The 70,333-nt window shown below is 50.1% G+C and overlaps 1 protein-coding gene across 3 annotated transcripts; it reads left to right on the top strand.

The window, feature by feature from the left end:
- The first annotated feature begins 42,411 nt into the window (after nucleotides 1-42,411).
- VEGFA (vascular endothelial growth factor A) lies at nucleotides 42,412-62,711 on the top strand. Of its 3 annotated transcripts, XM_075707659.1 has the most exons (8): nucleotides 42,412-42,477; nucleotides 48,526-48,577; nucleotides 53,802-53,998; nucleotides 55,794-55,870; nucleotides 56,280-56,312; nucleotides 59,081-59,152; nucleotides 60,292-60,423; nucleotides 62,690-62,711. In XM_075707659.1, the coding sequence occupies exons 1-8, from the start codon at nucleotides 42,412-42,414 to the stop codon at nucleotides 62,709-62,711; spliced, it is 651 nt and encodes a 216-aa protein (XP_075563774.1). The 3 variants fall into 3 exon arrangements, with proteins under 3 accessions (XP_075563774.1, XP_075563775.1, XP_075563776.1); XM_075707660.1 differs by lacking the exon at nucleotides 59,081-59,152; XM_075707661.1 differs by lacking the exons at nucleotides 59,081-59,152; nucleotides 60,292-60,423.
- The last annotated feature ends 7,622 nt before the right edge of the window (nucleotides 62,712-70,333 follow it).

The following is a 70,333-nucleotide window of genomic DNA, read 5'->3' as shown; positions in this document are numbered from 1 at the left end:
CCTTTGCTATATCCATCACTATCAGTGTGGCTAGGGATAGCTATGAATAATTATTTAGCAGAACAAGGAAGATGTGGACACAAATGTCTTGCCTAAAATCAGAGGGTGCAGCATTTCTGTAAGACAACGACCCCGTGTTATCATTTTCTGTACGTGGCATTTGCTATTCCAGCTCACTGTCACAGCCAGAGCAGGGAGAAGGGAGTCAGGACACCTGGGTTCCTCTCATATGGCTTATCTGTTGTCTGTGGGAAATTTGCCGTATGTTCCGTGTCTGTTTTCTTCTCTGCAATAGGAAAAAGTAATAATTATTACCCAGCCTCTCTGGTCTGTTGAGAGGTGAAACTGATACTCACAAAGTGCCTAGGCGTCCTGGTATGAAGGGTGCTCTGTACATTAACACTGTGGTTTACACTGCTTTCTGCTTTCTGGACTCCTGATGTGAAAGCTGAATCTGGAAAACTGGACCTCCAAATACCCTCAAAGATGCAGCTCAGTAGCCCCTGGCAAAAAGTGCCATGGCCTTCCTTTAGCCAGCTTCCCTCTCTAGAGCTGAGGAGCACCAGGGGTGTGCGGGTGTCTGGGTGGGCTTGCTGTGCTATGGCCAGCTCTTCTGGGAGAGCATGTCTGCAGGCCATGCTCCCCAGTCTGCCATGTCTATCCAAAAGCATAATGCCTTAGACTGGAGGCTTCAAAATACCCCAATTTCTCTTCTGGGTGCAGGGTAGAAGAATCAGAGGCCCAGGTCTCAGAGGCAGGATCAACATTGCTTAGGACTAGCAGAGATGAAGGTGCTGTAAGAGCCTACACAGCAAAAGAGGTTAAAAATATTGTCAAATCTCCCCAGTGAGGAAGTGACAGAATTAAGGTTGTCTTTGCATCTAGGACTTAACTCCCTGGTGCATAAGGAGATCAGATACTATAGTTATATCATCATGTTATATTTTTTCTATGGGTTTTTCTGACTTGCATGGATCTCAGGACTGGTGGATCTAAATTAGGCGTCTCTACGGAAGGAAACCAGAGATGTTTGTGGGGCACAATCTTGGTCATGGCAGAAATCAAAAGGTGTGTGAAGCGAATGAAGTTAAGGTAGGCCTGGAAAGTGTTTTCAGTTAATGTTTGGCAACTGGGACTGGGTGATTCAGCAAGATTTTACAAGGCAAATGCTTATGTTCTGCAGAGAAAGTAAAATTTCCATCAATGCCCCCCACCCCAAACATACTGACATGGAGAGATGCAGATGCTCCATAGTAGGACTGGTTTGGTTCAGCACTTGGGAGCTATGTATGGACAAACAGCACTCTCACTTTGGGCAGAAACTTTGCAGCACAGAGCCGCCAACTCTGCCAAATCTGTTCTGTGTGAGTATCGAGCTCATAACTGGACCAAAATTCAGGGATGTTTTTCTTGGGGACAGCAGAGACATATTCTTGGCAGCTAGGCACTTTCCTTGCCTAATTTCAAGTTCTTGCTTTAAACTGTAAACTCTCAGTTAACCAGTTGTAAGCGCTGATTTTTTTTAGCATGGACAGAATAACCTCTTTTTCTTCCTTGTGTTCTGAAAATGGTCAAAATCCCTAAATGTGTGTGGGTCTTTTTTTTTTTTCCCCCCCTTCTTTTTCTTTTAACAGGCTAAGGCAGATGCCTGGTCTGGAAAATGTCAGCCCAAGTGGTGAAAGTGGCAAGTTACAAGCAATTGAAACCAGGACTGGGAAAGACAAGTCAAATAGGTGCTAGTTCTTACATTCTCTAGGACAGAGCAGGCCAGCCCAGAGCAAGACACAGTCACCTCCACGTCCCAGGGAAAATGTTGGGGCTGCTTTCCTCAGTGGAGATCTGTTTTCTCTCACTGCTACAACATTACCTTTGCCTGCATCCCTTGATGTCTGTGGCTCCTTGCATGGGCTGTGACTCCAGGAGCACTGTTCCTCAGCAGCCCTCACTGTGGACCTGGGGCTTCTTCACCATCTCACTGGAGCACTTTTCCTTTCCATTCCTTGCCTGGGTTCAGCCTGGTCCTGGAGTGGCGAGGAGGGTGTTTCCTCCCAGTGCTGCATAGAGCTAACAGGAGGTTCTGGGCGACGGGCTGGTTGCTTTTTGCCAACCTCATCCCTTTGGGAAGGGCCCAGAGACTAGGCCTGCAGGAGGCTGTGATTCATTCTGTCTACAGCTTTTTTAATAAGATTATTTCCATTGTCTATGAGTGCTGGGTAGGAGAGCACGTCTGCATCGGAGGCTCTGCTTGGGCTCAGGCAAAGAGCATGCGTGCTCTGTGTGTGTGTGCACTCTTGGGGCTGCTAAGAGGGCTGGGGCATTGCAATCTGGGGTACAGACTGATGGTACGCCCTGGCCTCGCCGGCTCTGAGCACGGAGTGCAGCAGCACTTGTGCGTGGGATGAGATGCTGCCACCCACCTTGCTGCTGCCAGGAGGTGGGGAGTGAGTGGTGGGGCTGGGTCCTCCCTGGGAATGTAGCCTGGGACCCATGGAGAGCAGGGAAGACGGGCTGTTGCCTCTGTGTTTCTGGGCAAGCAGCTCCTGTGGAGCAAGTCGTTAAGTAACAGCTATGACTGCTGCTGACTGGTGTCGAAAAGGCTGATGTTTGCAAGGAGGGAGCGATGAAGCAAGTTGGCAGAGCAGCAGGAAGCAGCTGGCAGGCAGGTGAACATCTCTGCAGTCTGCTAAATGCATTGCAGCTGGCCTTCCACATAAGGAACTGCAGCAATGGGATGGCCAGATGTGTACAAATCCATGAGAGATCAGGCATTGAAGTGCCACTGGTGCCTGTGGGGGTGGGTGATAGTCCCCTTTCACATTAACAATGTGGCACACATACTTCTTGGTGTAGCACCAGGCTTTCACCCACACAGTGCTCCATCAGCAGCAGGCCCATCTGTGGCCCTAACTTGGGCAATATTAGATCTGACAAGAGAGGAGGGATACACAGAGGGGCTCTGCTGTTTTCTCTCCAGTGGCTAGACTGGACTTGCATTTCTGACTCTCCAGTTTCCCCTTTGCCTCAGTGATCATCATGTGATATCCTGAGCTAGTACTAATACCTGTGTGGCAGTGTTATTTTTGCATTGTTCATGGCCCCTCTGTGCTCCTTAGCCTCAAATATCTCTGCTGAAGCACACGGCATTTTTCTTCCCTGCCAGGGGAGGGAAACCCTGGTGGAGGGGAACCCTCCAAAAGTTTCAAGGGCCCTTGTGTTGTGTTGGTAGTGGCTGTGGACATTTTCGTCCCCTACTTATCTATGCACAGGGCAGTGTCCCTGCTGAAACAAACACATATTTGCTCCCCTCCGACATATACAGCAAAACCAGTGTAAGGTGGAAATTGTTTTGGATGAGACAGCCTGCTCTCTTGGAGCCTCTCCAGCCCTAGGAACCACTTTCCTTTGGGGCAGGTGTTTACAGTATTAACAAGGTCCAGGGGGTTGGTGCTAAGAGGGCATATGAAGAAATGGAAGCCCCAACTCAGCATGCATGTGGGCATCCATACAGGCTAACGTGTGTGCTCCTAGGCTGTGTTTTCTAGCCTGCTCCTGTCTGTACACCTCTCTTGACACCCAGCGCTCCTTCCCCTGCTCTGCGCCTCTGTTGCCCTGCCCTCCCCCTTGGACACCAGTGGGTATCTTCCCTTCCCCTCCCACCCCCTCATCTCCACCATGCCATCTGCACCCTCTTCAGCAACAGGAATAAAACTCGTGCACATCCTTCCTGTTCTTCCTGGCTCCCTCTTGGCACACAAACTCCCCTAGCCTGCACAGACCCCTGCCTCTCCCACCCCACTCCCTTTGAACATCCCCTACTTTCCTCTTCTAGCCCTGTGCCCCTTCCCAGGCATGCATGCAGCCTTCCCTCCTCAGCAGCGATCAGAAAGTGGGCCAGAAGTCATGAATGGGTTTCAAAACCGCTTCGTAAGTCCTGGATCCTTTGAAGCCTAGCAGGAGCTCCCAGAGGGAGTCAGGTCTTTCTGTTCTCATTAGGATTATGTGCTTCCAGGCCAAACTTAGCACACAGTTACCAGGCTGTCCAGAATGCTTGCCAGAGTCTGGAGTTTGGAAAAAGCAGAGTAAGACTTTAAAAAAAAAGAAAAAATCCTAGATGGAATAGCCCAGAGGCTCTGCTCCTGACAGCTAATGTTACTGTATAGCTTGGCTCTGGCAGGCTTTGCCAGCTTGCTTACCACAGGCTCTTCTTCTTAGCATGGGAGCCAAATTGGATGGAGACGCTACTGTAACTCAGTTCCTCCTGGCCTGGGGTCTTCACAGTTTGCTCTGGTAGTGGCTTTTAGCTGGGGACACGTGCATGTGTAGCATCAGGGGATTTCTCCTTCTCTGCTCCTTTTTTCATTCTGACACCTAATGCCCTGCATTGTACAGATGTGACCCTCCCTCTAGTTTTTGGGGATCCTGGACCCTGTATGTGCTGTTTTAAGCAGCAGAGTGAATTAGTACGTGTCTCTCATTGTTCTTGACTTTCACTGACCACTGAGGAAAACTGCAGCCCCTTGATTTCTAGCCTGAGGGGTTTAGTTGGATATTGCTATAAAGGTCAAAACAATAAACTGAGAAAAGGAAAGCTGGAGAAGAAGAGCCTGGCTCCCTGGGGCGATCCTGGAGGAGGTCAAGCCAGGTTTGGCTGTAAACTATAAGCTCTTTTAGTCAGGCTGGGACAGCACACACTGTCCCTCCCATTGCCCTACGTGCTCATCTGCATCGATCGGCTCCATGATTTCATGCTAGGAGGTGGCTGGGCACCTTGGGAAGAGCCCGACCTTCCTCATCCAGCCTGGCTTGCAGCATGGAAAAGTCTCCAGCAACCGTTCCACTGCCGGCAAGGGGGCGGTGGTGCAGGCATGTGTACTTTGGAGAGGGAGAAGCATGGTGTCTCAGGGGCCGAGGAACATGCCCAGGGCACAGACGCCCTCCTCCTCCTCCATAAGCAGCACCAGCAGCGGGCACGTTGTGCACGCAGCCGCTGAAGCTGCTGCTGGGCACAGGGCGGGATCACACCCAAACCTCTTTGTTTTTGCAACACAAAGGTGGAGACAGAATCAGGGAAAGGGAAGTCCTACTCATTCTTCCCTCCCGGTGAGGAGTCCTGCAGCCACATCACTGCGTGTCTGGGGCTCCTGGCAGCGGCAGCACTGCCGGCCAGCTTTTCAGCACCGCTTCTGCTGCCCCTTGGGGATGGGATTCGCTATTGTCCTCAGTAGGAGTTGAGCACGATTAAAAATCCAGCTATTTCAGGCTAAGCTGGCCTTTATTATTGTCAGTCTCACAGTGGAATTGAGACATGTGGGGGTATGAGATGGTTTTTTAAAAGCAACATTTCTATACTAGGAAGCATAGCCACTGTTACACTAGCATTGAAGTACTATTACTAACTCATCCCATCTACCAAAATGGCATGGACAGCATTGGCCACAACACCCCTCTGCAAAGCCCCATGAGTGAGCTTTGTAAGGCTGGCTACCCTGGGCCTGATCCTGCCTCGATCTCTGTAGGGTTGGGGACGTGTGCTCAGCCCTGCAGGACCACCAGGCTCCTCTGACCTCTTATCAGGCCCCAGCACCCAGCGACCAGAGCACAAAGTGCTTGGGAGGGCTGCAATGCAAGAGGGAGGCTTTTTCTAAGTGTACCGAACATGCCTGAGTTTCCCATCTAGCTGAAGTGAGCCGTAAGGGCAGATTGGGGAATGAGGGGGCAGGCGGTGGGAGCAGCTGCGGGGCTGTGAGGGGAAGGCAACAGAGCCTGGGTGTCTGGGAGGATGCAGGGAGGGGGCACTCAGAGCAGGGCTTTGCTCCTGCTGCTGGAGGTGTCAGCAATGGTTCTAGTCCCAGACTCTGGAAACGGGGAAACCCCTCCTGGCAAGTGAACTACACGCTAAACAGAGGGACGAATGAGCACTTGGAATCAGTTGAGCGGTGTGTGTGAAAACTGCCAGGCAAATGCTAACTTGCCCTCCTCTGCCAGGCAGTTACAGTCTACATCATCACGATCCTTTGCAAATAGGGGTGCAGCAGTACCATGAACAAAGTGTTCAGATCTAAAGGTTGATGCCAAACTTGGCAGATAAGCATCTGAATGAGGAATCATCCAGATGAGGAACCGTGCAATAGGAGAGGAGGAAGGAGACAACATGCTCTGTGGATGCCTGTCCAGAAGAGCCTGCTTCACTGTTGAGTCTGGGAGCAAAAACTTGGTGTGTTTGACACAGGAACTGCTTGGATATGAGGAAAAAATTTTCTGCCCTCTCTGCAAAGGTCATGGAGTGATGTCTCTGGCTGTCAACCCTGTGCTGACTCTGTCTGGGACGAGGCAGGGAAGTCTGAGTGGCTGAGGGCAGCTGGGCTGGGGGAACAGAGGAGCCAAGGTTTGATCCTGGCTCTCAGCACAGCGTAGAAGACAACTCTTTTCCCCTTCCCACCCCCACGCCCGCCTCCTTTCTCTGATGAGCAGAGCAGTGGGAATGGGCTTAAAGCCTGTGCCAGCCCTGCCTTGATCTCCATGTGCACTCCACATCTCTTGTGACTTTTTCAACACAGCAGGCCAGACGCTGTCTCTGGCGACAGGGCTGCCTCCCGGGCAGCTGAGCAGAATGGAGCAGAGGTGAGAAATTCCCTCTGGGAGAGATAAGCAGAGGTCTCCCTCATGTCCCTTCCCCTGCTCATCCCCTCCTGGCAGGCGCTAATGCAAGGCAGGGAAAAGCTCTGGGGACAAAGTGAGGGGGATGCTGGGGAAGGATGGATGGATGGGTGGATGGATAGAAGGAAGGAAGGAAGGGAGGAAGAAACACAGAGAGGGGCAGAGGCTGCTTCTCTCAGTGTGGTGGAGGTTGCATTTGACTTGAGGCCATAGCTTGGCGCTGATGAGGAAATTTAGCTCTTCATCTAGTCAGAGAGCTCTGACCCCGTGCACCAAGGCATGACAGGATTTCAGCACCTCACTTTAGGCATTCACTATGTAAACTCCCTTTGTCCTCGCTCCACAGTGCCTCGTCACACTTCTTTCTACTGCAAAGGTTCCCATGTGGTCAAATCAGGACAGGGAATGAGATGGTGTCTCTTGAAACACCTTTTCACAGTAGGTGTATGCTGGTGTGACAGTGAGGCTGCCTTTGAGGCTGTTCCTTGAGAGTCTTGCTCCTTGCCTGGAGCAACTACTGCATGCAGTCTATTGCTGCTGCATGTGATCCAAGCCCTCTTCATAACAACATGATGGAGGTACCAGTCAGGGAGTGCGGGCTTGAGCTCCAGCACTTTGAACACTTGCAGTCCTGGTTTCAGTGCTTGGAAATGCTGGTCAAGAGGGCATGCGAGGGCTTTCATCAGTACGGCCTTTTAACAGCCCGAAGGAAGGAAAACGCTGGCTGCTGCGAGCAGGGCAGCAGAATTTCACAGGGCAGCTCTCTGGGTGGGTCTAAATCAGCGCTGCTCCACCATGTCACCAGGCCCGACCTTCAGTGAGCCAATGCGACCCAGCAGCGTCCTGCGAGTGCCAGCAATGGGGCGAGTGCAAGGTCTCCCCAGCTGGGGCAAGCAGGGTCCGGGAGCCTGGTAGGGGGGAGATCATTCCTTGTTGCTCCTGCGGGATGTTACCCACGTCACAAAGGACGTCAGCTCCAAAACCGCTGATAGGAGCAGGGATATTTCCACATGGAGGAGTGCGCAGGGGGAAGATTTAGAAGAATATACAGACTCAGCACCCCTCCTCCCCCCAGCCCTCCATCTGGGACCCTGTGCTGGGCCTGCCTGCAGGGAGCTGGCTTTACAGCACTCATTAAGTGGAGGTGATAGAAACACAGTGAAAAAGGACTGGAGGGGACGGTGTGGGGCTGTGGTCTTCCAGAGTAGTGGGAGAGTGGGTAAGCTGCTTGGAGGCAAGTCCACCTGAAGGCAAAGCCCTTCCATGTAGTGGAAGAGTGTTGGCTTGACCCCTGAGGACCTCATCCACCTCTGCAGCTTATTTGGGGCTTCTGAAATGGTTGCATCTTTCCTAGAGGAGTGCAGGAGGGGGACAGTATTTGTTGCACTCAGTATGAATGGTGCTAGTGACAATAATAAAACCATACTTAAGCATGGACTCAATCCCATTTTAAGTGCCCCCAAGGTCCTGGCTTATGTGGACTAGCCATGTGGTTAAGGGCTTCTCTCTTACCAGCTAATTGATCTTTACTGGACCCTTGGGCAATCTCTCATAGGTGTTATTTTAAATATGCAAACCCAAATGATCCCTATTGCATGCCACCTGAGGTCACTGAAATTGCAGCAGGGATGTCTTTGTGTGCTGTGTTGCCTCAGGGAAAACGGCCAGCTTGAGATTGCCCACCGTGAAAAGTGCCATCTTTCTAACTCCATCAAAGGGGAGCGAGCCTGATGTTCAAGGCTTGCCTTTGGTCTTGGCGTAGTTGCCTCTATTTTGCAGGCAAATATAGCCACACAGGCCTCCAAGTGCTTTATAATGAGGTCGATTCCTTCAGGGGTGAAAGAAGACTGGGTGCCTTCCAAACTGAGAAGCTAATGGGAGTAAGCATATGGTGTATTAGTGTAAATTATAACCCAGCTACGTGCTAACATGCCAGCACCTTCCTGGCCCTGTTTTCTGGAGTCTCCCTGCTGCCCCAGGGGTGAAGAGCTCCATTCATCCTGTAGGCCACCCAGCTCTCCAACAGAGAAACATGGAATTTTTAAGTGATGGATTTAAAGCTATCGGAGGGAAGTGGGATTAGCAGGGCAAGAGACCTTTCAACCACTTATCTGTGCCTGCCCGCAGTGCTGTGAATCACTGGCACTGCCCCGTCCAGAGAGCCCTGTCCTGCCCCGCAGGGACCTCTCTGCTGCTCTCCCTGCACTGGCCCTGGCCTCTGCTTCCAAGCCACCAACCATAGCCGGCCAGGAGTCAGCCGCAGCACACGCAGTTTTGTCTCTCCAACTCACACCGGTGCTCGAGGATGCCCTCCCCTCAGACTGGATCCCCCTCCCCTGCCCACAAGCCCTACAGCTGGACACTGTCCTTTCTGCCCTGGCAGTCATTGCACCAGGGGAGCGAGGGGCCGCAGGAACCCGGCAGACAAAGGGCACGTTTCCCTCCCAAATCCTCCTCTGGTCCCTTGGCCCCCGGCCCCCGGCCCCGAGGGCTCCAGACCCCGCTGGTTGCCGGCAGCCCTGATGAGGACCTCTGCCTTCCCCTGCTCCTCCCCACCTGGATTCTGCCCCCCGCCAGCTCTCTGTCCTGCACCCTGTGCTGTCCCAATTCCTTGGCCTCTTGCAGAGCTCAGTGAGGTGGCAGCTCTGCCACGTGGTGCCACATTTTTTGGAGCCTGAGCTGAGCCAGAGGGAGAAAGACTCTGCTACGCCTCCTCTCCCATCACAGCGATGGTGGAGGGAGCAGAAGCTCATCTGGAAAGCGATGGCGTTGCTTGGGTGCTGAGGGAAAGGGTTCTGCAGCCTGGATGGGCCCCAGCAAGACTGGCCCTCCGGGACTCGGTGTGGCTCCCACGGGCCGAGGCCAGGGAAGGGGCTGCCTTGCCAGAGGTGCACACCATCAGCCCATTTGTCAATGCTGCCATTTCGCTCCCTGAGTGTAAAGCTCCTGACTTGTTTATTTTTCATTAAGCCCCAAGGCTGTTTCTTGTGTGACAAAGGGGAGAGGAGACAGGGAAATGACAGCCTGCCCAGGTTAAGGCAGTGGGCCTGGCGAGCGGCAGGCTGTGACGGCGGAGAGAAGAGCCAGGCAGTCAGGCTGCAAGGCCCCGGTGCTGTCAGGAGCCGGGGCTGGGAGCGGGGAGGAGGAAGGCACCTCCATGCCAGGCCCGCTGCCCCAGAGGAGCAGGGTGGGTGGCTGCTGGCCGGGCCCGTGTGCCTGCAGCGTCTGGAGGCTCCCAGGGGAGCAGGGCCTGCCCCGGTGGGGCCCTTATCTTCACAGGCCGCAGCGCCTGCCCTGCTCACATCCTTCCTGTAGCGCGCACCATGTCGAGCAGTGCTGATAAGGGTCTGGGGGGGGAACAGGGGCCGGGAGAGGCCTGATTTACAGCCCCCCCCCCGGCGCCTCCTGCCGCCATGGCTCCTGCTGGCCCCACCAGCCCCACATCTGCAGGGACGGGGCTTTCCTGGGAGAGGGTGTTTGTGTTGCGGAGGGTGCCTGTGCCCTTGACAAGGGTCACATTGCTTTTTAATTTCTTGCTGGAAGCGCATCTGGAAAGTTTAGTCAATTACTGGCTGGAAGACTCCCTCACAAGGCCGCGGTATTTATGAGTTCCCCCAGCCTGGGGGGTGCCGACCGCAATTAGAGGAGACGAGGGAGTGAAAGTTGCCTGCGGTGAACTCTGGGGACGATGGAGCCGGGGAACAACCCGCTGGCCGCTGGCGGAGGGGCAGCAGCTCTGGAGGCGAGCAGGGGAAGGGCGGCAGACCTGAGGGCTGGAGGGGGAAAGGCGGTAGCGGAGAGTTTGCTGTGGGGAGGAGGTGAGGAGGATGGTGCAGGATGGGAGCAGCACGTGGGACAGGTGGGACATGAGTGGGACAGATGCGCATGGGAGACGGTGTAGAGGAATGTGCTGGTCAGACCACAATGAAGGCTTGGGGTGCGTGAGGAGGATGGTGCACGCGTATCCTGACCTCGTTTGTTGTGCCCGAGACCCCAGTGCGTAATCTGATATAACAGATGTTGGGCCTGAAGATTTGTGCCTATGAGTAGCCCTCCTGGGCCCCACAGAGGGGCTTCAAAGCATGCTTCAATGTCATACACATCCTTTAAGTGCTGTGTGCTGATGAGGCAGCATTAAAGGGTCATCAGCCTTGTCCGTTCCCAACAATTTTTTGCCTGCATAACCCCATTAATTAAGGAAAGGAAAAGTCATCCTGTCCCTCCCATCGATACAGCTATGCTGGCAAGAGTCTTAAGACAATGTGCTGCTCTGCTGGCAGCAAATTCTTCTGGGATAAGCCACCCTGGCATGTGCAGACTTTTTGCCAGTGGAAGCTGAGTCTCCATTGGGAGGGTTTGTTACAGCGGCAGACCAGTTTTCTGTGTGAAGAAGGCCTTACTGGCAATGAGAACGAGGTACCCTGTGTGGTGGCAGGTGGAGAAGTTTGTGGTCAGCAACTTGAGTCAAGTGGTAGAAGAGGACCAACTGGTGGCCCACTTCATTTGTCGCCCTGTCCCCACAGGTCCTGTCTCCTCTGTGATCTTTATTATGAAGTGGCTGCCACCAACTTGAGACCGGTGTCACTTGCTAGCCTTGCCCCACGTCTCGTGCACAGCATTAACTACCAGGGCTGTTGTGCTGCTTGAAGACATACACCCATCCATGGAGCCAGCAGGCTTGTCCTCACAGGCGTGTCAGTGTGAGAGTAGGTACATGCGTACAGTAATTGAAGAGATCAAGGCTGAGCGCTTCCAACAGACCGACAAAGCCAATTACCCCTGAGGAATTTCAGCTCCTCAGGCTTGGATGGTGATTACAAAACCTTTGCCATTAAAAATTAGCCAAGGGAGAAACTTGTTGCCAGAGTCCAGCAGGAATTTCCCATGCCCATCTGATACACAGAGCGACCACAAAAAGTGTAGCTGCCAAACCATGGACATCACCTTTTCACAGGCCTGACATTCCCCTGTGCTTTAGGAGGTGGGTAGCATGACACAGAGATGCACGTATATCCAGAGGAACAGAGCATGAGTCCACATATGTTGGCACACAGAGCAAATAAACTGTAAAGCTGCGGTAATAAGAGGTTGTGAAACCTACAGCGATTGCGCTGAGAGCTCCCATTTCTGGCTGCATGCTCTGGGCCCAGCTGCAGGGTCTTGGGGTGGAGGCGGAGCAGGGATGAGTGGCTGCAATATGGACAGGGGGAGGGGGATCCTGCTGCTGAGATCCTGTGTCCTGGAGACTGAAAGGAAAGCCACGTCCTGCCCCCACCTTGTGCAGGTGGCAGCAGGACTGCTGGGTGTGTGGGGTGAAGGGAACAAGAGTGGGAAGGCTACAACTGGGCCAGAACTACAAGCCTGGCCGTCCTGTTTCTCTTTTGGAGTCACCCTGCCTCCCTGACCTCCCTGTTTAGGGTGGGTGTTCACTGCAGAGTTAAGAAGATTATAACTCCAGTGTTGCTGGTAACTTGTGTCTTATCCACACCCACATCCCTATAAATCAGAGATGCTTTTCGACTCAAGCTGGCTGGCTAGCCAAGGAGATGGGCTAGAGTACAACCCCAAGGCTGCTGACATAACTGCTCTGCAATGTGGGTGCAGGCTAGCCCCTCTCCCGTGCTGCTAAGTCCTCCCTTGTCCTGGGTCAGACAGATGTCTCTCCTCCCAGTTCTCTGGGAAAGGGTTTGTAGAGCCATGCTGTTTCCTGCACAGCACTTGGGGCTGTGGGATAAGCCCCCAAAAGCATGGAGAGGAGTCAGTGAGGCACAGCTGCTTTTCTGCAAAGTCAGCTAACTGGAGGGGGGACTGGGCTGTAAACTGTATGAGTTAACTCCACCATGCAGATGAACACTTGCTGGTGTAAACCCTGCTCATCCTAAAGGCTGGCTCTTGCAGTAGAAGAACTGGGGAAAGTCTCGCAATATGCTGCCAGTTCTGCTATTTCTCATCTCTCTTCCCCTGTAGGGTTTAGTAGTGGAGCTAGGAAACTTTTTTATAACAGCCTATTTTTTGGGTGTTGGTGGGAATTCACTCCTATGCAGAGAAAGTAACACCAGGCTGGAGTCCACTGGAATCTCACTTATGCCCAAACCATTCCCCATGTATTTAAAGGGAGCTAAAATGTCAAGATTAGGCTAGTGTTAGCCTTTTGCACCACGTGACTGTCACTCTAGTATATTCCTCCTCCCCCTTTTATTCTCTTTATACTGCCTGATTTCAGTTTTGGTAGGCTATTGCTACTAGAAACCCCTTAGCAATGGCTCTGTGAAGGCTTCCTGGGTAATCACTAGTCCCTGTAGCCTTGCAACCATGGGTCACTCTCACAGCTGCGGCATGCTGCTGTTGCTGTTTCCTGAGCTGGGAATAAGGAAGGAGGAGGGATGTGATCAAGTCATTTGGCCTTTGATTCTCCTGTCTGGGGCAATTAGTGAGAATGATGAGGCTTTTAGGAAGTTTCACACCTCTTCTCTTTCAGACCTTTTAAGCCTCACTACAAGTCACTCCCCAAAACTGAATTTGCTTGTACAACTCTGGCTGTGGTCCTGCAAGGAGCAATTTGTAAGTGGACATCTGAGTTAACTGCGCCTGGAAGTGGAGCAGGGGAAGGCACCTGTGAGAAACACATAGCAGAATCAGGGCTTGTGTTTGTAACTCTGCAGCACCTTGACAGCAATATGTGCAATTTGAAATCCTTTCTGGTAGTTGTGTTATTTCCTCTTATAGTCCACTGAAGAGGCCCCAGGTTGCTCTCCTGGTGCATGGGCTGTGTGAAGGATACAGCACCTTTACAAGACAGGAACTTCATGCTCCAACTCAGGAAGAAATAATCCAGCTACTTGGTTTCCTAGGCTTCACTTCTTGTTTTTGTGTGCTCCATGTATACATGCTTTGCAGCCCTTCTGTCCTTTGATTCACATTAGGAGTTTGCAGTGATTTGTTACGCTTTTTGTTTCTGCCTGCCAGTGAAGAGCCCCCACACACCACTTCCTTTGTGCTTCAGTCAGTCCTCAGTAAATTCACTGCCTAAACTAACTAAAGTTGTCTGGCACCACATAGTGTAACTCTTAACGTCTGCATTTGCAGTCTCCCTGGCGTGCTGCTGTTACAAATGTGCCACAGAGCAGTCTGGAAGCAGGAGGTGCTGGTTGGATTTAACAGAACAATTATTTCATCCTATTTCTGTTAAGCCATTTTTGTCCGTGGTGCCTGGGCACTTGGAGAAACCTTGTTCTGGGACTGCCTTATTTAATGAAATTTCTGCTTGATTCTGGCTTGACTTAGGGAAAGCCTGTGCAGCTCTGGCACAGAGGAGCAGCATCAGACCTTGGTCTATTCCTGTCCTTCTTCCCTCCCCAGTTCCAGCCTGGTCTTTGGAGGCAGCGGTCCCATGTGCTACTTACTGCACAGGAAATGGTCCATCCTCTGAGCACCACCTCATGAAGCCACCTGCTGCTGACCATTACTCCCTTTTCTTGATGCAGAGAAAGGATGCAGGGTTGAAGTCACCCTTACTCAGCCTTATGAGCTCAGTTCAATGCGTGCTATACGAGACTATTTGCTCAAAGCCTTGATGGTGCGGCACAGGATTGCACAATCAGGCTTCAGGAGCTGCCACGTGGGTGTGCATGCACTCTCTGCACTGGAAGAAGCACAGACAGTTCCTTGTAATAGCCTTTGTTTCAAGGCTCTGGGGATCTTAAAAGCCAGTCCCTCTCTTATGTCAGCTGTAACTTCCTTTGCACGTCACTGGAACACACACAGTGTGTGGGAGAGGTAATGACAGTGGAAGGAGAAAGTACTCACAATGTAAACATTCTTTCACCTTGCACAGATATCAGAAGAGAGCTCAACAAATGGCCCTGCAAGGAAGGGAATCTCCTTCCAACCTCGTGTGTCTGCTAGGGTAAGATGTTGCCTGCATAGACACCGTGTTTTCTGCAGGGCAATCTGATGCTACTAGGAGCACTGGCTCTGATGCTGCACTTGTTTACTGCAGTGTGGTGTGGCTTTTGGAATTGCAGCACGGAAATGTCCAAAAGGTTTTATACTTGGCACACGTCTCACAGAGCTGTGGCTTGTAAAACTCAGACTGGCCTATCTTTTTCTTCCAAATATTCAAATACTTGGAAACGTCGTTCTGCAGAAAGTTTTGATTTCTGACTTTTCCGATTAATTTAGGGAGAAAACAGAGGTCCTGGAATTTCCCACAAAGCTTAATTTCTGTTTTTCCACCAGCTTGACTCAGCAAGAATTTTTACCACAGGAATTTGGCCATGAGCTTTCATACTAGCTAGACAGTTTGTATGAATCTCTGAAGATGGTGAAAGCAAGAGAAAAGTATCTCATAAATCCTCACGTAGTTTCTGTTTCATGCCTATGAGCAGAAAAGATCATCTCACCATTCTCTCCACTCTCCCATGAAGGTTTCCTGGGAACAGCCTGTGTAAATGGGTACCAAAGCAAAGGTCCATGGAGGGTTTGAAGGACCAGAGCTGATGGAGATATGCTCTGTGAATTCTTCCTTGCATACAGCTTCCCCTTTTGTTTCTCTTTATGAATGAGCTCAGTTTTTACAACACAGCTTCTTAGTAGCAATTACACAGAGATCTCAGCCTTTTTTATTAGGGGTGGATAATCGGCCTTCAGAAATAATGTTTTTTCAGGTGTCATTTTTGCTTATGGGTTCACCAGTGGGGAAGGATGGGGTGGAAAGAGTGGGGGTGAGAGGCAGGGAAGTGCTCCAGTGACTGTGCACCAGAAATGGCAGAATCGCTGTCTTGTGAGGCCTCATCCTGAGCCCTGTCTTGAGACCCAGGAGAGCAACTGGAAATGGTCTGGTCTGTCCTCACCTAGATGGGGTGTAAGGACTAGAGTGATGGAGATTTTACTGTACTTTTGTCTTTGTGTGGCTCCTTCTGTCAAAACTGCATTAGAAGAAAACACCTAATAAATAACTTGCCTTCTCTTCACCAAAAGACAAAAATCTTGGAGATCTTCCTGGTACTGCTAACAGAGATTTGCTGAAACCAAGTACAGCTCTTGAACTGCTGAATTCTGTGGCCTAGGGGAGGCAGGAGGTCAGACGAGATGTTCTGGCTGGCCCTCTATGGCCTTCAGAGGCTGTGAACCTCAGCTAAAACAATGTTACCCTGAGACAAGTTCAAAGTCTATGAATTGAGAACTCAAGTCTGAGCCTAGCTCAGTGGAAAGGAACAAATTCACGGTATTTGATGACAGTGCAAGATGTTACTAGGAAGTTTCCCTGTGTATGCTTAGCAGAAGCCAAACAACTGACTGTGTTCATGGCCAAAGCATTTATTTTTTTTATGGAGCAAAACCAGAACCTGAAATGCAACAAATAGCTTCTGAATGTGCATTCATCTCTGGGCTAGTGCAGGAGGTCTGACAGTGTTAAAAGCCTGCTGGAAATCTGGGCTTTGATTGCTGCTGTCACGGTACTGCTGCGTCTTCCATAGTTTCATAAAGGATGTGTCCTTTGAATTTGTGTCTGCGCCTGAGCCTGCACTTATGACCAAGCTTGTCTGGTGTCCACCTGGTTTTCCTCATACCCGTGGTGTGGCTTCAGTGACTATGGGGTGTTCTGTGTGTGGCCACGTGTGTGCTGACCTGCAGGTGCTCTGCACCTATGGGTGGGGATGGCTGCATGGAGCAGGGGTTGGGGAGCTTGATGGGGTTTAGACCACTTCCTGGCAGGGCCTCCCATGAGCTGTGTGGATGCAAACAAAATTCATCCAGGTGACCACAAACAGGTACTTTAGGTGGATGTATGTGAGAAACAGTAAATCCTCAATGGTTGCTCATAGAATGAGGTCTGTCAGATAGCAAAGCTGATCATGGCAGTCTTATACTTTTTGTAGGTAAACAGCATGGTCAGTGATTGTCTGGAGCTTCCCAGATTTTTGGTAGAATTTGCTGTGCTTCTGAAACTAAAAAAGACATTTATAATGATGAAAGAATGAAGTACCTGAAGATGGCAAGGCATATTGCAATCTGGCTTTTTGCAGGCACTTAAATTGTCCTTTATATTAAATTTTCAAATTTTAAGGCAAAAGAATGAGTTAATTATTTTCTTTCTTGCAAGATGACAAGAAAACCTTTGTGGCTTTTTCAAAAATGACTTCTGCAAAATAACGTCTCTCATTTTTCTTTCAGACTCTCAGGCAATACCAAGGTGACAGCAATAGTTATGCTGAAAGGCACAGGGAACATCAAGTCTGCTTTGCTGAAGTGTTTAGAGCTGTTCAGGGACACAAAAAGTTCACTGTGTCTGCAGATCCATTTCCACCTTGAAGCTGAACTCTGTTAGTTGTCTAAGATGGGAACGAAGTTTTGCAAAGGACCCCACTGTGCATCATTGTCAGTGCCTGTTGACTGATAAACAGGCAGGACCATAGGAGGGCTTGGGTTTGTCTGGCATTCTTTGAGATGGTTGGTGAACATATTTGGGGACATCCTATTTCTCTCATTCATCTGATCAGCAAAACCAGTAACAAATTAGACCACTTAGAACTTCTGAATCATTAGTTTAAGTAAGAGAAAGGAGACATCTCCTGGCTTCTGTCAGGAGACCTGTCCTTCCTTTTTGGTGAAAATTTTGTTGCAAGCTCTTTCTAAAAGCTTTTTAATCAGCTACCCCACAAACAACTAATCACCCCATCCCAACCTGTGCTTTCCTTAATTTCTTTCTTTTAAACAGGCTGTTGGTGCAAGAGATGTCAGGATCAAATTTTCTGTTAGCATGAAATACGGAAGAGCCCATAGCTGTGCAGAGAGAACAGGTGAGGTTTGAGCAGTGGAGGCCATGGACAAGAAGAGGAGATTCCTGCAGCTGGTGGAAAGGAGAAGCTTAGACCCAGAAGGGATGAAGGAATGGCATGAAGTGCTATCAGATGAGACCCCTCTTTGCTTCCTAACACTGCACTTTTGCCTGTCTCTGAGCCCTGGGAACAACTTCCAGGATCACTGAAATACAGCTCTGCAAGGCTAGGAAGGAAGTTGTGAACAAGAAAATCTTACCTTTAAGAAGTGATGTCCAAAAAGAGATTCCAGGACAGGCTCAGCTGTGCAATACAGCACGTGTCCTAGTTCCACCAAGTTAAAGTGGGCTAAGAAATAAGTAGGGCGCATTTTTTTTGCTCTTCAGTTCTTTAGGATGTTCTTTAGGTTCTTTCTCCTGCTGCTCTGAAAGCATATTTTTGTTTTAACCCATGCTTTGTGAAATTCTGCATGCTTTTGCTGCCCGAATAGAAAGTTATAACTGTGAGCAGTTAGATCTGATTCAAATCTTCTATACATTCAGGTGTAATTAACATGCCAACCTCAAGAAGCTGGCAAATGTCCAGCATGCTCCACAGCACTGCCAACATCTGTCACCCTGGCTTGTCAGGAATCAGAGATGTTGCATTCTCCAGAAGCAGAAGGGCTTTACTGACATCAGCATTCTACATGGTCCAGGAGGAAGAAACAAGTCACCAAGACTGGTCATTATTTTCAAGGAGTTAATTTGGCGGGGTCCTCTTGACTTACTTCCCACCCAGTCTCTGCTGCTCTTCTGCTCTCATCACAGGGCAAAGCAGAAAGTGCAGAAATGTTTCTCTTGTGTCTGAACTCACAGAACATTTAAAATTTGGATGAGTGCCTAGATGGGATGGGTTCAGGATGATCCCATTCTGTGTTACGATTCCAGGCAGGGCAGCATATGTGCTCACACTCTGTGCTCTCCTCTGTGCCGGGATACATGGAGTCACTGCTTGGAGGGCTGGAATAATGCTGTACAGGTTGCCTAGTCTACTTAAGTCTTGTTCTTACATGGTCTCCATCACCACAGTATCTGACCAACATGTCCTGTAAAGCAGAGGAGGTGATAATGAAAGGATCCCTGGCTATTAAAGTCAGGGTAGTGCTGACAGGTGCGTCTGTTAACACTTTTTTCATCACCTAGGGCCCAGAGACTGAAACTCCAGAGGAAAGTACATCCTTTGCTAGTCTTTGCATGTCCCCTACACTGAATGGTGCCTGCTTGGGTTCATTCAGAGACTGATGGTGAGTGAGAGACATGCTTAGGCCCTGGTGACTCCAAGGCTCCTCCAAGGTATACAGGGCTGCCTCCTAGTTATACAAAAGACACCTCCGGGACCACAGGCAAGTAGCCTGCTTCTCAGGAGGCTGAATATTGCTCTCTAGTACCCTCTAGGGTTCAGAAGACACAGGACCTGGGAACTCATGGATGTGGGATGGAGTCCACAGGAGCAGAGCCATGGGTTGGGCAAGAGGGTGAAGGAGACACACTAGTCACATCTCAACTACTCTCCCTGCAAAGGGCTCTGAAGCACCATCTTCCACAGGGGTGTAACTTGCCCTTGTCCTGCAGGCCAACCCGAGGCCCTCACATCACCTCCATCCCACCTACAGGGCCAAGCCATGCAGCAGATGGGAGGGAGCGACTCTCCAGCCCACAGCCAAGTTACTGAGTCACAACATTTAGAGGCAGAGGCGTGGTAAGGATACTTGGGCTAAATCCCGACTCTAAAACAATGAGCCCGAGGGGTCTTTATTGTCTATCACAGTGCAGACAATAATATTTTTGTTACCAGAGCGATTGCCAGTGGGATGTGGGGACAGCAGCCCTCTACGTACCACAAGGCATAAGAAAATATTGCTCAAAAGTTGTGTCATGTTTTGGATTGCTACTCTGATTTATTGCTTCTCCCTGCCTCTGGGGATGCAGTGCTGAGGCAATCCAGGAGTAGGGATGCTGCATTTTTGGACCACAGTCAGGGCTGGACCGTCAGCATTATTTGTAAACATGGCTTAGCTCTCCTCACCAGGAATAAAAGCCACTTATCCTGCAAAAAAAGCTTGTTCAACTAGTAGGCCCCTTACACTGCCACTCCCCACTTCTCCTCTATTTCCTAAGAAGAAGATAAGCTTAATCCTTTTCATATTTTAATGACAGGGTAGCTAGCTTTTGAGTCCCTCTTTCCCTTTTCTTGTGTTTGGTCCTGTAGCCATGAGCCAAACTCTAAGCTTCTCTACATTCATTCCTTCCTAGAAAAAGCAGGCAGGAGGTGTTCCCAGGAAAATTCAGCCTGGGCTCAGGGTGATACAAAAGATCCCTCTGAGCTGGCTCTTTTCCTTTACAGAGTCTCCAGGGGGGTAACCTGCCTCTGGTCTGTTGGGAGGATCTGCTGGGAAAGGGGTTTGTGGGGAAAGAGCGAGGGAGTGCCTGGGAGGAGAGTGCCAAGAGGTTTTGCCACAGGCTGGCAGGATGGAGGGCACTGCAGTGGGGTGAGCTCAGCCCCTGCCGGGAGGACACCCCACATGCCACCAGCAGGACCTATTTGGATGCAGCCTTTAAGGGAGTTAGATTGATGGGTTGCTGTCCTCAAAAAGATGGGGTTGCTGGGGCATCCTTTCAGTGGAGCTGAGAGCCCTGTAAAGGGCCTCCTGCCCTGGAGAAAGAGGGAGGAGAGATGAGGGCTGTGGCTTATCCCAGAGGTATTACATCCCCCATGGTTGAGGGTAGCCAAGGCAGACATGCACCTGGGTCTCATTTGTGTGAGTGGCAGCTTGAAGAGAAGGAGGAAGCTGCAGTAAGACACCACAACCTGAAAACTCAACAAAAGATGGGGTGCAACATGTGGCAGAGCCTGCCCTGGCATGAGTAGAAGCAGACTGCTCACTTCCCTGGTGTGTCCCTCAGCAAAGGACTTGCCAAGGTGTGAAAGACCTTGCTGTGCTGCAGAAAATCATGGGGAGGAGGCAGGGCTGGGCCTGAGCCCTGAAACTGGAGAAATTAACTGCTGAAGAGGATGGAAGCAACATCAAGAAAGAGCGAGCTTGAAACCATGGAAACAGGTCTCCCCCCTCCTTCCCTTCACTCCCATCTGTATTTCCCAGAATAGATGCTGAACTCTGGTTTCTTTTGATGAGACAGACACTTGGGTCAGTGCAGCCATGAGTGAAGTGGTCATCACCAGTCTGGGTGAAGCAAAGAAACGAGATGCTAAAGGTCTTCCTTGCTCCTCCTCCTGAAGCTGTCTCATCATCTAGAGGCAAATTAACAGTCTCCCTCTAGGTCACCCTCAAAGTCAGATGCAGGGATTACTACAAAGGACTCCTAGCCAAGCAGCCTAATTTTCAACATCCCCTGCTTATCTTGTTTGGTGCCAGGGGTTCATTTTCTCAACTACGTATCTATTGGCCTTTTGAGCAAAATCCTGACATCTTAGCTTGGCTTCAGGATTTCCCTCAAGATTTTGTTTTTAAGTGCACACAGACCCCACTGCCCATATCACAGATCCAGTAAGATTTCAGCAGCCACTCCACCCAGTGTTGTTCACACGCACAAGGAAAAATCTGCACCCTAAACTTTTAAGTCTGGTAGGGCTGTGGAATGTGAGGGTGAATGGTGGGAGATGGATGGAGAGTATTGCAGAGTAAAGTGAGATGTGGAGAGTAACTGATGAGGGAAAGGGCAGCTGAAACAAAGGATGAGGGACAGAGGGAAGTGGAGGAGGAGAGTCTGAGTATGCATAGGTGGAAACAGATGGTGCAACTGGCGATTACTGAGGCCCTCTTTGATTCAGCCTTCAGAAGCAATGTGTTTGTCCATAACTACTGAAAAGGACTGGTTATGCACATGTAATGTTTGAAGAAGGCGGTGACACTGATGGGCATCTTGCTTAAAACCATACAAGGGGAACATGGGACTCCTGGGAAGGGCCACCTGTGGGGGGGTATGGTGACTACACAGTAATGCAGCCATCATCTCTTCATATGTTTACAATGATCATCTTATCAATTCACTGTCTGGGATGAACCCAAATGCCGTTATCTGGGGACCATAAGTCCTCCTTTTCCTCTGCTCGGCTTACACTAGCCAAACTCCAAGCACTAAACTCGGTGTTCCACCACAGCCTCTCTCTTCCACTAAAAAAAAAAAAAAAAAAAATCATCTATAGGGGTCTGTTTAGAACAACCTCTTCATTCTGATGCACCAAGCAAGATACGCTACTAAAGAGACAAATACATAATTTGGCAAAAAGCTTTGTACTCATTCTTCTGCATTCCCAAGTATGAAATGTAGAGAAAAGGAATCTCTTCCTGGGGAGGTGAAAGGATAAAATCAAAGACCCATAAAACAATCTGAAAATTAAATGGGGGATACTATGAGAGATGTCTCCATTATCAAATACAGAGGAAATGTTCTTCGTGGAGATTATTGGATGGACACATATGGATATGTGCTTTGGCATGTATCAGATTCTCCAGTGGTGACAGACAAACATCTAGAGGGAATAATTTCTAGTTAGATGACGTTCCAAACTGAGGCAAGTAGGTTTTGCTGTGAGCAAGGAAGGAGAGGACTCTCTCGCTTACCTCAAAGACTCTGGCACTCAAGAGAGGCAATAAGAACAAGGAGAGCTCCTGCATATGAAGATGAACTGTACTTCTTAAAACAGCACTGAACACACTCTGTTCTTGGCAGTGCTTGGGCTTCAGCTGTGTTGAGATCAGGCTCAGCTGCACCCCTTTGCAGTAATTGCTAGCGCAGATATGCAGCATACACAGCGCTGGGACTTCATGAGGAACACAGCCGCTTAGACGGATGCTCAGATTGCAAAACGCCATACTGAGCCCTCCCGTTGGTTCCAGGAAGTTTAGTGTACAAAGAGCTTTCAAATGCTTTCATCATGATAGACACTACAGGGGGCTGAGGAAGAAGCCTGTGGTCACACTAACCTGTGCAAGCTGGGGATCTGTGGAAAATATTATTTCTGGTGTATGGAAAGGAAGCCTTCCTTTTTGCAGTGGTATTTCTGGCATCGTTACAACCCCAGAAGCAGCTGAGAGCTCCTGGCTGGAATGTTGTGGGCACCTTGATACCAGAGAGAGCAATAAAAACCAGCTAAAAAGCTCTGTTTTATGTAAGAGCAAGCACATGCTGCAGGTGCCCCGCCAAGTCAAAATACAACCGGGTTTATGGCCTTGTTTGTTTGTTGACATTGTGTGATCAAGACAAGAAAGAAAAATGGGAAGAGGGAATGATTTGCTTGTTTCTCAGCTAGAAACAACAAAGTTTTTGCATATGGGTCTTGATTTTGATGTATGTTTCAGAACCAACAGATGTATGATGTTTAAATTCACAAAGCGATTGTTAACAAAGGTAATATTCTTTTCCTACGTTTATTAGGCGCTGATATTAAGAAAAAGAAATGAATCCTTCAACTTAAACACTTCTTTTTCTTATTATGTAAGAACTGTCAATAGTTCTCACGCCATCTCTGGATATTTGGGTTATAGGAGGCTGAACATGAGAATGAAGAGAAATCACTCTTTTTAAAAACACTATGAAAACATTATTAAACATCTACCTCTTAAAGTGTATACATTCAAACAGCTTGTCTTTGGAGGTCAATTTTAAAACATTCTTAAAAGATGATGCCATAATACAGAAATTTAGAAGAAGAATCACATTTAGAGGCAATCAAAGACTTTGAGCAGTTGTTTTTCCCTGGTTTTGATTCCTATTATCCTTTTTTTCTTCATATGCTTTCTGTTCTGGTTTTTAATTACTCCTTGAGGTCAGACATTTGAGGCATCCAATTCTGATTGATTGCTGTGGAAATAGCGATGAGGCAAAAGTGAGAGCGGTGACATCATGGGAGAAACAGATGGTGAGAGCCGATGAACTTTTAAGAAACAAAGACATTTCTGCCAATAAGTGTTCCTAGAGAACAAGAAAAAGAAAACTGAGAAAAACAATCTTAGTTCACAGTGCAAAGAGGGAGTGCTTGGAAATTGCTCCTTACCAGTAGACTGTCTGAAAGGAAGAACAACTAGCATTGTGGATAGCTTTTTGGACTCCACTAGGCCTTTGACCCAAGCTAAATTAAAGCAGTGTTGAATACTGGAAGAGCAGATAGCACAAGAGCATTCAGGGTGCAAAATCTCCCAGAAACTTCCACATGATTAGGAAGGTAGTTCAGAGCGAGCTCACAAAAACCCTCCCTCTTTGCTCATATACCTTTGGAAAATTTGCTTTTGGGGAACGAGAATCCTCACAACAAACCAGGCTTTTCAGTTATTGGTGACACTGGTGTCTTTAATAATCTTATTGAGAGGCTGACACTGTGAAAATGTAGCTAAATTTGAAAAGGTATATGGATAAAATGACGGTCAGCCCTGCTATTAAAGAAAAGAAAAAAACAGGAATCTGCACAAGTGGTTGTCTGTTGTCTTCTAGTTGTGAAGAACATGAAGGAACAGTTGGTTTGGGGAGGGGGGTGGCAAGGCTTTTGAGTTTTATTCTACTGCCTGTCTAAATATGAGAGTATTTTGTGATTACAAGCTTGATTAAAAGCCTGCTATCTATGGTGCTGGACTGTCTCTGGCTGCATCATCAGTAGGGGTAGTAATTGCAATGTCTACTCTTGACGTGATTTGGAGGGGGTCTGAGTGTGGCATCCTATCATGAGGTGGGCAAGATGAGGTCTCACTGGTCACAAGCTGCAAACTGTGCTAATGAAGGCAACTGAGTTGATAACACCTTCTTGATACAAATTTAGAGATGATGAAGTATTTTGCCTCACATTACTTTGGGGAAACATAAGCTAGCATTATGGAAGACTGCATCTTACTGGAATCTGCTCAGTGACACCAGACAAGCAGCTCTTCCCTCAAATGGAGTTTGCTGTGGAGCCATTCTTCCTCATTGCTGAGACAGGACAATCTGACTCCACTGATGGCAGCAGAAATACTTGAACCAAAGTTGTTGGGTTTGAGACTGAGGCTTAAGCCTAGCTGTCTTCAGGCATGTGAGCAGATACCACTCCCAGACAAGGAGTGTAGGGTTTTGATTCCTTCATAGAAAATCGTATTCCTTATTTTCTATTACTATTTGATCACATCGTGGAAAGCACAAGCATAGATATTACTTCATGCACTACAAAAGACCCAAAGGTGACTATTGAAGTGCCTTTGTATTAGGCACTTTGAGGACCATGCACTTTCATCTCACCTAACTTCTGATGTTTATGTTTAAGCTTCTGCTCCAGGCAATCTTTATAGCCAACGGAGAGAGATAGGCACTTCCAGGACTTGGTTCATCTGAGCGCTTTTCAACATCTACCTTAGAATGAGATTACCCATGCCCCAGAATGCCTGTTTCTCTCTGCTGACTGTTAAAGTAAGTCTAGACGTCTAGCTCTGATGTAAATGCCAACATCTGGACAGGTTTATCCCACCAGCAAAACCTCCCCTGGTAAAATCCAGAGCAATTACTTTGTTCTCTTGAAAGGACAAATAGCTAAATCAAGCATGAGAGCAGAGAAGAGTGAGGCTGAAGAGAAAGCCAGGGAGAAAATGATAAAGCAATCAGATTCCCACACCACTTCAGGGCTGGTAAGGAACAGAATCGGTGCAGAGGCCCAGCTCACCTCCTTATCTATGGATTTGGTGGGAAGAATTTGTAGATTTCAGAGGGAGGAGACAGGAGGATCTGAATGTTTTGATATGGTCTGTAGAAATAAGCTAATAAGTACTGGCCCTGTATGTAAATGAAATTATCCCATTAGCCTAAACTCTGTGATAGTGTTCTGGCTTTAAAGCATGAGCTGTTACATGCAAAGGATCTGTACATTGTTTAAAAAAAAAAAAAAAAAGTGGGAAAAAAAAGAAGGAAAAAAGAAAAAAGAGCAAAAAGAAAAAAGAAAAAAAAGAAAATGCTATGGTGTTCTAGAGGAAAGCAGAGCTGCTACGGGTTAGGTCATGCAGTGCCAACTGTCCTGCTTATCCACAACAGGAGCAAAAAAGCAGTGCTGGGTGGTGCGTCACCAAAGAAGACCGCTTCTTTTATCAGCTCTGCCAGAACAAAGGAGCCTATAGATAGCTGCTTTCTCACATACTTGAGAATACTTGAAGATTTTTTTGATTTCTTTCTTTTCTGCCTCTGCTCTTCCATCAAACCAACAGACACTGAATTCTGTCTCTTCAAATTTGATCCCTTAAGATACTGCACCTGCAGAGTTGCTGAACTTGACCAAGACAGCACAACACAACATTATTTGACATTTATTCATATGTGTAGAGGCATTTTTCTTCTTCGTCTGTTAAAATTTCCCTCTCAAACATTAAAGCTGCATCTGTTCTTAAATTTTCAGTGCCCTGTTGCTGCTTGTAAAGGCAATTACTATTTTGTGTGAGGAACACTCTCTGTGTGAGTGCAGTGTATATTTATTACTGAGTTTTCTGCTGTAATGGAGTCAGTTAAAATTCATTTAGTGTAAGGAGTAAAATATCAGTGTGACTGGTGGAAAGCAAACCAGCAAGAAATGTCCTACATAGGTGTATTCATATATGACTTGTTATAAAATACAACATAAAATATGAGAGGAAGAATGTTGCTATAATTAAAAACAAAGGACTGGAAGCAAGAATATCTGGTTTCTTCTTTCGGCTGTGTCACAGATGCTCTGTGTGGCTATGGAAGCATCACTTCTTTCTCCCATGGGTTTCCCCATCTGGAAAATGGTCTAATGATACCTTCCAAGAAGGTGCTTGAGAAGCATGACTCATTAATATTTGTAAATATCCAAGGATCAAAGGGCCTGTAGATATACAATGTAACGTATTATTATACTGCTGTTCTTTGCCAATTTCCCTTCTCTGTAAGGATGAGCTCTTTGAATTTATTGCTTTTGACTGGGGAAAATAGCCCCATGGGACTCCGTGTTTTTATTGACTCCAGATGAAGTTTTCTCATGTTTACAAATAAAGCGATAACTTACTGACCTCCAATGCCCACCGTGCAAGCCCGCCCTTGGATCTGGCTCCCAAAAGTGGTTCTCTCTGGTGCATGGCAATAAGCAAAATACCACATTTCTGGTGAGCAGAACCAGTTTTCTCTCTCATAGCTGGATGGCTCCTGTGGGGCTAGCTCAGAGGGAAGAGCCCTGGGTGGGAGTTTCGAGCGTAAGCAGCACAAGGCAGGCACAGGGAGCTCAGCTGCGCTGTAAGGAGTGGTCATGGCTACAGATATTTTGCAGACCATGATATGATGCTGTTCTAGTAACGATTGGTCCTGTTTTCCCTGTCCTGGGATGCAGACAGTTTACAGTTCTTCTTACAAGGCAAATCACTTCTGCAGCTGCTCCGCTGTGGGGATCTTTCAGAGCCAGAAGAAGCAGAGAGCAGCTCCTGCAAAATGTTTTCTCTAACTGAAGAGAATGTATCACCAAACCAACACGGTCTTGGAAATGCTTGAAAATAACACCAGGGTTATAAACTTCCAGCTATTGGAGTGTGTGAGAGAGTCAGAACGCGCTGGAGTCCACTGGTAGATAACAATTCCAGAGAGTGATTCTGCATAGTTGCAGTCAAAGTGTTTCATCAGCCCTTAAAAGACAGAATTTACTTCAAAATTTATTGTTATTTTGTTCTCCGGGGACAGCTGAAAGAGTTTGCGCTCTGGTAAGGTGAATGGGTAGCTTTTACTTACTGGAATACTTATGTCTTTTGAAGGTGGATGGAAACTGTGTTTTGCTTAAAATAAAGTGCTTGAGCATTTCAGATTTAGCTGCATTTCTCCAAATGCACCATAAAATTCGCAAGAGAAGAAAGAAGTGTGATGGCCTAAAGCCAACATTGGCTAAATTAGGGACAGAAGTTTTACTCAGGGGAAAACTGCTTTAGTTTTGGGTAATTTTTTAAAAAAAATTATTATTCAAAAATGTTATCTTCATGGGAACAAGAGGTTGCAGGAGAGGCCAGGGCTGACCACTTTGAGCAGGAAATTATTAACGATTCTTATCTTCTGGAATTTGAGTAGATTTGGTTGGTGATCTTTATAGAACAATATTTATCTTTCCCTGGTGGACTTTCTCTTTGTCTCCACCAGCTATCAGAATTATAACCTGGAGTTCTGCATGAGTGGTCTTGTAACTGTGAGCTGAGGGACCCAGGAGCAAAGACAATAGAATTACAGTTACGGTTGGCAAATTGTGAAGACTTTTTGTTTAAAGGTTGGATGGTAATCACAGGAGATTGGGTTTTGTGATTACTAATGGTCCTTCACTCCCCTTTCCCATGTGAGTCTTTGCTTGTATAGAGCTGCAAAAAGTTGCATGGAGTGAGACTTTCTTTTTTATATGCTATTAATGTGAGTCAAGATTTCAGTGTGTTCTTCTTTCCCCTCCCCCTGTTTGTGCTGCTTCTGTGTTTATGAAGGAGAGGAAAACCACAAATGTTCTTTGGAGATCATGTGATGTTTAAAACTTTCTCATTAAAATTTGTGTCTTCCTCAATCTCTCAACTGCCCTCGGCAAAATTTCTCATTTTCTTTTCTTCCTACACCACCTTATCTGTCCTTCCTCACTGTGCTATCTTGTCCCATAAATACCCCAGAATCTATATGTTTGTACGACTTCAACTATTTTTCTTACACTATCTTGAGCGATTCCTGCTGCATATGCAATAGTAAACAATGATAGCACAAACTGATGGAATTTTTTACTCTTTGTATATAAATGTGTCTAATCCCAGTTGTTGGGAGAAGTTGCTCTTCATTTCCCTGCTTGAAAACTGGTACTGTTGTATGGGCTAACAGTGTGAGAAGTGTCCTACCACAGAGGAAATCAGTGCTGGATTCCTTACCAGATAGGCCAGAGATATACTAAAAATTTAACTTATCACTAGTGGGGCCATGCTGTCCCTGTTCCAGCAAGTTCTGTGTTCCCTTGTTGCTTTATTCAAAGTGTTTTGGTGGTGGTGCACAGCCCACAGACCAGACCACATGCTGGTCTGTCATGTTGGTAGGCATGTCGGAGTCCTTTTGTACCAAACCCTGGACCGTATTTTCCCTGATGAACCAACTTCTTCTGAAAGAAAGAGTAGGTTTGGTTGGAGGGGGAGCTTCAGCAGGAGATGACAGGGTTATTTTGGCAGAAAGATATTGCTGGAGAGATGGAGTTATCCCTTGGGATTCTTGAGCCTCAGCTCTCTCCAACAGGAGTATAATCCTGGTTTTCTTCTTCGAGGTTTAGCAGCCTTGCCCCAAAGTCCTCTACACACAAAGAAAATGCTCAGAGTAGCTTCAGTGTGCTCAGGGTCAGGCCTTCTAATGGCCTGATGGGATCTGGGGAGCACAAGAAATATGAGGTGCAAGGCCAGTTGCATTTCACTCTGGAATTTTTCCATCTTCTCGCAGCTAGAATACATTCCCTGGAAAGCCCAACTAACATGCCCCTCCATTAGCTGTATGTTAATTATTACCAGCTATCTCAGAAACGGAAATCTTCACTCATTTTTCTCCTTAATCCCTATCTTCAGCAGAAAAGTCCTGTCTTCAGAGAGTGGCTGGCAGGAGGGGACAGACCATTCCTTTGAGTTAGTACTCCCATATCTGGCTTCTCAGAAATAACAACAACAACAACAATACTAATAAGTTAATTTTTAGCAATCTATTTCTGCTGGGGTTATGACCGTATTGTCAAAGGGCGCAGGTAATGGGGTTGCGCTTCCACTTCCAGCTATGTCATGCAAAGTGTGAGGTAGCATTCAAGTTAATGACTTTCCTGTTCGCACGCCTGCCCAATGTGCCTCTGTAGCACTTTGATGCTGTTGAGTCTTTCCTACAGTGGTGTTTGCATGCAGAGGCTTCCTTGGCTTGGGTGACTGTGTTTACACAGGCTTTATTTTCTTGCTAGCATCAGCCGAATAAAGAGGTACTCCTCATTGCTTCCCTCATCCAGGCTGAAATTCATGCCCTGTCGTAACAAATGGGTGAGGGGTATTTAATGCCATGAACCTCCAGGCACAGGACAAGGTGCCATCGTGATCTTTTTCTGTATCTCACCCCCCAGAATTAGAAGTAGCCAGAAAACTGTAATAGTCAGGAATGGGTCGGCCTGCAGCGGGGGCCGAGCGCCAGTGTGACCAGCAGGGGGGAGTGTGGGCAGCACGAAAATTTAGTCACTTCGCTGTTACGGGAAAAACCAACCAACCCAACAAACCTGGTCCAAGTGTTTGAATGCTAGTGTGGGAGATGGGAGTCTGCTCTGGGTCCCTTCCCTGCTCTGCCACAAAGCTGGAGTATGACCTGGGCAAGTTGTTCATCATGGGAGTTGTCTTACCTGCTCAAAAGCTGCCTTTAGCTGCCCAAAAATTTGCCTCTGACTCAAGTCTGAGGCAGTTGCATAGCTGCTCTCTGTAGCTGAAGAGAGAGACATGGGCACCTTTCAGGGCATCTCTAGGATCTTTCTCCAGAGACACCTCTTGGGATTTAACAGTAGGAGCAGGGCTGGAGGAGTGTGGAGACTTGGGCACACTGGGACAGGAATGGAGCTACTGGGGAGCCAGGAGTGGCCTGTGTGAATTTGAACCTTGTGGAAAGCAGGAGGGAAGGTAACGAAGCAGACTGCTGCTTCTGGCTACAGTGATGAAGAAGGGAAAGAGGCTGTCAGGAAGGGAATCGCTATTTGATGTGGAGAAACAGCACTGACTGACCAGCAGGAAGGCATGAATCCCTATTGCAACGAGAGCAAGCAACAAATATACCCACAGAATCCATCAACTTTTGTAACAGATTCAGAAACATAGGGCAGAAGGGACTGTGGTGACCACTGCATCTGACCTATATAACACCTACCAAAGGATCTTCCTGAGTTCATCCCTGTTTGAATTAAGGAGGAACATTAAAGCTCTTTTCTAGAAAATAAATAACTGAAAGATTTCCAGTTTTCAAAAAATCCACTAGATCTTCTTGTAATTTTCCTCAGTTGTATTTTTGCCTCATTTCAAATCTCCAAGATTGCCTTGCATCATTTTCCCCCATTGGCTCTTTCAATATTTGTAATTGCTAAACCTAAGAGAACCATTTGTTATTTCATTGCCATCTCCAGTGTAAGACTCTCATATGCCATGACCAAATCCCCATGACCTTCTCTTTCATCCAACGAACAGACTGTGTCCTAGCAGCTCTACTCCATAGCATCTTCTCCAGTGCTGCAGTCATCCTCTGGCTCTTCTCAGCACCCTTCCAGCTCCTCCTGCCCTATGCAGTGGTGCCAGCAGCAGTTGTCTTGGTGCTGAAGGCTGGGATAATACAACTTCCCTCATCCTGTTTAATATTTCCTGTTTTGCAGCCCAGGATCTTGTCACCCTTGACACCATATTTCACCCTGGGAGATACATCCATGACCTCCAAGTCCTCTCCAGATTTCTGGCTTCCTCGGGTAGAAATCCCCCTTTGGTAGGAATTCTCCTGCTTTCTTCCACAGCTGTGAGTCATACATCTCTGCATTAAAATGCATCGTGTTTGCATGAGCCCAGGCAATCTGTATTTGTCTGCACCAAAGACATATCCTCTTCATTACTTAATAGTTACCTCTTTGTGCCATCTTCAGACTTCAATAGGAATAATTTCATATATCTTTCTGAGTTGGATTTAAAGGAGCTGGGCCAAAAGCACCAGCTGCCAAATGGTGACTCTTCACTTACAGTATCACTTCCTGAAACCTACGAGTTAGCCAGTTTTTAATCCATTTAATAAGATCCATGCTTATTTTGTATCATCCTATGGCGTGAACTAAAATGGTCTGAGGAAGTCCAAGTAAATGACATCAACCCTGTTACCTCTGTAAAGCAAACTTGTAATCTCACTGATAGAAGCGGTCGTTATTCTAGCTGGATCCATTTTCTACATATCTAGGTTCACTGATATGAATTACGCTATCCCTTTTAATTCATTCTTACTAATTGAAAAGCTCAGGAATGAGGGCTCCACCAGCTTTCTGGGTATCTTGCTGCAGTGCCACACAACCTTCTTTATATGCTCATTGTTATACTGGTACAATGCCACCCTGTTTCTGTTTCTAGGCCTATGAAACCCTTTTATGATATCCATTGTTTTGACTCTGCTTGAAAAAAGCTGTCTTACTGCCCTTAAATCTACTGTCCACTAATATCTGCCTGTCCTTTTGCTCCCCCTATCAATTTTCTACAGTTGCAATCAATTAAATTATCAGTCAAATTAATTATTGCTACCAGCTTCTCCCTTCCCCCTCATATGTATATACACACAAATCCATACAGAGAGAGCAATGCCTACATATTTAATTTTTGCAATTGCTTTATTTTCCCTCCAAACCAGACTTCTTTCTCAACTGTGGTATTTCAGCACCAATAAATATATTCAGTTTCCCAACTATTCCATTTCTTCTGTTTGCGTTTCTTTCCCAGGTGATTTAGCTCCAAGCTGAATTGTTTTCAGCTTTGGAAACTGCCCCTTTTAAAACTCCAGGTTTGCACATTAGCAGTTTGGACTTTATTCTGTTTGCCCATAACAAATCACATTGAGTCATGCTCATTTGTCTCTTAACTAATCAATAATTCATTTTCAGTTCTGCAGTTAGTAGTCTTCATGTAGCTCAGAATACCAATAGGGAATGAGTTTCCACAAAAGGAAGGTGTTTTGGAAGGTCCACCCTGGCTCCTCCTATCCCAGTCTGCCTCTGTTCTGCCTGCAGATGCGTGCTAGCTGTTGTGGGATCTCCTCCCACATTAGCCTAGGTGCTACTAGTGCTGTTCAGGGTAAAATATACACAAGTCGCAAGTCTCCTGCGATGCAACTGGCTGTTTTGCTCTTAATCCTGCAGTGCTTTGGGGTCGGACATGCTTTGATGCCTTTGGGACAGGAGCAGCCAGCAATAAACTACCCTAGATAATTTTTTCCCGTTTGCCAGCAGGTGACTGTCCCCAGGGTGTCTGCAGTGACAGAGCACAGGCCATCTTCTGTAAGATGGCACAGAGTCGCTGTGCTGGCTGGCTCCAGCCATGTGCTTGGATGCCTCTGGCTAACTGGTGTCCAGCAGCATGCAGGGACCTCCACGTGGCCCATGTCCTGATTCTTGTCTGGTTTCTGCTACCTGGCCACGTCTGGTGAGGAGATTGCTCCTGCACTGGGGGCCTGCCCCAGTGGTGACCCCATCAGAGACCTTTGTTCTCCCAGGTGGCCAGATACATACAGGTGGGATGCCAGGAGAGAAGTGCCTGCATGTTCCTCCCAGTCCTCCCCCTGCCAGGATGAGCTGTAGACCTGGGAGAGCAGGTAGCCGACTTGACAGCCGCTCTCTGAAGCACACGTGCACGTTCTTGGAGAGAAATGTAGCCGGCTCAGGCAACCTCAGCAGCTGCTTAATGAGTCTTGACTCATCTGAGTACACCAAACATTCGACCAGATGAAATCGGTGCTGGCTGATGCAGTTCCTCCATTCCCACTGCACAGTCCAGAGCAAAATGAAAGGCAAGCGCTTTCAACCGAAACCTGGCATGAGCCCCCAGTCACCAGCCTCAGCTCTCTGCACCATAGGATGCTGTCCAGCAGCAAGGCCAGTCCACACATGGTCTGCACCTGGGTCAAGGATGTATATTATTAAGGAAGACAACTCCCTTGGCAACCACTTCATTCTCTGAGGTGATAGCCCTTGGGCTTCTCAATGTCTCCAGTGTGTCAGAGGTGCTCTGTTACATTGTGAACTGACAGGTTGTCCTCTTCCCATGGAATCCTCTAGGTATGGTCCCTTGGGTGAAGGGCTACAGACCCTCCACCAGTACCTGCTTTAGTGGCCTCTGCTCCATTTCCTCACTGTGCACTCTGCCCAGCCCAGCCTCATGTGCCCAGACCTCTCCTCAGTCCTGGGCAGGACAGGAACATGGATACACACACAGCAGAGGTGTTCATCAGTGAAAGAATTGAAGTACAGAATGAGTACGGTATTTCTGTTTTGGAAGTCACCTCTTCCCTTCAAAGACTGCAAAGCCACCTTCCTTTCGAACAGAGGCAGCCAGCTAAATCACAGGTGCAAATGCAGCTTCAGCAGAGCTTTGCAGCTGGAGCCATTCGCCATCGCCGGCTCCCTCCGGCTGAGTACACATGAACTGCAAAGGATTAAAGCAAGCTCCCCAAGACAAATGCAGTGAAATGGGCCAGTGTGGAAGGTGGAGAGTGAGCAGAAGTGTCAGGGACGGGACTGCCAGCCTCCAGAGCAGGGCTAGCAAGCCAGGCATGAAACACACTTATTCTTGCATTGAGTTTGCTGCCTGGCTTCATTTGCTTAGTTGTTTGTTTTCACAGATAGCACTGGGCTGTGCAATCATTTTCTTTGAAAACGGGATTCAGCTCACGTTATTTCACCTAACTGGGCTGATGTTGAGTGAAGCAAAAGCTGTTTTGCTGACAGCCCTGGTCCGCAGCCAGTGACATGTACTTGGGATGTTGCCTCAGTGAACGATTGCTTGTCCGATGTCAGGCATGTCCTGGGGCCCCAGCGCAGCACTGCGCATGGCAACTGGGAGACATATAAGCCAACCCCCCAAAAACTAATGGCATGCAGATCCAGCTGTGTCATAAAGGTATTTTGGACGGGCAGGAGGAGCTTTTTGTCATCCAGGCTTCAGGGTTATAAGCGTTAAAAGGTAAAGTGGCTTAAGCATTTAGTCCGGGGTAGAGAGGGTTTTTGGGGGTTTTTGAAACTTTTGAGGGTAAATGAGAAAGGAAGATGGAAAGAAATGGCATGCTGTTATTTCTAAAGGATGAGGGAAGCTTTATTCCAACTTAGCCTACTTCTCTTGTTTTTGCAAACTGGCTCTGGAAACGAGCTATCCAGATATAAATGCATTGCTGTAAGAGTTGTTTCATGGCTCACTTTCAGGGAAAACAAACCGCTAGGTACCTCACACCAAGTTTTTTTGGAGCAAGGACTGTGTATTTTCCTTTGCTAGGAAGGCAGCTTGCTCTTTCTGAGTGCTGCTGCCTCACATTGTAATGGTAAAAGAGCACTGCCCTGTGCAGGTTTGGAGCGCTGCCCTGATGGTCCTGTGCTGCCTTGCAACATAATGCAGATGGATAAGATGTGAGTGTATTAAGATGCTAGTCCACCCACAATGTAACTCTCGTGAAATGTCCAGGAAGTGGAAGGGTAAAGCTGCTCTACATTTTTAGCTACCAGGATAGAGACAATATGTTAGATTCGCTGGAGATTTGCAAAGTCCCATGCCTTCCTCTGTCCATTGTCCTTTGGAAGGGTCAATATTGCCCCTTGGGGAGAAAAATAACATATATGGGAATACAGACAATATTGAAAAGCAACTTCTCTATCAAACTATAGATGTCAGAAGCTAAGCTCTTTGACCTACAGCTTAGTTCCAGAAAAAACACTTCTTTTTAGATGAGCAGAAAATAAGCTGGAAATGATGAAACTGATCATATGTTTGAACTTTAATTTTGTTGAAGGATGGCAGTTGTATGAGTAGCTGCCCCTATGTTTTTTTGTTTTAAATCATCTGGGCTTTTAATACTGACCTTTCTGTGAATTGGTGACATCAGAAAACCTATTACCCAATTCAGATTTTGCCAATCTTCTTCAAAAGCGGTTTTATTTATGAATATCATATTTGTAAGAAAGGGGGCATTTCTGGCATCTCAGGCATCTTAAGCCTTGGCTATGTTTTGTCCTACTGGTGTAAATGAAGTTTTCCTAGAACTGACACTAGTGAAGTGTTGTCTCAAGCTGAAGCTGTTTGGACCAAAGTTCCTTTCTCCAAGATTTGCCCTAAGAACTCGGTTTCGAAATGCGGAGAGGAAAAAGGAATTTGGGAAATTATAATTATCAAGGAGGAGGCTGATGATCTTGGCCAAGGATGAGGAAGGCTCTCTCTCAAATTCTGTTCTTGAGAAATGCTCTACAGGCTGCATTTCAGTTTCAGAGCTGAGAAGTACTCCTGCAGGAGACTGAGAGCTAGAGAATTTAGGAATCTCCTAACAGCCTGTTTGCCCTTGTTTTGATCTTTTATTAGTTGGAATATTACCCAGCCTTTTTCCGGGTGTGAAGGTGCGGCTCTGAGCAGACAGCCACCAAGGTGTGTGGGCATCTGTAGAGTCCCGAGACAGAAAGAATTTAAGAAAACTCCCCTGCTTTGAGGAACCCAATGTGCTCTCATGAAATTGTTCACTGAACTGTATTCAATATGCTCTACTTAAGGACCTGACAAAACTGAAATACTATCTTGTGTAAACTGTGATTCAAAAGAGTTATCAAATTTCCATTTATCCAAAACAATTTGTTGAAGTCTGTTATTTAAAAAAAAGTGCATGTTTTTGGAGTGTAGAGCCAGACATTAATATACCTTTGAGACAGAAGGTTTACAATTATATGTATAGTTTGTGGTTTACACATCAGATAATAATCTAGTTTCAGTATGGAAATATTTAACTGGCATCCAGTTGTAGATTTGGTTGGAGCATCCTTTGGTTGGGGTTTATAGTCCGCATGGTTGAGTGGGCAGGATTTCCTGAAGGGATCGGGCCCCAGGTCGTTTGTGGAGGTGAGTCTGGGACGATCACGAGTTACTTGTGGGAAAGGGGGTGGGAGGAGGAAGTGGTGCAAAGAGGTCTAGAGTCACCTGTGGGGAAGTGGTGCTTGGGGATGGGGAGGTTCCCTACTTCAGACCGTAATTGCTTGGGAAGAGGCATGGGTGTTGCTTTGGTGCATATACATTTCACGCCTTTCTGGTACCCTGGGATGAGGAACCACAAATGGCTGGCTAGTAGCTGCTCCCCAGCTTTTCACCCTAAGGAAGTTATAACTCTCAAATATCCTCCTTTCATTGCAGAGGGGCATTTGAGTCTTGCCAAGCAGATCTGAGAGGAGGCTGGGTCAGCGCTTGTTGGCACCATGTCTGTGCGGCAATAATCCCACAGGTCTTGAAGGGAGGCAGGAAGGATTTCTCCTGCCTTGGAAGGAGAAGGAGGCATCAGGGCTTCCACTGCAGCTTCTTCCTTCTAGGGTAGCACTGGTGAGTCAGTGACCAGAGAACAGACATGATTTGTGACAAGGTGTATCCATGACCCAGTCCCCATGTCCCCAGCGTTTAATCCGACTGTCAGATCTGTGGGCAGGAGGGAGTTTTTCCTTGGTCAGATAGACACCACCAGTTGGGGTTTGCTACCTTCCTCGTTGGCACTGACAACTTCTGATGGTCGTGTGGGGCACTGGTGTAAACCACAGCCTGCCACTGCTGGGGTTTGGAGACAGCCTTGCGCTCTTCTCTCTTTCTGTGGCACATTCCGTTTGTGGTGTTTGGCCTTTGCTACAACTCTGAAGCGCGATGTGAGGTGCTGGGAGGGACTTTGTGGCCCATGGCATGTAAAATAGATGCTTTGTGGGTTCCTCTGGACTGAAGTCCCATTTGCTTGTCTTTGCAGAGGACTGCACGTGCTGACTGTCCAGCGTCTGTGTCCCTCTGTCACCGTACTCACTTGATGTGATTCTGATTTGATTGTTGTGTTAGGTTTATTTATTGTTCATTCAAGTCAATATTGCTAATGGCCACTTGATTTGCAGGGGAAGGATAGGCATGCTTGAGTTTAGTTTTATTTTTGTTTGGGAATTACCAAAATGTTGAAATCTGAGGCCAAGTCATAGCTCCTTCAGCAAGCAACATGTGTCCAGCACCTGGGACAAACATCAAGTGATCAACCTCAAACAACAGAACAGCTTTTCTGAAATTAGCCTTTGGTTCTTAGACCCATAGCCATGAAAAACACCCACTCCCTATGGTGGGAGTATAAAATACAAGCTCCAGGACAAATGATCATGAATGAGCCCAAATGAATTCTCCCCTCCAGGAAATGATTTAATATGTGAGGCTGCCCCATCAGATGCTTCTCTGGGGACTGTGATGTAAGTGTAAGGTGAAGTACTATCGCAATAACCACGTGTGTATATTCCTACCAGCTCTGTTAGCTGGGGACATATAAGTAAGGGTCAAGATGGCCGTACCCTTAGGCTGACATTACATGTACTTTCAGCAGGAAAAAAGCTGTTTGAGTCTCTTGATCTTTCTATAGATATTAGAACAATCCTGCTGATCGCTGGGGACCTGTCCTGTTACCTCCACTCACTTGTCACTGCCTCTGCTGCCTTGCTGCAAAAGGATCATACGGAAATCCAGTGAGAGACAGGAAAATATAGATGGAGAGAAGGAAAGAGGAACAACTCTTCATAACCTGCTGTAATTGGTGACTATGGGAGAAGTACCCAGGGTACAAAATCAACTCAGGAGGACAGAGTGAGTGATGGTGCTGCGTGTCCATGAGCATTTTTCTCTCTTTCCAGGAGCGGCAGATCTTTGGACAAACTCCTGAGTGACACAGGCGAGTGAAACTGCCAGTGGGTGGTGCATGGGCATCTCTAATGCTTGCAAATACAAGCCTAGTGCTGCCCGTGCCCGCTGCATGTATTCTATTTATACCACAGCAGAGGGAGCGTTGGCAAAGCATCTCGGAGGAGCAACCTTTTGTTATACCTACAGCTGCTCCCTTCCCTGTTAGTGCAACCGACACAAAAATAATCCCAATAATAAGGATGGTGCAGTGAATTGATTCGCTGCCTTGCGACTGTGCTGCAGACGACGCGGCCATAGCCCTGGTTATTGCATCTTGCGTACCTGTGAATTCTTACGGGAAAGGAAGCACCTGAAATACCTCAGGATGTTTAGGAGGCGTTCACCTGGCTGCTTCTTTCAATAGCTTACTCCATTCTGGCCTTTTTTCCACGTCTGCTAGAAGGCCGGATCAAGATGTTGATTTTCCTCGTGCTGTTCTCCAGGCTCAGCGCTGAGGGACTATATTTGAAATCAGAGAGTGAGCTGTGTGTTAAGAAATAGCTCTGGCACTAAAATGTTTAAAATTACTCTTTGTTTCCCTGACTTCTCTCCTAATTTAGATTATCCAAATCCAGATTCCCCCCAGACTTGCCCACAAGATGGAATTCTAAGAAAATATTGTTTTGTTTCATTTGTTTTTTAATGTCCACATTTCTCACATTTCCTGTTCCAATTTCAAAGTGGGCCTTAGCTCCTCCGCTAACATTGCTCCGGCTGTTATTTGGGGGATCTGAGAGAGGGGAAAAAAATAAACGAAGTGTGGGGAATGCCTTTCTTGCATTTCCCCCTTGTCAGCCACAGGTTCTTTTAGACAAGATGGTAAAGAGTTACTGACATTCGTCTCTTTTCAGGTCAAATAGAGGGATTAGATGAAGGGTATTACTAACATGGGTCAAGGTATTAAAAAATGGATGCCTAAATTTAGGCTCCTAATTTTGTATTTTGAGACCCTAAATAAGGGCTTGATCTTGTGCCCTTTGAAGTCAATGCCAAAGCTTCCACTGAATTCAATCTGCAAGATGAAGTCCTAAATTATGGTCAGGTTCTTAAAAGTTCTCAGCGTCTCACAGCTCCAAATAAGTCATCACTCAGCCTCTTTGCAAATCACATGTCTTCCCTTAAGTGCCTAAACATGGAGCTCGTGCTTTTAGGTATTCCATATTTAAAATCCTGCCTGTTGATGCTGTCTTTCTTTCTGTCTCAGGAGCCTTTGACATGGGAAAGATAACAAGGCTAATAAAGAAGCGTAGCCTGGACACGCATTGATTTGCTTTTTCGGCGAGCGGTGCTTAGCACGAACACCACAGATTCCACAGCAATATCAGTATTTATTACGGTGTAACATTAACATGGAAGGCACATGAATGTCCTTGCTGGCGCCAGAATTCGGGCAAGTACATGACCATTTGCACAAACTTCACATACACCGCTCTCCTGGTAACAGGATGTTGGCAGGTGGGAAGATCACAGGATCCAGATGAAACGTAAGATGAGATGAGCGATCCTGTAGTGGTAATTTTAGAAGCTGGGTTCTGTACATTATTTACAGTACATTGTAGCTTTAAGGGGATAAGGCTCTCCCTTGCCACTCGTAGATTTAATCTTTTCTGTGAGATTTCTGTGTGGGACTTTCAGCAGTGCAGCAGCCAGAGGGATTTCGTCCATGCAGAGGAGTGTTAAAATTACAGGTTATTTGCAGTAGAGATGCCTTCATTCATAAAATGCTCATCTAGCGGGAGGGGAAAAGACCTAACAAATATAGAGAAAGAAGTACCGAGTGAGCTATCTGCTTGCTGCTGATCTGAAATGCAGAGGCCTGGCATGAGGAGGGAGCTGCTCACAGTGAACTGTGACAGACTCAGAAGCGGTTCCTGCCTCCGGGAACTTTAATTTGGTTTTACATTCAGTTAGCGAAATATCCTCTCTTTTTCCCAGGGCGGGGCTTCAAGTCCCCCTATCTCTCTCGGAAGACATTTTTGGCAATTGCATTCTGAATACGGGAAAGTCCGGTTATTTTGGATGGATATTTGTTTCTGCAGAAACACTCTGCAACAATTTGTTTAAAAAAAAATGGAGAGAGCAAAGAAAAAGGGATTCTTTTGCAATGTTTGAACACCACCCACCACCCGTCTGTAGAAACGTGATCCCTGAGGGGAAAGGGATTATACTCTCCTCCAGGCTTTCGACTAGGCTGGATTTCTCCCCTCGCCCAGAACGAAGGCCGTGGGCACCAGGGGTGCGGGGTGCAACCCCACAGCCGGGGCAGTGGAGCAGCCGGACGGGAGCTGGAGTCGCTCCTTGCTCAGACCTGTCACTCATCTCCCAGCCTTCCTCGGGATCAGTGTGACCTGGGCGACATCCCCACATACTGCACCAAGGGGTGACACAAAATTTTTAAAAAATAATGAAAGGGAAGAACAGGACTAAGATCTATCAAAAGCAAAGATTTTTTTGTGTGTTTGTTTCGTGTGTTTCCCTCAGCCAGCAGGTGCCTCTATAGAGCCAATGCTTTGCCTGTATCTGTAGGAGTCTGTGGCACTAGCACTGGAATACCTGCTTTCTAATGATAATACGGCCTTTTCTTTCTTCGGTGTCTTTTTCCCCTTCCCCTTCCTCCAGCCCATGGTGAGTCCCAGGAAATCTGCCAGTCTGGACTTCCACTCTGTCTGCCGCCCAAGGTCCTTGGGAGGACGGTGTCAGGAGAGAGATTTATGGATGTTGACACACGCATATTGTTACTGTATATCCCATATGGGGAAATTTTGCGTGTGACACGAGGGAAGGAGCTCAGCTGGGGAATGCCTGCGGTAACCCCAGCGAGACAAAGCTGCCTTTTTGCCCTTCAAACACCTTCCCAGAAAGCGGGGTGGGGGGTTTTGTCCGGCAAAATCTTCACCCCTTCAGTACGACACCCTTCTGCACACTGGGGCACCGCTCCGCCAGCGCAGGCCGGCCCCCTGAGCCAAGGACACTGGATAAAGAGAAATAAAACCCAACTGAGGATGACACCCCCCGCCTCCACCCCTTTAGCGCATAGGTGCTAAGAAATCACTGTATCTGAAAAGCGAAGGCCTTGGGGCGGGGGGGGGGTGGTGGGGAGATGATGACTGTGGTCGCAATTTGTGATCACAAACTGCTGCCCCCTACCCCCAAGCGCCGCCGCCAGACTTTGGAGCGATTCCCACGGGCAAGGTGAATTTTGACCCGAACGTGCATCCATCGGCGGGGCAGAAAGGCTGGAGGAAGCGCGGCCCGTGGGGCGGCCGGGGGGAAGGCAGGGAGGGGAGGCTGGGGGTGTAACGTGGGAACCGCGGCGGGGGGGGGTGGGGGTGGGGGGGGGGTGCGGTCCCGAGTGGGGAGGGCGGCGGCGGGGCCGCGCACCCCTTTACCTCCGTGGCCTTTTCCCCCAGCGCGGAAAGGGAAGGGAGGGGAGGATGGGAGGGGAATCGCCGGGGAGGGTGGGACTTCGCCGGAGCGTCTCTCCCCGCGGCCGCGCCGAGCAGTTGCAGAGCGCCGGCGAGCGGGCGGTGGGGCGGGCGCTGCGCGGGGAGCGGGCGCTGCGCGGAGCCGCTGCTGGAGCCCGCGGAGCGGGGCTGCGCCGTGCCCGGGCCAGGAGCGCACGCCGCGCCGGCGGGGGACAGCGCGCCGCGGGAGCAGCCCTCCCCGGGCACCGGGACCTGCTGTTGGCTTGCCGCCTTGCTTTATCCTCCCGTTTAATTTATTTTTTCCCCCACCTATACTTCGATCCGCTGGGATTTTTTTTTCCCCTCCCTTTCCTGCAGAGCCTCCCCCCCGCCCCGGCTCCCTCCCTCTCTAGCCAGTTTGGATTTTTTTTTTATATTACTATTCTGATTTTTTTTTTTTTTTTTAAAGCGGTGGACAGAGAGAGACAGAGACAGAGAGGGCAGGAGGAAGGCGCTCTGTTCGTCCCCTCCGCCACCACCACCCCGACTTGCGGAGAGGGGTCGGGCCGAGCGGCGGCGGGATCAGCCCCTTCCCCCCGGGGAGGCGACCCCGGCTCGGGGAGCAGCCGCCGCGAAGAGGGCGCGCAGGAAAAGAGATGCATTGAAACTTTCCGCGCAAACTTTGGCGTGAGTGCGCGAAACCGAGCGAGCGCGGCGCGGGTGCCTGCCTGCCCCGGCGCGGGGAGAGCGGCCGCGGACGGGCGCCGCTGTGGAGCTCGGACTGCCCGGCGGCGGGGGCCGGGCGGCGGCGGCGGGGCGGCCGCGGAGCCTGCGCTCGGCCCGGCGGAGCGCCCACCGAAAGCAGCAGCGGGGGCCGGCGGAGAGCCGGGCTTATGGAGGGGTGAAACCGGAGACCCCGAAGAGGAACCCCCCTTCCCCCGGAGGCCCTCGCAGCGCCCGGCCGGCGGCACCCCAGGAGGCGGCGGCGGCGGGCACGGAGGAGGCGCGGGCGAGAGCGCGGCGGCGGGGCGGCGGCGGCGGGGCGGCGGCGGCGGCGAGGCGGAGCGCGGCGGGCCCCGCTCCGAGGCGTGCGCCGGCAACCATGAACTTTCTGCTCACTTGGATTCACTGGGGGCTGGCGGCGCTGCTCTATCTGCAGAGCGCGGAGGTAAGCGGCGGGGACGGCGGCGGGACGGGGGCTTTTGTGCCCCGCGTACGGGGGGGGGGGGGCGCGGCGGAAAAGACACTTCCCCCCATTTTTTCTTTTTTTCGCGGCCCCCCCCCCCCCCCCCCCCAGCCGTTGACTCCCACCTGCTCGGTGCGGTGCCGCCGCGCTGCTGGCACCGGCTCCGGGTGGGTGCCTGCAGCGCGCACACGTGTGTGTGTCTGTGCGTGCGTGCAATGCTGCAGCGGGGCGGGGGGGGGGGGGGGGGGAACGGGGGAGAAGCGCTGCCCGGTGCTTCGCAGGCCCCCAGGGCAGCCGGCAGCGCCGTGCGGAGCGGCCGCGCACATGTGCGCGCATTGCACGGCCCCGGCGTGCGGCTCCGGGGGCCGCGGGGTCCCGGCGGGGCCGTGGCCGTGGCCGGGCCCGGGGCGCGGGGCGGCGCGGGGCAGGGAGGCAGCGCGCTGGCTTCTTGCATCAGCCTCGCCTCCCGTCCTCGGGTCTCCTGACATTGCAAAAGGGTGTTTCGGCGGTGTTTGCCTTGGGTCCCAGCTCGGGTTCGTGCCGCCGAGTGGAGTTCAAAATACCTAGCTGGAAAAACAAATAGAGATCAAAGAGGACAAAATGGATCCTGAATTTCTTCCAGATTGATTTCCCCCCTCCCCCCCCCCCCAATACATATCTCCTGCACCGAGATTACAAAACCGCGCATTTTTCTCTCCTCTTCCTCCACAGTCACTTTTACTTTTGCCTCATTGTCATTCTGGAGGGATTAGAAACCAACTCTTCCTCCTTTTCTTTCTCCTTTTTTTTTTTTTTTTTTTTAAGAAAAAAGAAAGGCAGCTTTCTGTGCAAAACTGTCCTATAAATCTGTTTTCTAAAGAGGCAAGAGGGCTGTGTTGCCAGTAGATACTAAGGGGTTTAGACAGAGTGCCCACGTGAAAGTGGCTGTCCCTAGGTGGGCATGGATTACATTTTAAAGGCTATAACAGGTTAGTTCTCTCCTGCCATTTCTCCTTGGCACTTGGAGAGAACGCGGGCCGGATCTCCCACTGATCATGAAAATAAATGCCGCTTGCAAACTAATCAGTTATTCCACATTGTTTGTTCAGCACCGATGCTGGAAGGTAACTCCCCAGTTAGGAGCCATTTCAGCTGTAACTGAAGTCATGCAGGCACTGCACGCTTTGTTTCTAGCCTGTTATATCTCTACTTTCTCCAGTGACAGCCGCACATTAGGCTGTGCTCGATGGGAACCGAGGTGCAGCTCTCACTCGAGTGTGGCACAGAGCAGCCCCGTGCTGCCTGCCTGCCTGCCAGATTTGGCTCGTGGGACAATTCTTTCCGCGCTCCAAGAGTTTTTCCACCTCCAGCTCCTCAGTAAACTTGTACGGTAGCGTCTGTTCCCCGGCTATAGGTTAGACAACTCTATTGGTGTCTAGTGATAATACCCTTTAACCCTCCCCTTGCTTCTTCTCCCCTCCCCTTCCTCTTCCCCAGAGGAGGAAACGGCGGATCAGGTAGAGTCCAGGTCTGTCTGTCCTCAAGAGTTGTGTAAAAGCCTCGTGCTGCCTTTTCTCCTAGGCAGGAGGATGGTGCCGATGAGAAAAGACAGAGGATAACGGTGGGAAAAAAGCAGGGAAGAATTACGGGGTGGCAGTGGGGTCGGGGAGGGAAACGTTGCGGGGATAGATACGTGAGAGATTGCGAGATGTTCAGATAGCTGGGTGGTGTGGGCCATGTAAGTGCTCGGGCAGATCGACGGTGAGGTCTGCCCTCCGGTTCTGTCCTTATTTGTCTGTTGATCGCCTGGGCACCACGGTGATGGGAACGTTAGAAATACTAGCAGATCTCACGTAGGCAGCTTGACGATGACTCTGGGCATGGCAGAAGGCATGACTCTTCACGCTGGGGCTAGGGTTTTGTGCTTTGATGATAATATTTATCTGTACTGTTAATCTGACTGTTGCGCTGAATAAAACCTATCTAGCTAGCCAGGCACGTTGGAGAGCATTAAATAAAAGCCCTAGCAGAGGCTGAGTTGGGAAAGCGGGGTCCAGCATGTGTCAGGCAGCTTTCCTGAAGGCGAAGGAGGAGGGACGCAGGAATCACGGTGCTCCTGTGGTGAAGGCGGCAGGGGGATGCCTCCTGGCTGAAGGAGTGGTTACGGTCTCTCCTGCAGCGAGGCTGGGACGGTGGGGAATCGTGTCGCGGTTGGGGCTGGGCGGCGCTTGATGCCACAGGTGTCTGCCTCCACTGGTGGCAACAGCCTTTCTGCGCAGGAGGGGGAGGAAAAGGTGATTTTGCAGTGCCACCTTCCCAGCTGTTTGCCTGTGCTGAGCTGCGGTGCAGTCCTCACGCCCCACCGAGTCAGAGAGGTTGCGTTGTTGTCCCCTTCCAGCCCCCCCCGCCCTTTCCTGGAGAATGGCGGATGGCAGGTGGTTCCCCATCTGCCTTTGGCCGAGGGTCTCGGTGGCAGCCTGGTAGCAGGTCACCCCTGATGAGGGTCTGGGAACTCTTCCCTTCCCGCCCTGAACTGCGGAGGGACCTAGCTGTATTGCCACAGGGAACAGGCAGTGATCAGACAGGGAGGCAGGGAGAGCGAGCCTGTGACTAGACTGCTAATGATCGCACACCCACCAGGCTCCCTGCCTTTGGCGTGCCGCTGCGCCAGGCCACGATGGGGAGCCACCGCCAGAACCGGCTTCCCCGGCCCGTAGGCAGCCGGGATGCAGCGGGTCACCTTCCCCAGAGCTGCTCCAGGCCCGTGCTCAGAGGACAGGCTGGGAGGAGGAGCGCTCCTTTGGGAGCAGGGGAGAGGGAAGCCCGTGCTGACATCTCAGGGGGGCTCGCCGATTCCTGAGCAGCCCCAAATCCGCTCTCCTGTCGTCCTGCTCCGTGTCAGAGGTGCCTCGACTGTGCTGGCAGCTTGCGGGATTACTGACCTCTGTCTGCGTGTACAATGGAGGAGTGCAGTGAGTCCCGGCCACCCCCCCGCCCCTTAAGTAGAAACCGCTGAGAAGAATTTCTAGCGCCTAAGACGAAAAGTGCCTTAACTCCTGTCCCAGAGTCCCTCTCAAAGTGGATGGATTGTTTGTTCCAGTCCTAAACAGTTACAAAGCTCTTTTAATGAGGCTGCACAGATTAGGGGGAGGGGAAGGGAGAGAATGAGTACTGGTGGTCGTGGTGGTGAGGGGGGTGATGGTTAGAGAGGAATGGCTTGATTAACCTTTTCTCTCCCTTCAGAGAATAACTTGCTTCGGACAGGGACTGGGGGAGAAGGGGGACAGGGAAGGTGCAGACACACGGGTGGTGTGAGGCGGGTTTATTTATTACTGAGGGTTTTACTCCACTGAGGGACGTGCATTTGCTGTGACCTGCACAGAAAGGAACTGCCCCTTGGTCAGCCCCATTCCCGGGGTCATTTATCCCGCTCTTGAGCCCAGGAGTTGCTTCCACACCTCTGTGAAATGCTGAAAATCTATTGGAAGGAAATTGTGTTACAGAGCTGTTGGGTAGTGCCAAAAGCCAGCAGAGGAGAGCGTGACCTTCAGGCTCCCGCCGAAGGGCACGCTGGGCCTGCTTGTCCCTTGGAAGGCTTTTGGTTCCCCATTGCCCTGTCTGATACGTAGCAACGTGGTTTAAATTGAGGCAAAAGCCCCTGCCTCACCTGCTGTTCTAGCGGACGGGGCTTTGAGGGCACTAGCCGCAGGTGGAAGGTGCTGCAGAAAGGGCAGAAAAGTTTCTTGGTTTAGTGAGCAGAGAGAGTGTTAACTGGGAGTTCTGGGAAACCTTTCAGGTTTCTGCAGAGAGCTGCCCTGGGAGTGCTCGTACCAATCTTGTTTCCTCTCCTTATGGGTGGGATCGCAACCCAGGTCTAGGTGAGCGCTGGGAGAGTGTTCTGGCTCCTGCTCCAGTATGTCAGGGGCAGCGTGAGGTGCTGGCCAGGCGCAGGTGAGCAGTGAAAGTCCGTGGCTTGCGTCTGCTTCCCATCACCTGTGCACCACGTGTGCTTGCATGTGAGGAGGCGGTGGGCTTGGCAGCTGGCTGGGCAGCCTCGCATAGAGAATGGGCAGAATGACCCTCAAGGTGTCTCCGAGCTAATTTTGCTCAGACTGTCACGGTCATTCTGTGTGTGGACCAAAAATCGCTCTGTGAAAGGTCTTGGGGGTGTTGTGACTTGGATAAACTGGCTTGGCTCGTGATCCTTTTCCTGTGCTGCAACACAGATTGAGGCTTTTATGCCCTTGATGCGGTTTTCTTTTGACCCATAGATTGTCAGGCGCTGAGTGGCTTTGGAAGGCCGCTGCAACCTCTGCTGCCTCCATTTTGTTTGTGCTGTTGCAGTGACCTTCACACTTCAGGAATGAAACTATTTCTAGGAACCTGCTTTTTAAACTGTTGTCACAGCACTGAGATTGGGAACACGGCCCTCTCCTCCCCAGAGGAGAAACAGATCCACACATGGGGTGGCTCAGGTCCGGGCTGGTGAGTTATGCCCAGGTACAGAAAGACTTTGGTTGAAATGAGAAGCAAGGAGTTCGGTCAGGGGGACCTTAGACAAAGGGAACTGTGCACAGACACAAAGGAACGGCTGGGAGAGGGGCTTCTAGGGCTTCGCTGGCTCTCCTGTCCCCTCCTTTTAAAAGCTGACACTTTGGGCTGCTCGGACAGTGGTGCTGCCCTGTGCATGAGGCTGCCTAGAAGACCACAGCTGGCGGATTCCCCTTGTGAGCTTGAGGTGGACTTTGCCTGCTCAATTCAATCCTGTCTCTGGCTGCGAGATCAGAGGGCCTTTTTCTAAGGCTAAATGCAGCACATTGCTGATGAAACAGTATTTTGTGTGTATGTATTGCCACGCTCTTTTCGGGCGTCCGCTGAAAGGCAGCAGGTTCTGGGGCGGATGGCATCTCACAGGTGACAACATACCTCGGAGAAGTGAAGAAAGCTGGGCATTTTTCGGTTTTGGTTCAGAACAGAACAGCAGGGGGAAACCTGACTTGGCTGGAAAGTTACGTCAGAGCTAAAACCTTCACGCAGAGCGGGAAGAGTGGAGTTTTTGTTTCACCTGGAATTAAAAGGACTTCCTTAGTAAAGCGGTGTAACGCTTCTCCATCCCGGTTTAGGGGTGGGTTGCCTGTCGCCACTCCTGCCTGCGTCAGCGGTGTGGAAATGCCCCTGGTCCCAACAGGACGGCAGGAGTGAATGTGGAGCTTGGGGCCTTTTTGGTTTTTGTCCCGGGGAAGCAGGGACGGGAGCCGCGCTGCCGCTGGGCCACGCAGGGGCTGGGGACCGGGCCCGTTAGGTGAGGGCGCGCGGTGCCCGCTCTGCCAGAGGAGAGGAGGGAAAGCCGGGCGGTTTGGTGGCGTCCGTCGGCGAAGCGGTGCTGTCACGGTTAATCGCCCTGACACCCGGCCAGATACCGACACCTCGGTGGCCACCGACAGCCATCGGTGACATTGAGAGGGGAGCGATGCCCTTTCGCGCCTGGCCACCCTGTTCCCTTCTCTGCCCTCCCTGCTCCCCTCCCGGGACGGATTCACCTTTACGGGCGGGAAATAGAGGCCCCGGGGGAGAAGAGCGGTGCCCAGGCCCGCCGGCCATGCCAGCGGTAGAAGGTCACCCCTGTTATTTTTCTCCCCCGGACCGAGGTTCGCTCTCTGTTTTTTGACCGCGATCGCTGAACGCGCCTCCCTTTGGGACGCGTTTCTCCCTTTGGGACCTCTCTGGGCCCGCCGCGCTGGAGGCCCGGCCGCCTCCCTCCCGCCTGCCCCTTCCCTCGGCCCGGGGCCGTCCCGCCCGCTCCGCCCGTGTCCCTCCCGGCTCCCCGGGGGACAGGGAGGGGGGGAACAAAAGGTCCCTCTGTGCCCGCCGGGCCGGCTGGGGGGGAACGGCTTCACCTCGGGGGGCGCCCTCTCCCGCCGGGGCCTCCCCGCCTCTGCCCGGCGGGGGGGGGGGGGGCGGCGGCGGCGGGCGGCGGGCCCGGGAGCCCTCCCGCGCCCCGGGACCGCGTAAGGGCTCCGCGTTGTGACCGATTTTCTGTTGTCTTTGCAGTTGTCGAAGGCTGCTCCTGCCCTGGGGGATGGGGAGCGGAAACCCAATGAAGGTAAGCGCTGGGCGGCTTCCCGGCGGGTGGGGGCGGCCGGGGGCTCGGGGGAAGGAGGCCCGAGCCCCGGGAGCCGCCGGCGGCCAACACCGCCACCTCCCGGGGAGCGGCGGCGGCGGGAGCGGGGGGCTGCCGGCGGGAGGCGCCGCCGCCATGAACCCCTCTGCGGTGGCGGCGCCGCCCCCCGCGCCCCCCCCCCCCCCCCCCACCGCGGCCGTGGGGCCGGGGCGGCCGTGGGGCCTGGCCGTGGGGCCGGGGCGGCCGCGGGGCCGGGCCGCCGGGGCGGCCGCGGGGCCGGGCCCCCGGGGCGGCCGCGGGGCAGGGGCGGGCAGCAGGGCCGGCCCAGCCCGCTGCTGGCTTCCCACAACTCTGAGGAAAACTGCGTGCGTGCGCTCATGCACATACACATGCTCATTTATATATATATATACACACACACACAGAAAAACGCGCGCGCACACACAAAGAGCTGAGTAGCGGCGAACGGTTTGCTCGGGATTCGCCAGAGTGCCATAGGACGGGATTTGTCATCTTCACCGCCCAGCTCTTCCCCGGCGGTGCTGGCGGTGCCCGGCTGGGTGGCCAGGGCTGATCCCCGAACAAAGGCTGAAGCAGTGCCCTGACTCCCCAGACAGCCAGGCGGCAGGTCTCCGGGGGGAGAGAAGGAAAAAAGGATGGCCCAGGATGATTTTCCAGAGTTGTGCCTCCTGACAGTCACGGGTACCCCCCGGTCAGAATATTGCTAAGCACTGTACAGAGCCGGGCTTGAAAAATACACCCTTTTACTCTGGCTTGAGCTAGCAGGCTTAGGGGGTTCAGGGGATGGCAGTGTGGACTGATAGATTCTGCATAATTCGTTGCTGGCGGTGCGGTAGGGACAGGACCATTGCTTGGTGAGGAAATGTCGTGGTGCCTCTGCAGCCGTTGTGATTTTCTGTCTCTCCGGCTACCCAAAGGCCAGGCTGTGGCAGTGCCCTCTGCCTCGTTGGTTTGTGTGAGTAACTGTAGGCCAGAAGAGCAGTCACCCCCAGGTTCGTCAGAGACGCCTCCTGCAAGTGCCCTGTCTGGTGGAGCCCTGTGCGTTGCAGCAGGTTGGCTTTCTGCCTGCAGTCCTCAGTTCAGAAGTGGGGTAAAAGGGCTGTGGACTTTGGAGCCTTCAGGCTGAGGTGATCACCAGCTGCTTTAAGACCATCCTGACCGTGTTTTCCCCATACCTTCATAGCAGAGCAGACCACTCGCTGCGTGGCAGGGTCTGACGAAGGTCTTGCAGGGTCCCCACGGGTTGTGACCTCCAGCGTTATTCCAGCTGGAGGTCAGCAGAGGGCTCTAGCAGTGTGAGCCCAGATTGGCTCTTTTTTTGTCACACTCGATTTCAATTTCTGTAACTTTATTGGTGTGACAGGCTGCATGTGCATTGCCAGAGGTTTGTAGCAGGCTGTCTTTGGGATAGGTGTCCATTTTGCATGGGCAAAATTTCTGTTTTGCTGGCGGGCTGCCGCCTGTTGCGCTTGACCCTTGCTCCTGCTGAAGTCAACAGAAGAAGGTTCAGTGACTCCAGAGGGATCAAGATGGAGCCTGCTGTGAGGCTTATTCTGGTAACCAGTCCTCTGCTGTTGGTAGAAAAGAGCTAGTGTCCTCATCTGTGCCATTTGTTGTGTCCGACCACCTTCCCTGGGGAGGGGAAGAATCAAACAGAATTTAATTCCCTGTCACAAGAAGGCTGATGGGATCGTGGGAGAAGTTGGTCTGGCAGTGTGAGCAGTGAGACTTTGGTGCTGTTGCCTTGGTGCTATTTCTGGTTTTGCGATGCAGATATATCTGTGAGCTAGAAATCAGGACTCTTGGCATTACCTTCCTGGCTCTACTTCTGTCCTGCTGTATGACCTTGGAGGTCCTCTCTCAGTACCTCAGTTTCTCTTCTGTGAAGAGGAGACGATCATGCGCCTCTGTTCCACAAGGACAGTCTTGCAGTTACTTCCACTGACGCTCTTGGGGGTCTTTGAGGTTGGGGTGAAAGGTGACCATTTTGTGCTTGCTCCGAGATGTCGAGCTATGACAGGTTTTTATTTGGGATGGGCTTACTCTGGTTGGAGACTGTAATTTTAGCTTCAGCCCCTACCCTTTTGTGCTCAAGAGAGCCTTCCACATGTTTTGTGGCACGGGAAGTTGTAGAGGAGTCAGACAAACACTCTTTGTTTGTTCCACGAGAAAAGATTTTCTGGTATAAATAAAGGAAACCACCAGCACTTGTGGCTGCACTTTTATTTTTAAAAGAACAGTGAGTCTGTATTGCTGCTAAGCCATTGACGGGGGGGTGAGGCAGAATGATCATAGACTTGCTCCTTTTCTAGTCTAGCATGTTCCCACTCGACTGCTCCAAATTTGGACTGAATCCTGCCTGCTGTGGCTATGTCTGCCCTGAAGAGTTAATGTGGGCCCTGACTGGATTTTAACCTTACTTCCCCCTCCATTCACAAAGAAGAACCTCTGACTCAAATCTGGAGGTGTTTTGCAGGGTAGGGGTGTGGGTTAAATGCGGGATTAACTTTTAACGTGGGCTGAAGCCCAAATTGCAGGAAGGGAGCAGGCCAAGTGGTGTTAGTCCTTCAGTGACCTTCCTATGTTTCTCCATGAAAGACAGACCTTCTTCCGTCCCTGACACAACCAATGGAAAGGAAGCACAGACTGAACCAGCCCGGCAAAGTGTGGAATATGACTCCTGGTACATAGGAGTAAGTGTAGGTACCGTAGCAGGGGCAGGGCTTTGCCGTGAGGATGACTGTACCTCAGTCATGCACTCCTATTTGGGTACTAACTGTGCAAATGAACTATGGAGCATTGCACAGTCTCTGCGTGAATGCTCTGTGTCCAGTGAAATCAAGGCAACGCGCCTTTCGCGGCAGGATGTTCTGACTGGCAGCTGGAGAAAGATTCCCCATTTCCTTTTCAGAGGCTGATTCAGACTTTGGAAAATTATCATACGTTAAAGTACAGGCAAAAACTCCCGGATTCTTTATGGGAAAGATTTGGTACTGTCAGATCTCCCAGACCTCAAGTATAGTCGTGAGCGCAGCTGTGAAAGTAAAGGCTCTGCAAAAGAAGTTGAATGTGCTGTTCTGTGGCCAATCTGTAGTCTGGATTCGCTGGTGTAATGCAGCTGCTTGCGCAGTGCAAACATTTAGGAAGCTGGGCAGATGTGAATCAGTTTCACTTCAGTTTTCTAATCTGTTTTGGTTTCTGCTTCTTTATGCCCCAAATGACTGCAGTGAGCAGCATTTGATCTGCGCAGGTAACTGCCACTTTCCCTCCCTCTTTTCTTCTCTCCCTCCCTCCCCTCAATGTAGGTCTGTAAGCATTTTTATCCAGAACTGTGCCTTTACTGCCAGAGTTCCCAGGTCCTTCCTGCTGGCACAGCATGAATAATCAGCAGTGCAGTTCAGTGGCTGTCATTATGCCTACAGAATTTCCCGCATTTTAAATTGTTCAACTTGTTGGAACATAGGTGGTGACTAAGGTCACTCCGAAGGGGAACAGGAAGAAGGAGGTAGCTGCAGACAAGATAGGAGAACAGACAGGAGGCATACTGCAGTTAGGGGAGGAGGGAGGAGGAAGGGAAGGGACAAGGAACAGAAACATGCTGTCTTCTAGACAAGGAATACCAACAAGCAGTCCATGCCTGCCAGGCTACATTTCCCTTTCACAAGCCACTTTCTCTTTTAATAGCTGCTCATGCTCTCTGACACTTCAGACTCCCTGGATGGAAGCTCCTCCCCTCTTGTACCCGCTCTCAGCACTGTCAGCTCTGCATGACCTAGAATTAACTTTCAACAATTAACTGCGGGCTGTGAGATCCAAGCCCTGCAGCTTTTGCATTTTTGTGGCAAAGTAACCTTTATGCCAGTTTGTCACAAGTTCAGGGCACTTTAGAAATGCTTACCGGAGACCATTTTTTTCCATGATGCAAGCAGTTTGTGCTTATCACTCAGAGTTATCAACCTTGGTGCTGTAGGACTCTGCATACTGTACAGGTGGATCATTATAGTGCATAACAGCATGGGGCAGGTGCTGTCTCTTTGTGCGTACGCTTATCCTCTGCTCTATTTGAGACATCCTCCTTTGCCTGCGTGCTGGTAGAGCTGGGAGGTCTGGAGGGTTCCAGATACTCACTGTTTGCAGAACTGTACTAGCAGCTGGGTTTTGTGCATGTGTACTTATCTATCCTATCTGTCATCTCTTTAAATCTCTCCAACCCTTGACCAAGCAGCAAAATGAAGCTTTGGCAAGAGACTGGGAAACATTGAGAAACGCTTGTGAAATCAGTGCAGATCGCAAGCAGTTAGTGTTTGCTTCATTCAGAGGGAAGGTAGGGGATAATGGCAGATCCACCCTGTTCCCCCTCCCACACTACCTCATTGTGGTTCAGTAGCCAAGTATATGGTCTAGTTAATCCTTGCGGTGCTGTGGGCTTGCTTTGGATTTTTCAGTGGGTGGCTTGATTCCTTGGTCTGGGAAAGCAAGCGGTCAGTGTGGAGACACAGAGGCTGTGACTTGTAGCAGGTGCTGTTGTGGTTCTGAGGTGGCCTGTTGAGGTGGATGTTCTTCATGGGCAAAAGAGGGAGCTGACAAGAAGAGCGAAGATACATGGGTGCATGGTTCAGAACCCCCTGCTTGTTCTTGGAGTATCTCTGTGCCGAGGTCTGTAGAAAGGATGCTTTGGGCTTATCCTGTTGCCTTCTAAAACCCACTGGCGCAGCCACTGGCTGTTTTGAAAGGGGGTAAAAGGCAAACTGGTGAAGGGCCTTAATCCAGAGAGCAGATAATCTGCAGCAGCATCAGGTGCTTTTTGGCTGAGCTAATGTGCTTGGTGGCAGCATATCCGAGAATATGAGGGATAGTGGGGAAGAGGTTTGGGGAGGCGGCACCTGTGGGATGCATCGTGGTGCCAAGCAGGCAAATAGTGAGGCTCTCTTGACTATCTTGCCTCTGCCCCGGAGCAGTGATAGGAAGAGATTGTCTCTTTCTCTTCCCCACTTGATTTGTGTGTATGTGTGTCTGTGTGTGTGTGTGTGTGTGAGGCAGAGACAAAGGACTTAAGTCTGTAAGACTGTTAGTGAAGAGCATAGGGTAGATGTGTTGCAACTGTCTGGCTCATTTTAAGGGGCAAAGCACTAGACGTTCTTGAGCTAAGTTTGTATTAACTTATTGCCTCCATTCCTCCTTTTAGTTATCAAATTCCTGGAAGTCTACGAGCGCAGCTTCTGCAGGACAATTGAGACCCTGGTGGACATTTTCCAGGAGTACCCTGATGAGGTGGAGTACATATTCAAGCCATCCTGTGTGCCTCTGATGAGATGTGCAGGTTGCTGCGGCGATGAGGGCCTAGAATGTGTCCCTGTGGATGTGTACAACGTCACGATGGAGGTGAGGGCCCAGCTTGCAAGCTGGCATGCTTGGGTGGAGGAAGCAAATCAACCATCACAGCCACTCCAAGTCCCAGCTCCCAGCTAATTCAGAGGAAGGGCAGCCTACCCCACGGAATTGGAGATTGTTGGATCAGGAGGGCTCACCTCTCTCCGGACCCTTGTGCCCAGCATTATACCATGCAGGGTTAAAAGATGAGTTGCCCATCTCTATTCAAGACTAAGAGGAGAATCTGTTTTTTGGCTCTGACCTCGCAAGTGCCCAAATACAGTAGCTAGGAGCATGCAAAGGAGCATTTCTGCAAAGGAACACTTCATGCTTAGGGAATGCAAAGGAGCATTTCTGATGCTGCTATCTCTGAGGCCCCGAAGAAGATACTCTGTGGGCCCTTGCTCCACCTTAATTCTGCATTTGGTCCACACAGCTGTTGCTCTGAAGGCAGCTGAGTAGTGCAAAAGGAGAAAGCCTGTCAGTACTCTCTCCCGGAGGGCATGTGAGGTCAGCCTTTACCAACAGAGCAGGGGATTTGGGTCATTAGCTACGTTGGCACAGCAGGGGTGGAAAGGGGCTCTAAGAAACACACTGCTTCAGTGTCAAGTGGAAAAGCCTTTCTGCCTCTGTGCATCCTCCTCTTTTGTTTGGAGGCTGCTGAATTCATTCCTCAGAAGAGACAGAGATGGCTGTGATAGCGAAGGCTGGGCACATGGGGAAGATGCAAGCCCTGCTGTAGAGAGCTTTGTCACTGCCCTTGTGTGCCAGCCTGGATCCCACCTTGTGTCCACAATGGTGCTGGTGCCCATTACCCTTATCCCATAGCTCCCTCACCTACTTTTGTCCCTCAGCCTCTTGAATGGCCACTGTAACTATTGCCATCGCTTTTTGATATGGATGAGAGACGTGCAGGACTATGTGATTCCCAGCAAGCTCTTTTTACTTGTCATTTGAGCTGTGTTTGAACTCTGGTGGAGAACCTGTCTATGCCCTTCAGTGGTTCCCCATACTGCCTTTCCGCTTGCAGGCTCCAGCCTGGGCCAGAGCCTACTTGCGTGGTGTAGCTAGGGACGGTTTACTTCCTACTGTTCCTTGCTGAATTACAGTTTTTGGCTGGTATGCCCACATGCCCGTAAAGGGTCAGAGGCACTTGAGCAGATGTCTGGTGCAAATGTTAGAGCTAGTGGTTCAGCCAGGTTCTGGGTTGAGAGACTGACGGTACATGCATAGCTTCCAATATAACTTCCCTGGAGGCACCTGGGGCTGAGGGATGGGCAATGTCTGGCTCTGTAGGGCTGTCTTTAAGCACAGATCACCACATTTATTTTGTGTGTAAGTCACTGAGAAAGTGAGATGTCAGCTGGGAAGGAGCGGGGGCTTAGGGAAAAGGAGTTGGGTATGGAGCTTTTGCTTTGGGCCTTTGCATTAGACTGAAGCATGCCTCTACGTGAGAGCAGGCTGGATGCTCTGTTATGTCTCTCTAGCATCAACCAGGGATGGCTCAGTGAGAACCTTGCCATGGTGTTATGCCCTCTCCCATGCCTGTCTCCAAGGCAGTCCACCAGTGCCGGCACCTTGCATGCATGAGCAAACAGAGCTTTGGCACGAGCCTGGTGTTGCCACTTGGTTGTGATCAAAGGCCTTCCCTGACTGGGAGAATGGGGCCTCAAAGCCAGCTCAAACTTTGCCATGCTCTTCCCAGGAGCACCTGGGGTGCAAATGCTTTGCCGCGCAGCGGGCTGATTTGGAGCTGTGAGTATAAATAGTGAATGGGCAGTGACCCTCTCTGTTTCTTTCATTCCAGATCATGAGAATTAAACCCCATCAGAGTCAGCACATAGCGCACATGAGCTTCTTACAGCACAGTAAATGTGACTGCAGGTGAGAATGGAGCAGCACTGGTTCCTCTTGCAATAAACGTATTCTGAGCCTTTACTTTTTCTGCCATTGGGTTGGGACTGTTGTCCAGAGGGTTCTGCAGTCTCCTCAGTTGGTTTGCAGTGGGATGCCTGAGCCTGGGAAGAGAAATCCTTTGCTCGCGAGGCTTCTCCATCTCTAGATACAATGGACAATGCTAGCCTGCACCTTGGGGTCTTTTGGCACTGGCTGCCAGTGAGGTGCAACAGGAGAGCAAACAGTTTGAGAAGGACCACTTAACCTGTGCCATGGGCATTCTGCAATGCCAGCTGTACATGTCCTTCCCTGCACTTGGTGGGAACTGGGGATAATACTGGAAGTGTATGTGGTAAGCTCCCTTCTAATGAGGCCTTTGTTCTCTCTTCCCCCACAGACCAAAGAAAGATGTCAAAAACAAACAAGAAAAGTAAGTGACGAGCCTTTCCTCCTTTCTCTTTTGGTGGTTGGTTGGCGTTTCCTCTCCCCACTGCCCCTTGCCCTTTTCTTTGGTTGGAGATACTCACTTTGAGAAGGTGTTTTTGGAAATGGCATATGGTAGTGCATGGGGCGACACTCTGAATCCATTCCAGGTGCGCACAGAAACCCAGATCTGATGGTCCTTCCTTCATACCCCAGACCTGGAGCTTGCATGACCCACGGCCATGGCAGTCATTCCTAATGCTTTATCCTGAGTCAGGGAAGTCCTGTCATGTGTGTCCTACCGGAATGGATTCAAGGTGCAGCCCCAATTCTCCCTTCCCTCTTCCTGGGGTGTTTCTGGTTACTGCAAATCGCTGCCTTTCTTTATTATTAATTTTTTTCTTGCTGCTTGAGTGAGTACTTGCTGGCTTCTTTCACAGCAGCTTGGGTAGGAACTCTGCTGGCTACAAGGAGAGGTGGCAATAGAGGCCTGGTGGAGGCAAGACTGATGCCATGCAGGGTGTGATGCTGGTTTTGGTTGGGTGGGGGCCCAGGAGGGTGTAAAGGGAGGTGGATGTCCTAGCCGGGTCTTGGTGGAGGCTTTCACGAGAGATTTTTTCAATCTGATGGATTTGCTGTGGTGACCTGAAGGAGGTTAAGGAACAACCTTCCCTTTCCTTCCTCCCCAAAGTAAAAAGGTTGTGGAAAGTAGAGAAATAAGCTCTTGTCCTGCAGTAGTTGCAGGGACGATCACAAAATGTGGAACAACATTGAAAAGAAAGAGTGACCTCTTGGGGTGAGAGGGTCAGCTGGACTGCGCATGGCTGGGATAGTGACTCTGCCATTTAGAGGTGCGGAGTTGGAGAGGAAGGGGGTGAATATTGGGAGATGAGGCTGAAACAGAGACCGAGAAAGCAAGCGGGAGAGTGAGAGAACTTCTTTCACCCCTCTCCTGGTGGTGTATATTTCTAGCTGCCTTCCAGCCTCTCCTCCTCCCCCTGGAAATCTGCTCCTGGCTGCATCGGGCTGCGTGCAGCCAACACTCCTCTCTGTGCAGGGCCGTGTTGGGGATGGTTGGTCTGTGTGGCTCAGTGGTTTGAAGGTGTGCAAGAGTTGGGTCTGTGTGAACTCTGGTGAGGATGGGGTGTGGGTGAAGCAGCCAGCCCGGACTGCGTTGCATTCCCTTTCCTCTTCTAACAGCACCTTGCCTGCTCTTCGCTGGTTCTGCGCTCCCCGGGGAAGGAAGGGAAGGGATGGGAGAGATTGGTGTGCTTTGATTTGTGCTGGATTGGAAGTCCTGTTATATTGGTGCCCCTCTCCTCCCTTCAGGTCGATATTCCTCCCCTCACCGCCTCCCTGTGACTCCTGACATGTAGGGCAGAGGCTGGGAGCGAGCTGATGCTCTGACACTCGTTCCAGTGAGACAACTTGAACAGGGCCTAAGAAACACCTATGGTGCTTTCCCTTCTGTCCCCCCATGTCCCCTCGACAGCTCCCTCCTGAGGTGGGCTCTGCCAGGGAACGAGGGAGCCTTTGCTGAACTGTCGCAGTGCTGGGGCTCACTTGTCTGACAAGCCCTGGTGCTTTGCCAAGGGCCTTCTCCTTGCATGTCTCTCCCTTGGTCCTGTGCTAATGTGGCTCAAGGAGCAGTGCAGGCTCCAGCCTCCCTCCCTCCCTGTGCTCTCACTGGCCTGTAGGGATCCATGGTTAGTGTCCAGGCCTGCACGTCCTAGCCCCTGCCTGTCCCAGCTCCTGCCCAGGAAACAGGAGCGACTGGTGAATTTTTCGGAAGAGAGTCAGTGCCTTGGCTCTGTCCCCTCCTCTGTCTGGCAGATCCATGTGGAAGGCGAGGGGAGGGAGTGAAAGGAGGGAAGATCTGACAGCTGCTTGCTGGTTATCTCCTGGGTGTCATAACTAGATCAGGCCTCCCTCTTTCCCCTTTGGTACTCAGGATGGAGGCTGCCAGAGGGGACGTTAGCAAACATCCAGCAAGGTCTGCTGGAGGCCTCCGAACCACAGGCAGGAGGTGGGGTGGGTGAGCAAAGCCTGCAAGCTATATAACCCTCTCCCACACAGCACTGCCACATAGACCAGGTCTCTCTCCCCTTGTCTGCGGGGTGCTGAGGCCAGGCCCCCTTTGCTCCCATCCCAAGGCAGGATTACCACCAGCCCTGCAGCAGAGCTGTTGGAGCTCAGCTGCCCCCTCCTAGGCCCGGTGCCGGGCAGTGCGTCAGGTCAGAGTGGTTTCCTTTTCCCTGGGGAGAGCCCCTCCGCTCAGGTTGCCTCTTGTCAGTCAGCGTGCGCCTGCGCTTGTCGCCTGGAACGGTTGTCTGCACTCACTGCGGTTGCGTGATGCTTTCACGAAGCTTTCTGTTCTTTCCCCCTCACCCCCTGTCCCTTTCCCACTGCCCCTCTCTGGAGGGGGCGGGTGCCCCTCTGAGGCTCCACCAGATCCGCCTCTGCTTGCAGCAGCCCTGCTGGAGGTGGTCTCTGCTGAGTCCCCTGGCGTTGGCTTGGCTGTGGGCAGGCTGGTTGTGGTGCTGGCAGGAGCACAGGAGGGCCGGTGAATGTGTGTGGCGAGGTGGAGATCTGTGCTTCGGCCCGGGGACTTGACCTCCTCCGGTCCTGCCTCATGTGCTTCCCCCCTCCCAGCAAGGCACATGGCTGGGTTTTTTTTTGCCTCTTCTTCCTTGCATTTTCTTCCGTTTTCTCTCTCTCCCCCCCTTTCTTTCCTTCTCTCTCTCTCTTTCTCTGTTTTTTTTGTTTTTCTTCCAGAAAATCAAAGCGAGGAAAGGGGAAGGGTCAAAAGAGAAAGCGCAAGAAAGGCCGGTACAAACCACCCAGCTTGTACGTTTGTGTCCTCTGCTTGTAGACTCTCTTCCCTCCCTCTCCCCAAACCAGTCCGCCTGCTTGCTGCTCACTCGAATCTCACCCTCCCCTCCCAGTCACTGGTGGGCTGCAGATCCTGCAGGGGCAGCACTGGTGGTGGCACTGCTCTGGCACTAAGGGTATCTCAGGGAAGGTGGCTTTAGCTTGCTTGGCTCTCTCTAATCATCAGTGGCGATCATTTTCCCAAGGCACAAGAGCACGGGTGGGTGGGCGAACGCCTGCACTTCTTTTCCACGCCTTCTGGTTGCAACTCTGTCATCCGCTTTCCCACACTTGTGTTGTGCCCTCGCTGCTACGACGACTGGCGACAGGCAGGCTGGCATCTGCCGTGCATGTGTGTGTGTGTGCGTGCGTGTGCGTGCGTGTCTGGTGGAGTCACAGGCGGAGAGGAGAGGTGGGACGGTGGGAAGCTGGAGAGGGGGTGCTGGGGAACTGGGGGGGGGTGCACTCTCTCTCTTTTTTCCTCTTTCTCTGCTGGATTTGGTGGCTTCTCTCCCCCGTCTCTGTCTCTTTTGCTCTGCCTCTCTCATGGTGGTTCACAGAATTCTGCATTGTAAATTCATGGCCCATCCATAGGAGACTCCTAGGTGGCAAAGTTGTGGGATGGGGCTTACAGAAAGGAGGGCAGTGCCAGCTGCAGGGGTAGGCACGTGATGCTGGAGCCCAGCTGCTTTCCAGGGGAGGAGAGACCCTGTGCATTTAACTCATTTAGCCGCTGGCCTCTTTCTACTCGAATAGCCCACTTCAGAGAACGCCTTTCATTGATACACGTCAATAGCTGGTTGGGACCTCTCACCTTCCCATCCTTGCTTTCCCCTTCTTCCTCCCTCTGGCTTGTGCCGATGGATCCAATGCAGCATTTGTGAATACTGTGCAGAGAGCCTGTTTTCTTTCTCTTTACGCTAATGCAAGGGGGTGCTGTCCTGGGGCTGCCGGGGTGCTGCTGGAAAATCCATCAGCCCGCGACACTCCAGTGGGCAGCATGGGGGCTGCGGGAGGGGGCAAGGGGATTGCTTTGATGTTTAGGGTGTTGCATGTGTATTTTCTTTCTGCTGAAGCGCTGTAGCTTAGACATCTTTCCTTTTGCCTTTTTGCAGTCACTGTGAGCCTTGCTCAGAGAGGAGAAAGCACTTGTTTGTACAAGATCCCCAGACCTGTAAATGTTCCTGCAAATTCACAGACTCACGTTGCAAGTCGAGGCAGCTTGAGTTAAACGAGCGCACTTGCAGGTTTGTGTCCTGAAGGATGAAAGAGAAACACACAAAGAGAAAGAGGGAGAAAGAGAAAGAGGGGGGAGCTTGCTTCCTGCTGACTTCTGGCACCAGTGCTATATGGTTACTTCTTTTCTCTGTCCTACGTGGGCCAGAGGGCAGAGGGGCTACTGAGATGAGGACAGAGTTTCCCTGTGTCAAAGGGCAGCTGTGCGTTTCAGATGTGCTGTCAGGACTCGGACGGGGCGTTTGTATCTATGGTATCCTTTCCCGTAAAACAAGATAACGGAGTTCATGTTGCTGAGGTAGCCAGGGGGAGGGTCTGTAGCCCTCTGCACATTATCTGTGTGCAACTCTGAGCGTACTGTTGGACAAAGACAAATCCTTAGCTGACTAGGATTTGACCACCCCTGTCTTCCGAGCCCTTTTTATGTGGCTTGTGGACACTCTGCTATGTGCAGAGAGAGGAAAGCCAGGCCAGGAGCCTCCCTCAAGGCTGTCCCCACATTCTCCTTTGCCTCTTGTTCTTATAAGCCAGGGAGAGCACCCTGTTGTCTTTGCACTGTGCTGACAGTTCCCTGTCCATGTCTCAACCAGAGTTGTGGTTTGAAGGGCTGCAGTCAGGGCTGTGACGTGGGATACAGCAGGATTAACTCTGTCTCTAGGTGAAGGCAGGCAGAGGTCTGTATTTCAGGTGTGAGGTGGGAGACGCACAGGCACTGTGTGGTTAGTGTTTGTTCAGAGAACCATGCTGCGCATGTGTCATCTGAGTGCTCTCTGTCACGCACCATCTGTGGCATAGGTGTGCAGAAGCTGATTCCTGGTTCTCACGTAAGTGCTTTGGTGAACTCAGTGGGGTCTCTAGACTCGCACCAGCTGCGTGTGCATCTCTGGTGTAGAATCATCCTACCTATCCAGAGAGTGACATGGAAATGGGGTTGCTAACGAGCCTTTGACTGTGACTCTGAACTCAGGCCCCTTTCACAGAGATCTAGGAGATTCCTCCTGTCAAGAGAATATTGCAGTGGCAGTGGCTGGCTGGGAGAGAGATCCAGGGTCCTTTGTGGCTACATCCTGAAAGAGGAGACATCCTTTTGCCTCCATTTGCCTGCCTGGAATTGGCTAGGTGACTAAGGCTGCTACAAGTAGCAAGTGCTTCCTTTAGGTGTGAAAATGCTTTGTGCCCAAACCAGAGACAGGTTGGCACTGCCAGCATGGTGGAAACTGCTCTGTATACAGAGGAATTTTCTGGGGTGCTGTAATTTCAGTGGGAAAGCAATTGATGGAGGGCCCAGAATAGAGCAGCTTCTGGAGTTAAACTTCTCCCAGCAAGCATAACCCCTGGTGTGTGAGACCAGACTTTGGCCTTTTGCCTCTGCTCCTGTTCCCAAACCCCAGAATAACTGGAAATTACCCTACAGAGTTTCAAGGGTGAGAAATAGTCACAAATACAAATTAAAAACAAGCAACACCCCAAAGGAGTCATGATGGCAGAAGGGTTTTACTAGTTTCTCTTACTGGTCCTTCTCTGTGGTGGGATAATTGGCACTAAGCGAGGTTTCCAGAGCTGGTGTGTTGGCCAGAGAGATAGGAAGGAGTCACAGGAGTGGGTAGCTTACCTGTTTCCAGATAAAAAGATGGTTAAGCTGAAGTTCTTCATGTTCTTTCTTGTAGAATTAGAATTGGGCCTTACAGGGGAGGGTAAATTCTCATTTCTCCTGCTGCTTCTTCAGGCTGCTGCTGCTGTTCTCTGGTGCTAACCCCTCCTCATGGCAGCTAGTGGAATGAGAGGCATTTTCTTTTCACCTTCTTGCCTGCATGAGGCCTTGTTGTCTGCACTGCTTCCAACCCAAACAGCAGGCTAGGTGGAGAGCTGAGGGAGTGTGTCTTTCTGCATGCATTGCTTAGCCTTGTTTTTCTGTGTGTTTGTGTGTTATCTATGTGTGCATGGTGTGAGAGGGTGCAAACAAGACACTCAGCTCATCTGTGAGAAAGCCTCTGATTCTGCTCCTAAATTTACTCCTGTACCAGTATCCCCCCTACCCCGTCTAGGTGAGCCTGGGGGAATGGAATTCATCAACCCATTCATGGGTTGAGATTCTCAGCTGTTTTGCCCCATCTGCACAGCACTTCACCCCACCAGTGACGTCATGCCATGTCTTAACACCATGTGCTCTTAAACACATTAGCCACCTCCCTTCCTTCCCTTCCCCGTCCTACTTGCACCCCAGTCACAAACACTAACCCTTCCTCTCTTTTTTTCCTTCCCTCTCCTCTCTGACAGATGTGAAAAACCGAGACGGTGAGCAGCGGAAAAGAAGGGGGAACAGCCCTGTTTCTGGAGCCTGATTTCTTGCGTGGACAGAAAACAAAACAAAACAAAACTCTAATCCAAATGAACTCTAAAAATGAAGGATCGGTAGAGCACAGCACTTTCAGTACGGACGATGGACTCCGGAAGGAACATTCCCCAAGGCACCCGCCGCACAGAATTCACCTTTGGGTTTTGAACTGTTGTACTTGTTTTTCTTTTCATGCTGCTAAATAACAGAGCCAGGAAGACTATAGGGGTGTATTTGATGGGTTTTCCCATACATACATATATATGTGTGTATACATGCATATACATATATATATATGTATATATATTTTTACCACATCTATATATACATATATGTATATCTTTCACACACATATATATATTTTATATATATATATATATATACTGATTATTTTTTTTAACATTTCTAATGTTATTGGTGTCTTCACTGGATAATACCCGACTGCTGTGGACACAAGCGGGCTACTTGGGGCATAAGAAGCAAGCTAAGGCTTCTACTCAAGCGCAGGGTGTAAACCCCTTAACGCTAACTGACTTGTGGGGCCTCCGCTGTTTCTCTGTAGAGTGTGCTGTACCACAAACCACCTTCTCCTTGCCTGGGACAGGGAGGAGAGGTGATGGAGAGGATGGGCAGGGAGTTCCAAAGAGCGGCATTCTAGGGTGCGATGGGTCAAAGGCCAAGGAAATGGCTGTCTGCGTGATCAAGGATTCCTCCTCCCCTCTCTTTCCCCCAGCCTTCGCCCTTACTCGTCTCATAACCTGCCTGCCTGCCTTGCTGGGACATGAGATGTCAGTGTATGTTTTACATTGACTTTATTTGCTATAGAAACTTTGCCAGAGAGACATGCTGGCTTCTCTTAAGGATGGTGGGCAGCTGATGCGCACTAACTTCCAGTTCAAGGAAGTATCGCAGGAGTCTAGATTTCCCGCCCTTGGCTGCAGGAGGACACAAGGTCTGCAGCCTACTGAAGCAAGAATGGGGACCGATGCATAGCCACACAGTTGTTCAGCACTGTCTGCTTTCTTCATGCACAGAGCTGTCACTCGAGAGCATCCAAGATGCTTATGGAACATTTCTGGAAAGGGATATTAATCAAAAGTATATACACAGTAGGGGGGGGTGCGCGTGTATGTGGATGTGTGCATTTCTGTCTGCGTGTTTGTATGTTTGTGGTTTTCTCTCTTTTTTATATATATATATTTATTTTTATACATATATATATATAAAAAAATAATATATATGTATGCCAAGATTGAAGGGGGGAAAAAGAAAGCAACTTTCGCTGCCTTCAGTTTGCATGCCTAGTGTGAATGACCCTTAAGAACATCAAGAAATTTTTTTTTTTTTTTTTTTTAACTGATGTACTGTAAATATCAGGCCCGTTTTTCATATCTTGGGCTGGGGAACCAAATGTGAAGGCAGCCGAATCCCTAAGCTGTGTCTGAGAATCTTGGCTCTGTGTGTATCTGCAGTATACGCTGTGGTGTATGTGAAACCCACACCCCCCCCGAAAGCGTGTTTGTACATCTATGTGGATATATATAATATCTAGTTTTGTGATTAAAATTATTAATAATAATAATAATAATCAAAAAGGTACTCGGTCTGTGTCAGAATGCTGCCAAACATCATCTGCAATTGAATTTTCAACGCCTGATAATGTGCAACACGGAAAGACAAAAAAAAGACAAGACAGTCTAAAAACAGACTCACAACAAGCGACTACTAACCACTAGGAACTCCCCATCCGACTGACGGCTTTCAGAAGGAGAAAAAACACATGGGTGGGTGCTTGTATCTGCAATGTATAATACTCATGCTGCATCGTGCGCAAGACAGAGGCTTCCGATGGGGGGGAGGGAAGAGAAAGTGTTTTATATACTTATTTAATATCCCTTTTTAAATTAGAAATTAAACAGATAATTTAATTAAAGAGTAGGGATTTTTCAGTATTCTTTGTTGATATTTAATTTCAACTATTTATAAGCCGTACCTCCTTTTTTTTTTTTTTTTTTGTACTGGTTGTGTATAAATTTAACTTTCCTGTTGTCCCATCCCATCTCTCCCCAATTGTTGGCAGAGTCAGTAGCATGTTATGGGCAGTTATTTAATTTCTCTAACACCTACCCCTACACATTCCTATGAAGACAAGAGTTAGATATACATCTACATAATATATATATATTTGGCTGTGTGTTTGTATATATATATATATGTTTATGTATATGATGTGTGATTCGGATTAAATAGACACTACAATTTTTTTATGTATGTAAAAAGAAGAAACAGGAAAAATAGAAAACTACATCTTGAATCTCTCTCCTTTTTAATTTTAATATTATTTATTGGTGCTACTGTTGTCTGTAATAATTGCGGGGAAAAAAGATATTAACACTACATATTGTGTCTAGTGAATTTTTTCAAGATATTCCTTACTACATATTTATTTTTAAACAAATTACGGATATATCTTAAAAAACCGACGATGACGACAAGAAACAAACTTTTTTTTGTATTAAAGAATTTAATTCTGACCTTGATTTCCTTTGCCTTCTCCTTCTGCCTTGCATCCTGGTTTTCTTCCATTGTGTAACAGACCCTCCAGCATTGCCTCTGGAGGTGACAGGGCACCAGCAACCTGCCAGTTGGACTCTTGGATTTGCGCCCAGAGCCTCCAAAAGCATCTAGGTACCTAAAGCCCGTTGAAGTGAATGGGAGGTAGGCACCAAAATACTTGTGTGGAGCTCAGACGGAGTTCCCCCGGTCAGTGAGAAGAGGGTGGTCTGATGGGCAGGAACGAGGGGGCAGGACTCCAGGGTTCTCTCCCAGCCCCTGATGCCAAGGAGCACACTGATGGTCCTAATCCTGCCTCTGTCTTGCCAGGAGGCAAGCCCCATGTGCTGGGCACTGTACAGGCACGAGTAGACGCGATCCCGGTGGAGCTTACAATCCAAGAGGAAAGTAATGCCCCGAGCCTGCCCTTCACTGGTAATGGACTTGGTGTTTGCAGTTGGAGCAGCATGTGTGCTACCAGCTGCCCGTGATGGCTCAGCAAGACCTCACCATCCTGGTTGATGTTGAACAAAGAACTGTTCAGCTCTGACTGTGCTCATGGCTTCATGAGGGATCTTGATACCATTGCATCTTCTGTGATGTGCTTTGGGGTCTTTGGGAGGAAAAGCTCTTTGGAAGCAGTGTCCTTTCCTCGTCAGCCATGGAGGTGAGTGTATCACGTGTCAGTCATCTGGCCACGCTGGAAAGGAGCATACAGGATATTCCTGGATTACTGGGAGGAGTTAATGCAGACCATTGAGTTCATGGCTGCCTCGGTCCTGCTCTTGTGAAGGTAAAGGATCTGGCTTTTACTTAGGGCGGACTTAGGCAGCTTAACAGGTGGATCTGCAGTCACAGCCTCTGCAAAGGGCAGAGCAGAGGAAAGAGGCTTGAGGAAGCTCTGGTTCATCTTGTTCAGTAACATCTTGTGGAGTGCAGCGGTGAGGTGAGAAGGTGAGCGGGGCTGTGCATGGATGCTGATGCGTGAGGAACCCAAGGACTTGCTTCCCTTGTGTATTCACCACCGGGTTTTGGTTTGTGAGGACCTATGGGCTGTTTTGCAGACGGCTGTGCAAGGTAACGAAGATGGCAAGCCTATCCTTGGTAGACCTGCATTGTCTCTACGTGAGCTTGGAAACATTTACAAGTCAGGAAATTGAAAAGATTGAAACCGGCAGGTCAGTGTTGCTCCTCTGGGCTGAGCTGGATGTGAAATCTCAGCATGAGGGAACCCAGGTCTCCTGGATGGATGAGGCAGTGGGTCCCTACTGTTGGTTGCAACACGTCAATCCCTGCCTGCTGATGGTGAGCTGGGCTGGCTGCTCCTGGCACCTGGGCCTGGAGGAGAAGAGCATGCTGCATCCCTCTCTTTTCCTTCCTCTGAGGGCTCAGGAGAAGCAGGACATCTGCAGAGCCAGCTGACCTGGTAGCCTACTCCATGAGGCAGTGGCTGTGCCTGACTGGATGGCATGTTTCAGCTGGGACAACTCTACCTGCTCAAAGGATTAATTTGCGTGTGGCTGCAGCAGAGCTGAGGCAGCTGCCTCAAATCACCGCAGCAAGAACCTGCCCAAGCCAGCTCTAAATGAGGTACCTGGGGCCCTGGAAGCAGTCCAGCTCTTCTCCTTTATCCTCCAGGGTGGGTATGGCTGGGCTGTCACCTCTTGTGAGGAGAGCGATTGCAGCTCGATGTTGGAGGGGAACTCAGCCTGGCTGGAGAGGCTGCACCCGGGTGAGGACCCCGCTCCTGGAGGAGCTGGGATGGAGAGGCCTGGCTGCCTCTCACCCTGCCCAGCCTGAGCCCGTGTCTCGCACCTGGCTCACGTGTGCCCTGTCCCAAGGTGAGACGAGGACGTGTGGAGCGAGGCCAGGTTTGCAGGCTGGCGCTCTGATTGCAGCGTGCAGCTGTTCACCCTGCGCATGAGAACTTTCCCTCAAAGGCTTCTGGTCACATCCACATTTTGGTGGCTGGCTGATTAAAATGCTATCTTCTATGATTCTATGATCTTCAGGCAGCTGGCTGGTGCTTTCCTCGTGCCCGCTTCATTTATTCTGTGGGATTCAAAGAGCGGAGGCACCATAAGAGGCAGAAAAGGGTGACCCGGCATACACGATAGAAATCCCCACCAGCAATGGGAAAAGGCTGCTTTTGGTTGGAAACCCCTTCTGTCTTTCCCATTTGGCACCTGCTAGCTGGTTTAACCCCTTGGTGCTGATGCCTTGTGTTGCTGATCAGGTCTGTAAGTCAGCCAGGCTCTGCCTGGGCTCTGCCACCACCTGCAGAGCCTGTTAGAAATACCTGTAAAGCTTCTGTCCTTCAGCGTGGTCTGACGAAGGACCTTGGAAGCCCAAGGGAAATCCATCCCACAGGCCATGTCCTCCACTGTCTGCCTGCAGGAGCTTTGGTAGTGAGAGCTGGGTATTTTTATCCCAGACCACGTGGTGAGCGTGTGGGGAGCCTCTCTGTGCTTGGGATGCCTGAAATTTAAGGCTAATCCCGATCGTCCGACACAAGATTTGCAATCCTGGTCCATGCAAGCACCATGCTTGCTCGCAGTGCCCCGTTTGGGGCTGGGACAGCGTGGCCTCATGGCACAGTGCCACCCCACAGCTGCTGGCCCCTGCCATGCCCCACAGCACCCGACACCCTGTAGTGCAATGGGGCTGCTGAGTTGCTGGCCATCCCAGAGGGACCAGACCCTCGTGTCTAGACCTCCAGCCAAGTTCCCCCGTATCTCGTAGGAGGTGGTGAGTTGTGGATAAGAATGGGGAGGGGGTGTGTGTGATATCCCCTGCACCAGCAGTGAAGGAGGGTGCGAAAGGAATGCAAAGAGCGCCAGACCACAGCTTTGGGGAAGGCTTTCCCTTCAGTTCAGGGAGCTGGGAGGACCATGGGGGCTTTGCATCACAGAGGGGACAAGGGTCAGGTCCCCCTTCAGATGTCAGCAGTTTGCTGGCAGCACACATCAGGGAGGGGTACCCAGGTATCTCTGCTGCCCACCCCGCGCTGCCCGTCTCCTGGTCAAGCCTGGTGCATGCAGCAGTGAGAAGGCACCATGCTGCAAGCCTGATGCCGGTATGGCAGGGGTTCAGCTAGAGTGTTACTTTGACACCTCCTTTGCCAGCTGTTCCGGGGGCTGTTGCTGTGCTCTGTGCCTGGAGCACATCACGTGGTGGGACCTCGGCTGGGAAGGGCACCTGGCTCTGCTGAGTGCCTTGCCAGGACTGCCGATGAGTGGCAATTCCTGCTGAGCCCATCCCAGGGAAGCCCATGTAATGCCAAAATAATCTGGAATGCAGGTCAGAATGTCTTGCTCCCAATATGTGTGGTGCCTGGGAGGTGAGAAGCTTTGGCTGGGGATGGCAGTTCTTCTGAATCTTGGTTGAACGGGTCTGTAGTGAAGGAAGGGTGTGTCTCACGCAAGGCCTTGGACCTTTTGTGTGCAACCCTGTTCAGTGGGAGCATTATGTAAGCAAAAGGGGAGAGACCTAACCCCTTAGCTGCAAGCCCTATGGACAGCTCAGGAGAGGTGGCACAACATGAACACAATGATCAGCTTAAGCAAATAATCCAGTTCCATGACCTTTTCAGAGATTTTAAGGCCAGAAGTGTGGCCTGCCTGAACTGACCAGAGCCCTTCTCCTTCGTCTTGCCCATAACTCCTACCTGAGCCATGGTGTACACTTTGCAAAGGCATCCAAGCTGCCATCTCACTGCCTGGCCTTCCTGTCCTCGCCCACAGAGAACCTGCTGGCACTGGAGGCAGCCTGTGCCATGAACATATTGATATCTGGGGAGTATTTGTTTGTGTCATTGGCCTCTTCTCCAGAAGCTGGGCTCCTACCAGCACCCCTCCCTGCCCTTCCTGCCTACGCTCAGCTCTGACTCCATGAGTGCAGAATCAAAAGACCCAACAGAGCTTTATGAAGGACTCATTCCTTTCAAAGAAACCCCTCACCTGGCTGCTGGCCAGTGCAGGTACTAATTTCTGAAAAAGCAACTTGCTGTCAGTCACCTCCACTGTTTTGTTTTCCAGCTTGAATTGGCTCATTCCTCTGTCAACGTCCCCTTCCTTATGTTGGGCAGCTTGCTGGAATGTTCATGCCTTCTTTTCTTTGCATTGCAAGGACCTCATATCTGGGAGAAGCAGCCTGGAGACTCCTGAGAAGGTCATATTTCTTCTAAGGTGGTGTTGCTTCTGGGGAATAAGGAGCCAACTCCTACTTATTTTGATTTATCTCACCATTGGAAGTGCAGCGAATGGGGGGGGGGGGGGGTCAACAGCACTGGATCTGATTGTTTCCAGTCTCCATAGGCACCATAAATTATGAGTCATAGAATCATCCTGAGTTATTTGGTGACTAATCCGAGGCTGGCCTTGAGGCTTAGGGCCAGTTTCTTGCTTGCGGTATTGGCTTGCCCAGAGCTCTGTGTTGTGAATGTGCAGCATAGCCCTAGTCAATACACGGCACCTAGGAGAACTGGCTGAGCTGCCGGAGGTGGTGCTGATGAGTCAGGGAGTGGCACTGCCCTCTGCACCAGTACCCCGCTGGGGTGGCTGGATGTACAGTGCAAGAGGCTGTGACATTCGTGAGTCACTTTGTGGGACTGAGTGTGATCCACACCCCTGCTGAATTGTTGGGACCAGTCACGGACTCAGAGACATCCCAAGAGGAACAATTTCTGGGTTTAGGTTGTCTTGTCAACCAGTTGCAAATGTGCTGCTGTTCTGAACATGTCTATCTTTGTGCAGGTCGTACCCCACAGCCTAACATGCTGCACTGCCTGGGCTCTGTCCTGCTCTTTAGACTCTGTTTTCTCTGCCTTAATTTCACCCTGTTGCTCTAAGTTTGCAGGTGTGTCAGTAGATATGTTCCCTTCCTCTCTGACATAGACCCCTCAGATGCTTGTGGAGTCTCATCATGTCTCCTATGTGGACGTTTCTTGGCCGGTGACATAAAATGGTTCTTCAAAGCCCCTGGCATCAGCTCATCAAGCTCTGCCCTCAGTCATTCCTATTCCTCATCTCCCG

This window comes from Pelecanus crispus, chromosome 3 (assembly GCF_030463565.1).
Source record: "Pelecanus crispus isolate bPelCri1 chromosome 3, bPelCri1.pri, whole genome shotgun sequence".
In the NCBI taxonomy this organism is placed as follows: Eukaryota; Metazoa; Chordata; class Aves; order Pelecaniformes; family Pelecanidae; genus Pelecanus; species Pelecanus crispus.
The sequence above is the reverse complement of the archived record's forward strand: the minus strand, read 5'-3'. Positions and strand labels throughout refer to the sequence as shown.

What these genes read in the sequence shown, in the direction of transcription:
- VEGFA (XM_075707659.1), top strand. Translation starts at nt 42,412, where the DNA reads ATGAACTTTCTGCTCACTTGGATTCACTGGGGGCTGGCGGCGCTGCTC. An exon ending in CGGTACAAACCACCCAGCTT is followed by an intron (nt 59,153 to 60,291) that starts GTACGTTTGTGT and finishes GCCTTTTTGCAG; the next exon opens with TCACTGTGAGCCTTGCTCAG. An exon ending in TTAAACGAGCGCACTTGCAG is followed by an intron (nt 60,424 to 62,689) that starts GTTTGTGTCCTG and finishes CCTCTCTGACAG; the next exon opens with ATGTGAAAAACCGAGACGGT.